This window comes from Dryas octopetala, chromosome 6 (assembly GCF_963921425.1).
Source record: "Dryas octopetala chromosome 6, drDryOcto1.1, whole genome shotgun sequence".
Taxonomy (NCBI): Eukaryota; Viridiplantae; Streptophyta; class Magnoliopsida; order Rosales; family Rosaceae; genus Dryas; species Dryas octopetala.
In genome coordinates this window covers 15,220,800-15,292,888 of record NC_141371.1, presented here as the reverse complement: position 1 = coordinate 15,292,888, position 72,089 = coordinate 15,220,800, and the positions used below count along the sequence as shown (strand labels likewise).

Sequence of the window (72,089 nt, the reverse complement as noted above, 5' to 3'; positions counted from 1 at the left end):
AGGGACATATAATCGTCATCTTTCAAATCTAATAACAACATACTGAAATTCCAGATAGTTATGAAGTTTTTGAACCTTCAATTAAAACAGAGGAATTATGTGATAAAGCGTTAACTCTACTCATTATTTTATCAAGATTTCGATTTAAAAGGGGGTCTATGCTATATTTCTGCCTATAAATGCCATTCCGTATCGTTTGCATAATATCTATTTTTTTTTTGGCCACTCATAATATCTAATTTTTAAGTCACTGCATTTTCATTAAAAAAAATAAAAAATCACTGTAGTTCATACAAGGACCATGTAGTAGCTTAATGGGACTCTCACATGTTTATCAACCTTGATGAACAAGCAAGAATAAATTGAAACTAAGTGTTCTTCAATTCCCTCATTCTTTAAAATGGTCTGCATTTTAACAGTGAGTAAGAAAGACTGAACAATCTACAACAAAACTAATATCCCAGTTCATAAATCCTTAAATGACAGTGAATTTCTGAGTGCCTTATTCGATGCAACATGAAAGAAGATATGTGCTATATAAATAGATCAAGGCACCAACTAAGAAATTTCAGAAAAGAAAGATAGTTCAAAGGTCATGTAGCATTCAGATAACGTTCTAAAATATCAGAACTGTTTTAACAAATCCCCTAACATCAGGGGTTTAAGTTGTCTACAGAGTCACACAATGTACAACAAGTACAACTTACCTCTACATGGCACTAAACTAAGAGATACATGGCATAATTCTTACAGAGAAGAGATTCCTTGATAAGCCCACAATTACCAACTGCATCTTTAGATATCTAGAGAACATAAGTAGCATTTGCCAGCATTATTTAGCCTCATCTGCCAGCTCGGAATTAGTCAATTGTTGCTTCTTCCACTCCTACCAGCAATACCAATGGGAAAACCTCCCCAGCAAGAAGACTCTGAATTGAAAGAAAACCCAGTAGATTCCCCATAGAACATGGGATAAATGAACTCTATGAAATCCAGATTGATCCATTATCATGATAGCACTACGATTTTTGCCAAAGAAGAGCTTGAAAATGTTGCTGTCGCCTGAGTGACATCACGATCAATATCCGTCACCAGAAGCTGACATGGGAGATATAGACTACTACCAGCAATCTAATTACACAAGTAGAAGTCCAGAGAAGAGGACACCAGAAATCAACACTACAGATGACCCTTAATACTCATAAAGGGCAGTGAAGCAGATCCAATTGGCAAAAAATGCATAATAATCTGAGATTCTGGACCTGGAGATGGATTTCAGATCTCATTTGAAGCCCACTAGAAATGACCACCAACTAAGGTTACTAAGATCCACTAACACAACAAGGAAATCTAAGATCCTGAATCAAACCTTTAACAAGTACGACCAGACACCAATTTCAGAAGACCCAGAAATTAAATTGAACTAAAAGCAAGTTTAAAAAAACTGATAACAATTACCCAAATTCAATCATCCCCAGTTGGAAATAGAGTAAGAACTTTCCTCCCACCACTTGCATTAGCTGATTCCAAGTCTTCTACATATCCTGGCACTGGATTGTGCACTGGTGCTCCCATCCTATGAACTGGCTGTGACTGCCTGGCCAGGAATGGATGCTCGAATTGCCCATTTGGGGGAGACCCGAAATGCCCCACCTGCCTGTGATACTGAGGCTGCAGCTGCGGATGGGCTGCCACCGCCGCAGCTGCTGCCATCTGCTGCTGGTGATGGTGATGCTGCTGCAGAGCCACTGGCACAAACGGCAAGAAATGGTCCGAATTGGGCCGTCCCGGGTGCAAGAAATGTGGTGGAACTGGCGAGCTGGCAAACAAATGGTCGGTGGCGGGATCAGCGGAAGCCGCCAAGCCTCCGCCACCGCCACCGCCGCCACCACTCCCACCAGATAATCCCTGCATACGCTTGAGATAAAGACGGTACTTCTGCAAATGGCTGGCGACATTCTCCCTGGTCAAGCCGTCCACACTCATCAGCTGCATTATGGTCTTGGGGACGGCATTCTTGATCCCCAAGTGCGCCACAGCGTCCACAAAGCGCTTGTGGAGTTGTGGGGTCCACACCAGGCGGGGTCGCTTTAGGGTGCGGGCAGGCTCCTCTCCGGCGGCCCCGGAGCCCAGCTCGGCGGAATCCGCGAAATCCGCCGAGCTGGGCTGGGTGGGGGTGGCGGGGGGCAGAGAATTGGAAGTAGGAGGGGGTGGTGGTGGAGGTGGGGCCCCCTGCTGGTGTTGTGGGCTGGTAGTGGTGGTGGTGGTGGTGTTGGGGTTTCTGATGTCAAAGGCTATTGCAAGATCAGGAGTTATTAGGGTTTGGGATAAGGGCATGAGCTCCTCAGGAGATGGGAGCTCTTCTTCCCACCTTGAGAACCAATTGGAGTCTTCTTCCCTCATTATTTCTCAAATCTAAGACTGACCCAATTCACTATTTTGGGAGCTAATTTTGGAAGGTCTGAGATTCCTTAGGCCAGGTGTGTGATTTGGGAATAATAAATACCAACCCAACAACAAAAAAGAAAGCAAACCAAGATGGGATTTGATTGCTTGCCTATTTCGTACTTGCTAGTCTGCTCTGCTAGAGAAAACAAGAGAGAAAATTAAGAGAGAGAGAAAGGGTGGGTGTACACTGTACCTTGGTGGAGAGCATATTGGCGATGGTGGTTGTTGTTGTGAAGGAATTATACTGTTGAATGTTGGGAGGTGATGGATAGATGGATAGATGGATAGATAGGTGAGGAGTGAGGAGAGAGGTTCGAGGTGGATCTTGTTTTCTTCTTTTCAGCTTTTGTTATGTTATGTTATGGGTGGTACTGTTTGTTGTTTGTTGTTGTTGAATGCTGATGATGCTTTTCTTTCTTTTTTTATTTATGATGATTTTTATGGGAGATTTTATTTTTATTTTTATTTTCCGGGATTTGGGGGTCTCATGCTTGAGAGTGAGTGTTACAACAAGATCTATAGATTTTTTATTATTTTTTATTCTTTGTTTTCATCCCCCTGTTTGTTGTAGCGCGTCTGCAGCACGCTCTCCACTCCTGTCTGTCATTGCAACATGAATGTTCTCACTTCTCAGTTCTCACATCTCACTTCCCAGGTGCTCTGCCTCTGTACACTGCAGGCAACATTTGAGATTTGACTCCATCTGCATTCTGCATAAACCAGTACCTGACTTGATGGGGCGTGGTTTTCACGCGTTCTAGGAAGAGAGTAGGGATTGACTTCATTTCAACAACGATGACTTGTATAAGAGATGATAAGGGTTGGGTTTAGGAAAGAGAAACAAGTGGAGAAATGCAAAGTTTGGTCCCTTTTGTGGTGTGGGATTTGTTTAGGTTGTTGATGGGGGAAAGAATCAAATTGAGTTGGTGCCTGTTTGGCTGTGAAGATAACTTTTTCCTTTTCCTTGACATGTTTTTCTTTTTGCTTAGGACAACCTACTTTCTCCTTTTTGGGTATCCAAATGTTCTGAGGTGTATTTTTTGGTGCTACTGAAAGATGGGTTCCACTCCAAATTTGGGATTCTAGACTTTGGATACAAAACCACAAAATACCTAAATGAGAATTGTGTGCATGATTTTCTTTTGAGTCCAAAAGCTTTAATAAGGCACAATCAGTTTCGCATTATATTCATAGGGAGACAATATATAGCTAGGCTTGGAAGGATTGGGATGTTGTATTCCCTTTTTTAGCCAAGTGGTTGACACATTTAATTTGTTTCACAAAGGGCATGCTTTACATTCTTTGTCAATGAAAGAAGAACAATGTGATGATCTTGTGATTATTAACTCATTTTAATAATGTTAATGACCATCTGATTTAGTGGATGATACATAATTTCCTTTGTCGTAAATTTAAATCTCATGATGCTAGTTGATTAACAAAAAAATAGCTTATTTTAATAATTATCTTTTTTATTGTAAATTATAGATAACGAACTATTTATATTTTTAATAAAAAAAAAAAACTATTTATATTTGTCTTTAGATTAACTCAAATGATAAGAATTAGGATAGATTCAACCACTCAGATTCGATTACCTTAAAGTAAGAAAACAAAATTACTTATTTTCAATCATTTTATGACCACTGAATTCTTTTTTCTTTTTCTATTAATAGAGCATATATATTGATAAATTCAATCAATATCAGTAAGAGTGGGGTCATGGCACCAACCATGTGTTTTTAGCTTGACCTTTTGCATTCATTATATTGAACTTGGTCCTTTTAGATTAGATGGGTTTTGAGACTTTTCACCGATACTATAGTAGTACCAATTGCTACATTTGTTATATAAAATTCAGCAAAGCAAGGTGCAAAGTGCAAACTATCCATTGGTGTGAGACAACTCAAAAGCTACACATTCATTTACAAATTTCCTGAGATAAAAAAGGTCGACATCATTTTGTGCATACTTCACATGGGTTATCAGGGACGAAGATTCCAAAATAGGGTAGGGTAAGACAATTGTTGTATATCAATGAAATTTAATACCTTCATATATGTTGGTAGACTGTAATTAATATTAGGCTTAATTATCGATTTAGCACTCAAAATTATAACTCATTCTCATATTGTCACTTGAAAGATTTTTTATCCCAGATTACCACCTATAACTTACATCCGTGTCTCATTTTACTTTGTTCCGTCAACAATTCTATTAAAAATGCTAACTTGGCTGTTATTGCTGACGTGGTGCGTTGGATGTGCGCCACGTGTCACATCTTTGCTTTTATTTTCAGATTTTTTTATTTTCCTATTTTTATAAACTTTTGAAAATTAATTAAAAATAGCTCCGAACTCAGAAAAATATACAGAAAATTCCTACGGACTCGTTTTGACTAGTACTAATTTACTATGGGGTCAAAATACCAATTTTCTCTCTAAAAATTTTCAGAAAATTTGGGAAGTCCAAATTTATTTCTAGAAAATTAAAATAAATTTCCCTCTATTAAATAAATTTTAGAATTTTCAAAAATATTTTGAAAATTACCAAAATTCTGTTTTAGAGAATTATTTCGAGACTTTACAGAAATTTTAGATTTTTTCTAGAATTTATTTTATAGAGGGAAATTTGTTTTCCTCTAAGACCGAGAGGTCTTTTTGGGTAGCAAGTGTTCACGAGAAATGTATTGTTAGTTTTTAGAAGACTAACGGTGCAGACCTCATATTTTTTGGAGTTTGGGAGATTATCCTATGAATTTCCAAAGAATATAGAGTATTTTAATTTTCTAGAAATAAATTTGGACTTCCCAAATTTTCTGGAAATTTTAGAGGAAAATTGGTATTTTGACCCCATAGTAAATTAGTACTAGTCAAGACGAGTCCGTAGGAATTTTCCATGTATTTTCTGAGTTCGTAGCTATTTTTAATTAATTTTCAAAGTTTATAAAAATAGAAAAATAAAAAAATATAAGAAAAAATGTGACACGTGACACACATCCAGTACGCTACGTCAACAATAACGGCCAAATCAGCATTTTTAACGGAATTGTTGACGGAACAAGGTAAAATGAGACACGAATGTAAATTATAGGTGGTAATTTATGACAAAAAAACTTTCAGGTGGTAATATGAGAATGAGTTACAGTTTTGAGTGGTAAATAGATAATTAAGCCTTAATATTATTGTTAATTCTAACTACATATCATGATTACATAAGTTCATTTACATGAGACTCACATATACATTTATATGAGAAGAGATTTTTTCATGGGGTATGTCTTCTGCGTCATCATCTCATAATGAGATGAAACACACCTCATTCAAGAATCAATGCTATATGAGATAAGTGTATGTGGTTATTAAAAATAAGGGTTAAATATAAAATTGGTCCTCGAACTTTGCCTACTTTCTCAATGTAGTTTATAAATTTTCAAACGTGACATTTTTACCCACGAACTTTACTTGTTGTACCAAATTAGTACAAATCGTTAACTTCATCCAAGAAGTTAACGGAAGTGGTCATGTACATAACATGTGACCTCTTTTTCAGAGGTCACATGTTTAGGATTTAGGAAGTTAACGGAAGTGGTCATGTGCCTTTTAAATTAAAAAATAATAATAATAATACTTCTATTGATATCCTTAATTTCCAATTTATCTCCCAAATTACAAATTTAAATTAAACAAGCAAAAAAGAAAATAAAAAACAACACAATAGCAGCAACCCCAACCCAACAACCCCACCTGAGCCCTCCACCCACCGCCAGCAACAACCCCATCATCGTCGGTCCCTCGCCCCAACCACCCCTTCCCCCTCCCCTACCCAATCCCAGCCCATATCAGCCTCCTCTCCTCTTTCCCTCTTTGTCTTTTTTTGTTTTTTTTTCTCTATTTGATTTGGGCTTGGTTTGTTTGCATAATTTTATATTTGGGGTTGGTTTTTTTCAAGATTTGGGGTGGAGAAGAAGATATTTGGTGTTGGTTTTTTGCAGATTTGGGGTGAAAAAAAGGTTTGGAAAGGTTGTACATTTAGGGGTTGGTATTTTGCAGAAGAAGAAGAAGACAAAGGGCTTGGGGGCTTTGTCCCATGTATGGGAAGAGAGAAATGAGAGAGAGAGAGAGAGAGAGAGAGAGAGAGAGAGAGAGAGAGAGAGAGAGAGAGGAGGAGGAGGTGCGCCGGCGGCAGCTGGGACGGACCTAATGTATGGGTTGGGGTGAGCTCCATTTTTTTGCAAAAAAAAAAAAAAAAAAAACCTTATTAGTCTATTACCCAATTATCCATTGGCCATTCCTATGTTATTAATTAACCCATTGGCCATTTAAAAAGAAAGGCAGATATCAGCTAAGTCTAAGGTACCAAATCTGTTCCTCTCTCTTGCTCTCTCAAATTCAACTTGCTCTTTCTTGCACTCTTGCTTTCTCGCTTGCGTTGTTAAATCTCAAGCATTTAATAAATGTAGATTTTTTTTTTTCCACCTATTTAGTGTGGCATTTTTGAATATCTCCTTCAAGTTTTTGCTTGACTTCCCTAATCACCAAGCCCCAAAGCCTAAGGAAAAGGTAAATTCTCTTAAATTCTTTTAAATTTTGAGTTAAATTTTAGGGTTTTAATTTGAAGTTTTGAGTTAGGGTTTTAAGTAAGGGTTGTAGATTTTTAATTTATGTTTGATGATGATAATTAAGAGTTCATTTGATTTAATTTAGGGGCTACTAGCTAGATATTGTATCACGTTCATAAACCGAAGCAGAATATAGAGCAATGGCTATGGCAACTTGCGAACTCCAGTGGTTACAATATTTGCGAACTCCAATGGCTATTGTGACAATCAAGATGCCTTATATGTAGCGGCTAATCCCGTATATCACGAGCACACCAAGCATATTGAGCTTGATTTTCATGTTGTTCAAGAGAAGATTCAAAATGGTTCTTTACGTACGTACTGCCTATATTCCTTCAAAAGACCAAATTGCAGATGTGTTTACAAAGTCTTTAGGTAAAAACCAATTTCAACGGCTCAAAAGCAAGCGGGGTATTCTCGATCTCCATACTTCGGCTTGAGGGGGACTATTGAAGATATGGAAAGAATCATAGTAATAAGTACTAATTATTACCTTATGCAGATAGTTAACACCTATGATTTAGGATTAATTTGTACATCTTTAATTTAGGATCTGTATCAATTAAGATCTTTAACTTAGGATGTGTGAATTACTTACCTTAGATGATAGTTTTCATCTGTATAAATTGTATTCTTGTGCATTGTAAAACTAATTAACAATATATAAAATACCATTTATTTTACACATACACACTAAGATAGATGTATCCATTTTGAAAATTCAAAAGCAATTGAATTTCAGAATTTTTCTTTTGTGGGATGTAGGTGAGCAAGTTAAGCAAGCATTCAAACCTTCTCACATCCTGCAATGTTTTCACCATTGGGTTGATCCTGCGCCTTTGATGCACCATTGGGCCGGGTTTGGTTGAAGCACATTATTTGGAAGCAGGCTTCGCAGGTTAGGCCTTTGTTGAATAGTGCAGTGCTTATTGCCGTTGTCTGTAGACCGTAGCCTTGTTGAAATAGATCTCCATAGCCACAAGCTCCCTATGCCAACATATATGCATATATAAGTACAGGGACCTTCTAATGAGTGATCCTCCTTGTGGAGCCCACACGAGTCGTTTTGTGTCGATCCGAACCATTCATTTTTTACATCTCCATTAATAGATCATCCTTGCAAAAAATCAACTAAATCGGAAACTATTTGTCTATCTAACTTTGATCAAACAAATGAACGGTTTCATACTTCAAATCTTAATATTATATATAAAATAAACACTTTATAAATCAAAACAATGAAAACTAAATAAATGTAAGGTTACTCAAATACAAAGTCTGCTCTCATGCAGAATGCAGATGCAGAATGTGAGAAAAACATTTGAATGCTCACTTACATCCTCCATGAATCCTGCATTTCTCGTCTTAAATACAATGAATTTATATGAGTTAGGCCATAAGGGGATCTGTTGGTCAGTTGTCACAAGAATTTTTTCTATTTATCTATATAGAAAATTAGGATTAAATACCAAATTCTAATAATTTTTTGGTATAGCATAAAGACCATATAATATTTCAATTGAACTACTAAATTTAAATGTAGTTTTTAAGATTAGATCACAAACATGTTGGCCCCTTTGATTTGAGCCTTTTTCATCTGACATTTTTGTCCTTTGGCCCATATATGATGGGTGTTGGTTAAAATTTATAAGGATTTGACAAAATTGCCCTTGAGGTTTTTATATTATCTTGAAAATTTGCTAATGTAGTCTCAACTTCACATTTAGTTGTGACTGTAGGACACTCACAACTTCAAATTTAGTTGTGACTGAACGACAATCACATCTAAGTTGTGAGACAGTCACAGTTAAGTTGTGACTTAATTGAATTTTTTTTAGAGAAATTATACTACAATATAGTATAAATAGAGGTTAAAATAATATTTTTGCTCAAAATAATATATAGTGGTGTGAGTTATCTTTTTCAATTTACCAAGATAGTCACAGTTAAGTTGTGACTGGATTGATTTTATTTTATTTTAATACAATATAATATAAATTAATGTAATATTTATGATGTAAAATTATTTTTTTATTTTTTATTATAGTGGCATGTGATGTAATATTTGTAAATTCTAATACCTTTTACTTTATTATTTTGTTTGACTTTTCAACTAGTACTTAATCTAAAATATTATTTAATTTTGGTACCTAAACTAAAAAGTATATAATAAGTATATAATAAGTATTAATTTTATATGTTGCCTCTTTTTTATAGGTTGCACTCACGAGGTTTGGTGAATTTTTGAAACTCTAAAATATTATTTGTTTTATAAAACTATTTAATAATAAATTAATACATTAAATTATTTTTTAACAAAACAACTATTTATAGTTTGATGTCGTGTCAATTATATGTGCCAATAAGTCCACTAAATTGTGCAATATTTGTTAACACTTTAAATGTGATTTTTTAAACAAAAAGTGATCGTCAATCTCTTTTACATGATATATTGATCATAATAAACTCACTTTTCTAACGTATGATAACCTAATATAAATTTGTGTCGCATTGAGCTAGCGTAAAAACTATTAATATAAGTGCTTTCCAAAAACACTATCAATGTAAAGAAAAACTTAGTTATGAAATGATTCATTATTGATATATATATATATATATCTATTTAAGCTATTGGAAGAAATTAAAATAAACTATAGTTCAAACTAGGAGTTAAAACTCCTCTCAGGGGTTATGTTTCTTCATCTTTGCCTGGGTTGTATTGGAGGAGCTGGAGTGCCAAGATTCAAAAGGTACATTCTCAACCTTTATAAGCGGGATCTGATCATTAAACTTAGTTTTCTTCAATTAAAGATTAAATGCCTATAGAAGCGGTTGAATGGGTCATGAGTGGATAATAGGTCATTATTAATTAATTCAAATAACAAGCTCAAAAGAAAAAAAGGGTTAAACATAATATTTAGATAAATACATTCTCTTCATTAATAAAAAGAAAGTTAATAACGTGTTGGATTAGCATGAATTGCATAATTACTAGCTATTAATTTACGTATCTGTTACAACATTTTTACGCTAAAAAACACAAAATCAAATCTACACATACATTGACCAAAAACAAAAAAAAACCTACACATACATACACGATAAGATAGATATATCCATTTTGGAAATTCAAAAGCAATTGAATTTCAGAAATTTTCTGTTGGGGGATGTAGGTAAGTACGTTAAGCATGCATCCAGACCTTCTCACATCCTGTAATGTTTTCACATCCCACATTAGAAAAAGCCTCATAAATTTCAAATCATAATGCTAGTAGGTACTTCTAAAACATGATCAAACATAAAAAAGAAATACAATAATTGAAAGTACGTGAACAATAATATATATAAATTGTCATAAAATTATTAAAATTGATATTACGTAAACCTCTGCTAGCAGTGCTGTTGATTGACATAAATTAGTCGAAATTTCTTTTTCCCTCATACGTCCGCCCAAATTGCCAATTAGCCGGCGCAACATTCTTAGAGAGCAGCGTTTTACCATCACTCGTCTTAACTCGGAAGCTCAAGCTCTGGCCTTGCAGTTTTTGCCATGTCTGCCAGTTCTGTCCCCAATTCCTAGTCATGTGAAACCAACCACCACTCTTCTCGCCCTTAATTTTGACCTCAACAACTTGGCCAACACCACCAACATTGTACACCAATACAAGCATCCAGTAAGGGTTCCCCTTGAGCTCAAATTTGATGCCACCTTGCTTGTAGCAGAAGACTCTGCGAAAAACAACGGGCACGATTCCTGCTTTGTATTGTGCAATTTTTAAGAACATGGGCATGGCGAGGTCGAAGTGTTTTTGAGGTGGGTTGCACCAGCTGCCATCAACGTAGTTCGGAGGGCAGAAGTTGGTGGCAGTCACTCGGATTGAGCCTGCGCCTTTGATGCACCATTGGGTTTGGTTGAAGCACATTATTTGGAAGCAGGCTCCGCAGGCCAGGCCTTTGTTGAATAGTGCAGTGCTTAGTGCCGTTGTTTGTAGACCATAACCTTGTTGAAATAGATCTCCATATCCACAAGCTCCCTCTGCCAACATGCATATATAACTACTACTTCAAATCTTAATATATTATAAATTAAATGAATACTTCATAAATCAAAACAATGAAAACTAAATGTGAGAAAAGACTCATATCCTCCATGAATCCTGCATTTCCCGTTTTGAATACGAGAATTCTATTTCTTGCTCTAATACAACTCTGAAATTTAGACTACTAATTAATTTTGCTCAAGTTTCATTTTTGTTTTTGTTTTTGTTTTAAATAACGTTTGCCATTAGCCGAAGTTACAAACTGAAAGATAAATGAAATATAATGTCATGATGGTGTAGATAAATATATTATGGAGCAGTGCTACATCAAGAGATTCAAGAAAACAAGATAAGAAAATAGAGATTCAATACAAAGGATGCGTGAAATGAAGGGATGATCCATTACTTACGCATGGTTTCTCTGCCATGGATGTCACCATAGAAGGTTGCAGTAGCACGCTCCCAGCCATGACCATAGTGACTGGTTGAAGCTGAACTTATGGCTCCTATGGCTACCAAAACACAAAACACAAACCACAATCCCTGGAGGCTACCCATGTCGATCGATCGGCCTGTTCAATACTCCAATGATTTATCTAAGGTGGCCTATGACTAGCAAATGGTGGGAGTTGAAAAAGGTAAGAGTCCTATGACTAGCAACACAATCAAAGAAAGCCAACAATTTCTCACATTCAGTCATAATTGCATTCCATCGTATCATCTAATGGAATGTTTATCGATCAATTCAAAAATATTCAAAATATGACATATCCCACTAAATGTGTCTGATTAATTGATTGATACAAATTAACTCCTTGATTGGTTAGCTATAAGCCTATAATTAAGTTTATATTCCAATATTTTTTTATCAGATGCTTATCTTTCTCCATTTCTCGTACATTTCGGTTACATTTAAAAATAAATATCAAATGAACGAAATGTTTTTCAAATTAATACCCCATAATATTATATTAATTTTTTAGAAAAGAGATCAGGGTATATAACAAGATTAATATTTAAATTCAAAACAAGATAATATATGTACGTATTATTAAAGTTATATGAGTTTTTGAAACGTACCTCAACCATCTATCGATTTTATTATTGTCTGCACCATTTGGGGCAATTAAATCGATCAGGCTATATAACAAGATTAATATTTAAATTCAAAACAAGATGATATATGTACGTATTAATAATAAAAAAGTTATATGAGTTTTTGAAACCTCAACCATCTATCTATTTTATTATTGTCTGCACACATCAATTAAAAAAACTTATTGTCTGCACATTCATAACTAACGAATAGGTATCGAACCAACCAATCCACAAGCAAATTACCTTCTTGTAAGAAAAGGAATTTTTTCATGTGACAATCATATGCATATATTATTTCCTCTCATAACAAATAGTGCGTTCCATCACATAAAGATAGGCCCCACATGCATAATGAAAGATGGAGATCACATATGATCTCACATAGAATTTTTTTAAATTGTGATGCATACTTGATCGATACAAGTGATTGACTTAACAAGACAATAAAAGAGATCGAGTTTCATCATAATTCTCCAATGGGTACGTGAGATCAACCATGTACCATGCACGTGAATTACAATTGTAGACTCACCTTCAATTGCTAGTTGAATATATCCATTTTCAAGAGCTAGACCACATTTCTATTAACAAATTAAGCCAAAAGCAGAAAAATTAAAATAAGCACGACTCCGAGAGCCATCAAATTTATTTTAAAACATGCATGATTAATGCATTTGAAAGAGGATGTCGACTGTTGAGATTTTGTCACAACTTTAGTCAATTCAATTTTGTCACAATTTTATGCTTAATTTGATGCATAGGATTTGAGTGAATAAGTTAATTAAATAGTTAAATTCATATGTATTTAAAGAATAGTGCCTAATTTTAAACACCCTACTCACCAAAAAAATTTGTCTAAACCCCCACCCATCTATAAACTCTTTCAAAACCCCCTAAAACTTATAATCCTAAATTACCCTTCTGACGCATGCTGACGTCATTGTAACTGTATTTTGGTGAAACTGTTTTTTTTTTTTTTTTTTTTTTTTTTTGAAATTGAAGTTTTTGCTAAAACTCAATATTTCACTAAAACTAAAATCAAACACTGAAATTGAATTTCATTACACAAAAACTGAATTTCAAAAATTCAGTTACACTGAAACTGAATTTCAAGAATTCAATTACACTGAAACTGAATTTCAGAAATTCAGTTATACTAAATTGAAGAATTCAGTTATGAATTCATTTACTGAAACTGAATTAAGTGATAAAACAATTACACCTCGACTAAAATGCAATTACACCTTAATTAAAAAACAATTACACCTTTACTAAAACAATTACACTTCACTAAAACAGTTACACCTTTACTGAATTCCGTTTCACTAAAAAAAACACAGCAACCTTATCAAAAAAAAACCAACAATACAACAAGTCATTGAGATGAGAGGAGTAGCCAACAATACAACGTCGTCCGATCACCTCACGCGCGACGAGTACACGACAGTCGCCACTGCCTCGATATGTTTCTACCTGCAAATTTGATTTATCATATTTCAGAACCATAATTTCATTCAAAGTTCATTTCAAACTCATGTTTCACGAACTGAAACTGTTTCAAGAACTGAAACTGTTTCAAGAACTGAAACTGTTTCAAGAACTGAAACTGTTTCAAGAACTGAAACTGTTTCACGAACTGAAACTGTTTAATCAATAAATTAAGTAAATTTGTATATACTTATAAATCAATTAAAAAACCCACATTTCTATCCGATTAACATAATTAATTAAGCTAGAACTGAATTTGGGGTGAAACTGAATTTTCAGAGAGTAAACCTAAATTTTATAGAACTGAAACTGAATTTACACAGTTACACTAATTAAGCTAGAAACTGAAACTGAATTTGTTGAATTCAGTTGCACTTTTTAATCGCCGAGGTACCTGTTTAAGACCAGACAGTTCAACAAATCAAACAGGGTTCATAAAATTGATCGTTCAACGGCCGAGTCGGGCGGTGACCACCACACACGGTGGCTGCCCAGCCCCAATCAACACACAGAAAATTACAGAACTCACCCAAAAATATTCTCGGACCTCGAATTGAGCTTTTAGGATTCGGGGGAGGCTGAACAGCAAAAAAAAAACACCCAACCCGCCGCCACAAGTGGCGGATCTAGCGGTTGCAGCGGCAAACCAACCTGAAAACCAAGATTTGAGTTAAAACAACCCAACCAATAGCAAGAGCAGGTCGAGGGGACAAAGATTGATACCTGGATCGACAGAAAACACCACCGGAATCGGCCCAAAAATCGTCGGAGAAGCCGCAGCTTTGTAGCTTCGCAAAAGCCGTGCCCAGTGGTGGTCGGAGTGAGGAAATGGCATGGAGAGACTGAAGAGGAAGAGGCGAGAAGAACCCAACCGGTCCGACACCTCGTCGCCGTCGGAATTGACGGATCGCCGGCGAGAGAGCTCAGATCTGCTTAGACCCGATCTGGCGTCGACGTTTAGTTTCACGGCACGTGGAGGGCATAGGGAGGAAGAGGAAGGAGAGGCGAGTGTGATGGGACCGGTCTCGCCGGCAACCGTCGCCAGACGGCGGCGCACGCGCCTGCGACAGCAGCGGGGAGAGAGAGAGACGCAGAGGGGAGTGAGGCAACAGATAGGAGAGAGAGAGAGAGAGAGAGAGAGAGAGAGAGAGAGAGAGAGAGAGAGAGAGAGAGAGAGAGAGAGAGAGAGTATTAGTTGGCTGAAAATGAAAATAAAACAAAAGGGGTAAAACTGGAAAATTAAAATATGGGGAGTCAAAGTTGACTGGGTATTAGTTGACTAGAGGGTTTAGGAAAATATTAAGTGTAAGATTGGGGGTTATAAGAGAGATAGATTTTGGGTGGAGGTTATGAGAGATTTTATCTCTAACTAGGGGGTTTATAATTATTAACATTTTAAAGAATAAGTTCTAATTTGAAGAAGAATGGCTTAGTCATAAGGAATAGGATGTGATGAAAAGACCGTTGGGAATCATCATGACACTCTTTGTTGAATATATTTGGGAGAATTACAATTGTGAGGCTAACTTTTCTGTTTAAATTAAGGCAATGGTATAGAATTGGTGGAGATATTTGAACCAATTTTAACAATTTTATAATTCTAAATCATCATTAACTTTTAAACTAATAATTATGACTACACATACACGTACTAAGAATAATATAACCAATTTAAATAGTTCGTTTGAGATGGTTTCATATGTATTACTATCAAAGTTTAAACAATCACATAATACACACATACAGGAAATGCTATTAGAAAGTATAAAATATAAAAACCAATGTTTCTATTGTTGAAAGATACAAACGATAATTAATGTCGACTCATCATCACTGAATCTCCTTTTTCTTTTGTTGGTAATGAAGATCTAAATCTCTTGCAATGTTCTCCTGCATAAAATATACAACAATAAAAGCAAATGCAAATTGAGAATGAAAACAATATATCCAAATAAACATTTAAGGTGAGCATATTACTCGAATACAAAAGCTATAAATAATAATGTTACCATTTTATAAAGCTAGGGCTTTGATGAAACTTTTTAAAATATGAAATTAATGGCAACATTTAAAAAACTGTTACAACATAATATTTCTATGAACAATAATGTATTACTTGTACAAAAAAAATTTCTCGACCTATGTGGTATGATATGCATTTTTAATCATTGTTTAAAAAAAAACAACAATATTGTTATAGAGCTCAATGTAAAAATGTCATATAAGTTGGAAAAAAAAAAAGGGACTAAATAGCCAGACTTTTTTGTTTTTTTAAGCCAGACTTCTAAGTCTCAAAAACCCCTTCAATTCAAACTTTGAAAGCAACAAATTAAATGGTCATGAGTCTAAGGGTACAGGCTTGTAGCAATTCCTGTATCCAAATTGGTGATTCAGATATATATGAAGCTCATATTGACTACTGGGTTCTTCGTTTAGAAGGATGAGAGAATAAGATTTTCCTAAATTAATATTTTGGGCATACAATTCATGACGATTATATCATTGAAAAATGATTGCATGATCAATTTAGACGAAAAAATTGACAACATGAAATTTCGGAAATAAAGTAAAATTTAGGGAGCAATTTGGGACAAAATGAAATTAAGAGACAAGAGTGGAGGTCAATATCACAAGTCCACAAAAAAAAAAAAAAAAAGTGCTTTATAACTTTTTATATTTCTATTGTCATAAGCTGACCTCCAATCATATACTCACATGTACCTCCAATCACATACTCACATGTATGCTTAATTATCTAAGTAAAGTTTACATTTTTTAAAAATAAACAATATACACGATGTCATACCATAGGATGGTCGTACCATACATGTGGTCAAACAACCCGGCTTACTTAAAAATTTCTCCACATTACCCTCCTGGACTTTAGGTTTTTTTTTTTCATTTTTTTTTATTCGGGGAGATTAGCATTGTGAATAATTCTATGACCCTTCCAACTAGGTTACGCAACAACTATTTTTTTTTCACTTCACCATCTAAATTATAAATTGAGCTTATTTGCCATCTTAATTTATAATTTTTTTGCAATATCAGACCTTAGTGATTTCCATCACACCTTCTGTTAAAAATAAGCACGTGTGTTGCTTGTGACCTCTTTTTAAGGGGGTTTTTTGTGGTCTTTTTAGGCTTCAACGAAATACCAAATGGCCTTTTTGGTCTTATTTTTAGGTTTCTTGGCCACTTAAAAAGGCCATATATAGATCGATTGGGTAAATAATTCCATTTGGTATTTAATTAAAGACTAGAAAACCCCTTAAAAAGGTCACATGCATATTTTAATGAATAGTGTGACAGAAAATCCCCAAGGTCTGACATGCAAAAAATTTTAAATCAATGTGGCAAAAGTTGACTCAATTTTTACTTTAGGTAATAAAGTGAAATTTCAGGTAATTAAAATGTAAAATAGAAAAAAGAAAAACAAAAAAAAAATACCAATGAAATGTTGTTGTTAAGAATTATCAAAAACCAAATTGTGAGTTTAGGCCTCTTATAAGCACGAAAATTATTTTGAATATTAAACCCAAACCGACCCTTTAAGGGTATATATGAATAGCAAGGTGAACGAAAAACCAAAAGAACGAATAAAATTGATGGCAAAATGAATACTCAAACAAGGATCGCTATTTTCAAGAATGTGCAAGCACCACTACACCACACACATGCAAGTTTATGTACAATGGACTATTTATATTTTATAGGCTTAATTATCGATTTACCACCCAAAACTGTAACTCATTCCCACTTTACCACCTGAAAGTTTTTTTGTCCCAGATTACCACCTGTAACTTACATCCGTGTCCCATTTTACCTTGTTCTGTCAACAATTCCGTTAATGCTAACGATCTGGCCGTTAATGCTGACGTGGCGCGCTAGATGTGCGCCACGTGTCACATCCTTTTTATTTTTCGCATTTTTTTATTTTTTTTAATTTTTATAAACTTTGAAAATTAATTAAAAATAGCTCTGAACTCAGAAAAATAAACGAAAAATTCCTACGGACTCATCTTGACTAGCACTAATTTACTATAAGGTTAAATTAGCAATTTGCCCTCTAAAAATTTCCAAAAAAATTAGAAAGTCCAAATTCATTTCTAAAAAAATTAAAATAAATTTTCCTCTATTAAATAAATTTTATAAAAAATTCTAGAATTTTCGTAAACTCTTGGACAAATTCTCAAAAATATTTTGAAAAATTACCAAAAACCTGTTTTAGAGAATTATTTCGAGACTTTACAGAAATTCTAGGATTTTTCTAGAATTTATTTTATAGGGAATTTTATTTTTCTCTAAGACCGAGAGGTCTTTTGGGTAGCAAGTGTTCACGAGAAAGGTATTGTTAGTTTTTAGAAGACTAACGGTGCAGACCTCATATTTTTTGGAGTTCGGGAGATTATTCTATGAATTTCCAAAGAGTCTAGAGTATTTTAATTTTCTAGAAATAAATTTGGACTTTCCAAATTTTTTGGAAATTTTTAGAGGGAAAAATGGCATTTTGACCCCATAGTAAATTAGTACTAGTCAAGACAAGTCAGTAGGAATTTTTCGTGTATTTTTCTAAGTTCGGAGCTATTTTTTATTAATTTTCAAAGTTTATAAAAATAGAAAAATACAAAAATACAAAAAAAGATGTGACACGTGGCGCACATCCAGCGCGCCACGTCAGCATTAACGGAATTGTTGACGGAACAAGGTAAAACGGGACACGGATGTAAGTTACAGGTGGTAATCTGGGACAAAAAAACTTTCAGGTGGTAAAGTGGGAATGAGTTACAGTTTTGGGTGGTAAATCGATAATTAAGCCTATTTTATATGGCAACTTAACATACAATGGGGGGCCTGGTGAGGTGGCACCACCTTAGGGCCAATTGAAGTCAAAGCTCAGCGACATTGCTATTTGTTTTTATTATAAAAATAAAAACAAATGCAATCATAATACCCTGAAGCATATAAGTGTTTTATGAGGCAAAGAATAATTGTTTAATCTATATATATAAAGCTAACATATCACTTAAGTGAAATTTTCAAAAATCTAAAAAATGCCTTTAGTTAGTGAAATGATCAAGTGAATGAAATTTTTCATGAGTCAACTTTAAAATCATAATTTTATAATTTCTGAAATGACCTTTGCTAAATAATACCATTAAGAGGAAAAGTTTATTAAAAAAGGTTAAAATGGTAAAGTCATTTAAATAAAACTAAAATCTAAAAAAAATCTATAAACCTCACTACTTATTGGCCATCAACTAATTAGAATGTTCTCTCTCTCTCTCTCTCTCTCTCTCTCTCTCTCTCTCTCTCTCTCTCTCTCTCTCTCTCCATCTTTTTTTCTTCTTTTCTATAAACAAAATTTTGATTTTAAATGGCATAAATTTCTTAGTTCTTTTTTAATAGAAAAAGACTATTGGCATGAGTGTGAGTGCGTGGCTGAAAGCCTAATTTTTTTTAATGAAGCTATATCACGATGTCATATCAGTTTAAACTATATCACAGTGAACCTAATGATTCAACTTTCGGCAAACAAATATACAAAAAGAATTCAAAAAAAAAAAACTCAAAGGCGAAGTGAAAATACCAAACACATATAAAACCCAAATTCTGACGATTCAATTGCTAAACAAACCAATAAACAGAGAAAGCAAAGCAAACATAAAGAAAATAACCCAAATCGATCAATTTACCTACCTGACTTTTTCTAAGGGCAGCGGGCAGGGAAGAAATCAATATCCAAAGGAGGGCTCTTACTCTGTCGTAATCAAACAAGAAACATTAGAATAAAGAATCAAGCACCAAAAGGACGAAGACAAAAATATATATATACCAAAAAAATATAAAAATTCAAGAACGGAAAAAAATTATAAATTACTCTTGTGATGTCCTTTATTATTATTATTCTGATGTAAATAAATTTTTATAAATAAACGTTTTTTAAAATATCTCTTACACAAATCATAATAATATCAACTCTTTTGCTAACAAGAGATTGCACCTTTTAGTTTCATTAATTAGCATAAATAAATAATATACATTTCTTTTTAGAGAAAGGTGCTATTCACTCCAGCATGTATACTAATATCATATATTATTCGTTTCTTTTCATTTTTAAAAGGAAAATGGAATTATAAAACTGACAAAAAATGAAGTGGTATATAATGAGCAAGTAAGAGGGTTCAAGTAGAAACACCCTATTATAAAAATGGATAAAAAAAGGATTATTAAGCATTAATCCTACAATGAATGAGCTTCTCCACCTAATAGTTTAAATTTCTAGGATTGAGATATTCAATATAATATAAGATAGAATGATTAAAAATATTATCAATTGATCGACGTGAAATTGGACACGCATTACTAAAGACTTCTATGGGTGGAAGGATTTAGATTTCAAATTCATTCATTTCAAATCTATAAATTTGATAAGCACATTTTCTTTTTGGTCACACACTGACTTATATTAAAATTGTTTATTTATGGTTTTATACTCCAACTAATTGACTACAATGATAATATAAAAAGGGAAAGAAAAACAAAAGCAAGGCAATTGAAAAAGATTAATTAGCTCTTCATTAATTAGTGAGAATAGTTGGTTGAAAGTAGAACATACCTTTTTCTTGTAAATGTTCAACCCCAGAAACGTACAGATGGCTTTAATTTTGGACAGCCAGTAACATTCACTTGCATCAAAGGTGGCCACTTCAAAGAATAAGCTTGAGTGCAGAAACATTCAAGGTTGGGCAAATCTTTAAATTTGATGGATCTCACTCGGGGAAATGCCAATTCCTCAATAGTAGTTTCTCCTTCTGCTTCTCCAACAATTTTTTCCATAACCATACAATTGATAACTTTTATTTCCTCCAGACTCATAAGAAGTTTAGCTACGTTTGGTGAGAACAAATATCTCAAATTTCCACAGTCAGATACATCCAGCAATCTTAAGTTTCCAAAGCCTGTGATATGTTGTAAACCCTTTTCCCATATGTGCATTAACTTTGGTAAAAGTTTCAACACCAATTCCCTCAGCTTACTAAATGCTTGAACAGGATGGGTTTTGTGAAGCAGAAATATCACTTCCAGTGACTCACAATATCTTACTTGAAGACTTTCTAGATTGTCATTAATATTTGCATCCACAATATTTGTCTCCATAACCTAAAAAAAGGCCAAAAATGTATCTTATATTGTCATTACATTTATCTTAAACATATCTTATATTCAAAATGTTCAAAGATTCTTTTTTCAAAAAATAAAAAATCAAGCTATATTAAAAACGGTACACAATTTTAATCCTTGATGTTTGACTCTTAGGTCCTCTATGACAACAAGCACTAGCCACTAGTATTAAAAACGCAAGGTTTTTTTTTGTTTTTTTTAGACTGAATATTATGATGCAGGATTGAACAATAATACTGCATTGTAAGCATAACAAAAAAGAGTTAAATGAATGAGGGAGAGAAGAGAGAGATCGACAAAACTAGCAATTTATAATTGGGTGATTGTAACATTTTCAAATTATAGCTAAATAAGAATTAAAATTGACAGAACCTGAAACATGATAGGAGTGAAACAATTACTATTTTTTTTTCCTTTTAATTATGTAAATAACCCAAAAGTAAAATGCTATATAAATTAATCCACATGTTTAAATTAGAGGAAATTACAGATTTAGTCCAATTATTTTATACCTAGTTCAATTTTGATCCACAATCTTTTTTAAGTTCTGTTTTGGTCCATTAATTGTTCCACTTGTTCAATAGAGGTCCAGATTTGTTTTCTCAAATTTGGTCTGTCTTTTATCGTACCAAATCTCACACAAATTCAGCAAACATATACTTGTTTTAAAGCTATGCATTTCTTCTTTATAACCATATCAAGATCATTCAAATTGGAGTTCTAAAACTCAAGATAATTGACCCCAAAGTAGGGTACCCGAAGCTGCAAATTTTTCAAACTTCACCCAATCTCAATTCCCTTAGATTCTAATACTCCAAATTTGTTTTTATGACTAAAAAATGATGAAATATAACTTATACTTCAATTATAATTGAAGAAAACACAACCCAAAGGATTTAAAGTCACAAATTTGGACCTTTATTGAACAAATGAAACAATTAGTGGACCAAAACAGAACTTATAAAAAATTGTGGACCAAAATTGAACTAGGTATAAAATAAGTTGACCAAATCTGTAATGTCCTCTTTAAATTAAAAAGGAAAATTAAGTTTATTAAACTTACGAGCACTTACCTCTTTATCAATTACAAGGTGTGGCAATATCTGAACATAGTTGTTGGCATCATTCGCTCTTGAACTGGATCTTGATCTTGATCTTTGTTGGGATTTGTTGTGAGTGGATGGATCATCGTCAGATTCGTTGACTGGATTGTTAATTGACGAGCAGAGCGGTGCACATGAGATTCCAGGGCACCAAACAGATTTTGATGAAGAAGATCTGTTGAGATGACTTTCCTCTCGAGCTAATGATGATGATTCTCTGACAACTTTAGCATTCAAGTTCTCTGCTTCTGACTTTTTGATTTGGGGAATTCCAGAACCCAATGTCTTCAATTTGGGACAGCATTCCAGGTACATAGATTTCATGGATGACCATAAAAAAGTGTAGGCATCAGGGCAAAGACTCACAAGGTTTCCCAAGTGACGTAGATAAAAGACACTCACTTTCGGGAACAAAATCATGCCGCCCGTCTCCTTTTCTTCATCTCCCTCTGTGACTGCGATTATAGTTTCCATTTTTCCACACCAGGATATGTGTACTTGTTGGAGATTCACAAGGACCGTGGAAATTAAATACGAGAATACATATTTCATTCTACCACAACGTCGTACTTCTAAGAATCTTAAATTTTGAAAGCCCTGGACTCCATGTGGAACGTTCCTCCACAAGTGATCAAGCTTGATATCCTCTACCCACAATGTTCTCACAACTAGCTTTTCTAGATTTTGGAACCATGAAATGCAAATTGATGGAAATAGTATATTAGATCTTGCCACTTGCACAGATTTTGATGTAGAAGAGGACGCTACAGCTTGAGCTTCATGTGGATCATTCCCACTCTCTGTTATCTTGTCAAAATTATCCTCAGATATCTTTGTCACCTGTTAAGTCCATATAATTATTATTAATTTAAACAAAACCCAAAAAAAGTAGTTCCCGTGAAAACAAGCTAAATAAATAAATATTTTATTAAAACATAGCATAGTCTCGCATAATATATAGCTAAACTAAATATATTTTTATACCATTCAAGTATTCCACCATCCATTCATATATATATTTTTATACCTCTGATTTGGAGTTGTGTTGGTTGGCTATGTAGAAACCAATGAGCCTTGGTACATCGAAAATCTTCAATTCGGTCAATTTAGGGAAAGCTTTCCTGTAAGATTCATTCTCATCTTCCATTTTCTCCTTTAAGACTATTTCTTCAATTTTCGCACAAGCATCAACAATTAAGCTTTGGAGTTGTTCCAAGTTTCTTGCTAGGGATAGTGAAAAGACATATTTTAATTGGTTACACCTTCTGATTTCAAGGGATCTTAGGTTGACAAAAGTACTCTTTGGAGGTACGCCATGGCATATTGCTTTTAAATTGTCCATCGTTCTGAGAATAGCTGACTTCAAGAGAGGAAAGGCAGTACGTTGACTAGTCCAACCTGTTCCGTCTAGAAGATACTCTATGTTGTGAGCAGAGTAAATTTCTAAAGCTTTCAAGTGTTGAAAACCCTCTTGATCTAACTCATTAAGAACATACTTCAAATAATAGATATTACTTAGATCCAATACTTCAGTTTTATTCAACAAGAATCTAATTGTTTCACTTTCCATATATTCCCTTGTATCACCACAAAGCATCAAACAGTTCTCGAATAGATAACTATGCATTGGTCTACTGCAATATTTCATATATGATGGATTAAAAGATATGGATATATGAAATCTTCTTGTCTGGTTTTTGAAGTGCAATTGATCTTTAAGCAACAACTTGGCATCAGGCATCTTTATGGCTAAGACCTTTAAATGATGAGATAGAGTCATCACCTCATGAAGGCTTGCCATGCTCTCATCTTTGCCTTCTACTGCAGATTCCCAATTGACAAAGCTTTCTGCCATGTACAACTCTTCCAGTCTAATTAAGCTAGATAAGAGACCATGAGGAATTTTTTCAAGTTCACCACAATCTGTTGTATCTAACAACCTCAATTGTTTAAGAAATCCAATTTCTCTCGGCAACTCGTGAATGGAAGAGCGAGCAAAGCTGAGGATCTCTAAGTTCTCCAATCCTCCAACACTAGATATGTCTCCCAACTGTCGACAATCATCTAGACACAAGGTATGAAGATTCTTCAGTACTCCAAGAGATTCTTTAAAGCATGGACTAGACGACATACCTAAAAATGATAAAACCTTGACTTCTTTCATCCCTTGAAAAAGGCTGGATTCTGAAATATCAGAGTCTTGTAGCTGTAGCACCTCAAGTTTTGGCCACTCCAAACCATATGGAATCTCATCAATTTTAACACCACTCAATGAAATTGCAGTGTAATGTTGCTGTGCAGCTTTCTCTAGCCAACCTTTATTTTCAACATCACATCTTACCATAAACTTTCTATGAGTATCTTTTGAGGCAATTGATATGGCAACATCACGAACTATGTCATGCATTTTGATACACTCTATCTTGTCACTGTCCAGCAACAAAAACCTTCTTCGTAGTGTGTCAATGAAAGAATGCACTCTGTTTCTTGCTTCTTCCAATGTATCAATGCTGCCAAAAATTCCTTGACCCCACCCATACCTAACCAAACATTCAAGTCGAATATCATAATCTTCTGGAAATAAACAACAAAGCAAAAAACATGACTTGACTTCATCGCTCTCCAAATTATCATAACTTAATTTTAGGCTGGAGTAAACTTTGGGATGCATTCCAGAGATGTTTTCGGGGAGAGACTTGTTTACTTGTTCAAGGGCAGTAACCCATTCATGCTTCCTTTTACATTGTAGTGCTTTTGCAACGGTTACAATGGCAATGGGTAAACATCCGCATTCATTTGCAACCAATTTTGCAATAGTATGCAAATCAGGATCGTCCAAGGACCCCCCTACTGTCTCCTTGAAGAACTCCCATGCTTCTTCTTTAGTTAACAACGGGGTTGCAAAAATTTCTTGACAGCACATCTTATTGCACACTTCTTTGCTTCGAGACGTCAACAAAATTTTGCACCCTTTATGTGAAGCTCCAACAGGAAGTCCTATAGCCTGAAAATCAAGCTCTGACCATATATCATCTAAAACAATCAGGATCCTCTTACTTTTCATGATTCTTTCATGTAGGTCTTGTGCTCTTCCATACTCAGTTTCCTTGACAAATGTCAACCCCAATGTTTCTGCAATTTCACTTTGAATCAGCCTAATGTTTGGAGTTTGGGACACAACTGTCATCACAACATCATCAAACAACTTCTGTCCTGCCAATCCTTTGATGATTTCTTTCACCATTGTGGTTTTACCCACACCCCCCATCCCACAAATCCCAATCATTCTTTTTTCTTCATTCTTCAAAGCCTCCATCAAACCATTCATGACTGTTTTTCTGGATTCAAAGCCCTTAATACCTTCAGTGTATAGTGTTGACCATATCTTCTGTGGAGGTGCAGGAGTGGAAACATTATTGAATTCTTGTTGTTGGAGCTCACGAGCACGCTCAGTAATCTTCTTGGCTTTCCTACTCAGAGAATACCGACACTTCAGATTTGGACACCACCCATACAGAGATCGCCTTTTCATGTTGACTTTATCTTCAAAGTCTTGTGCTTCATGAAATAAGGTGTTCACATTCTCTAGCCAGCTTTCAACTTCAAGTTTTATAACTTCCCCATTCCTCTTGGCAGCATCAACTGATTTTTGCAGGTCATCTCTCTTGTCATAAATCTTTTTAAGCTCATCCTTCAGAGTTTCTATGTTGGAATCAAAATAAAGTAGATACCCGAATTGCCCCCCAATCTGCGCCAACGAGTCCTCTCCAATTTTAGATGCAATTGAAATTGGTATCTGTTCCATTTTGCAATCTAAAGACAAAAAGTCAAAAGTAAATAAGCAAAAAAACCCAAACAACAAATCCAAATCTAATAACAAAAATGACGTCGATCGTTGTTATAGGTACCAGGACGGATTCTACTTCATTAGCATATTTTATATTATAATCATTATCTCTATAATTTTGAGCAATTTAGTTGATTATTTTAATCTAATTATGTTTTATTTTGCTTAGTAAGATGAAATGTCATGTAAATGGGATAAGCTATTTTTAATTTAATTATGTTCCAGAACCATGCAGTAATAGACAGAAAGAATGTCTAGTGCAGAGAGAAAGAAATTGTTCGAGAACCAAGTAAAAACTTATTTTTCTCCCTCAAAATATTATTAATATTTAATAAGTAAAATACAAATAAAATTTAAACAAAGAATACCGAACTCATATACAGTGGCTAGACACTCATCGCTTAGCTTTTCATCTTTTTATTATTCTCTTAAAAGTGCACCAATTTTAGAGGGGAGTGTTGACATGATTAAGCTAATTAGGTGTGATTCGCTTAATTATAGGAGTTACTACTTACCATATTAATCCTCGAAATTAAAGAAGAATAATACATCAATTAAACTCGGCACACAGCACGACCGAACCGATCTGCGTCGGTCGAATCGGTAATTCGGCACAAACCAGCCCTTATTGATCACGTACGTGAAAACCAACGAAACATAAAAAATAAAAAATAAAGAATGGAAAAGTAGGAACATGATAAGAAAGAAACGTGATGAAATTAAATGTTGAAAAATTGAAAGAGAAATGTTGTGAAAATCACCCAAGTACCCAACACATGCCATATAGATAGGGGAGGAAAAGGGATGAAATATATGGGGATGAAAAAATAAATGGTAAGAGTGTAAATATGTGACAGAGAAGATTTCACATCTTAATACTGAGTGTAATTTTTTTCAAACAAAATAAGTTTGAAAGTGAGCCTCAAGCAGATCCGTCTCTGCTGGAACCATGAGAGAGAAGACAGAAACCTTACAAAGAGAACAACCCAGGAAAAGAAACAAAACAGATAACCAAAAGAAAGATCAAACAAGACATATAGCAAAACAGAGAACAAACTAAAACTACTGACTATATATAGCAGACAGAGCAAAAATAAAACCACATCCTAATCCAAAGGAAGCCCATCTGCAATTAGAACATCAGACAAAGAAGATGGATTAAAGAGCTTGCTTGCCAATAAATAAGAGAAGAAAGAGATCCAAACCAATTGCAATGGCCTGGGGAAATAATACAAAATGGGGGTCAGTGGCTAGGAGAGTTGAGGTAATTACCTATGGGAAGCCAAAACGTTGCTGAAACATGATAAGAAGAGAAAGAGACATGAGAGGTTGATAAAATATGGGACCTATTGTCAGAACTAGGGTCCTTTTTTTGTTGTCATAACTTGGGTCCACTGTGGCCTGTGGGTTCAATAGTAGATTAGGCAAAAATCTAAATAGTAAATATTAACAAAATTCCTTAAGCATATTTTTTAAGTTATGAATATCTAAATAGTAAATATTAATGGAAAGAAGTTGGGATTGACTATTTGAGTTGGAGGTGGCACGAAGTTGGAAGCAACACTGGAGTCCGGTGATTTTACATGATTTCTTGATTAACAGGATAAACGACTTCCCAATTGCACTCCCATGGTGGCCGATCGACACCAGTTCTTAGACTACTAGTACCACAACATGCATGTCCATTGCCGATAGCTTGGTTATTTTGGGGGCAACTAAGTAATTTGATTTATTCTTCAATTTTTGGGTCATTAGGGTGGAGGAACTTGTATACTAGAATTAAACAATTTTTCTTTTTTCGATGTGGCAATTAAACTAAATTTTTAACCACATTGTAAAAATAGCAAATTAGGATTAAATACCAAATTTTAATAATTTTTTGGTATAGCATGAAGACCATATAAGATTTCAATTGAATTACTAAATTTAAATATAGTTTTTTAGATTAGGTCACAAAAATATTGGCCCTTTTGATTTGAGCCTTTTCTGTTTGACATTTTTGTCCTTTGGCCCACATATGATGAGTGTTCGTTAAAATTTATAAGGTTTTGACAAAATTGCCCTTGAAGTTTTTATATTATCTTGAAAATTTGCTAATATAGTCTCAATTTTACGTTTAATTGTGACTGTACGACACTCACAACTTCAAATTTATTTGTGACTGAACGACAATCACATCTAAGTTGTGAGACAGTCACAATTAAGTTGTGACTTAATTGAATTTTTTTTAGAAAAATTATACTACAATATAGTATAAATAGAGGTCAAAACAATATTTTTACTCAAAATAATACATAGTATAGTGGTGTGAGTTGTCTTTTTCAATTTACCAAAACAGTCACAGTTAAGTTGTGATTGGATTGATATATATTTTTTAATACAATATAATATAAATTAATAAAATATTTGTGATGTAATATATATATTTTATTTTTTTATTGTAGTGGCATGTAATGTAATATTTGTAAATTCTAATACCCTTTACTTTATTATTTTGTATGACTTTTCAACTAGTACTTAATCTAAAATACTATTTAATTTTGATACCTAAACTAAAAAATTATTGAAATTTAGTAGTTAAAATCAATCAACATTTTTTACTATTTTACTATTGGGCTCAAATATTGTTAGGAGGCCCTTTTTTTAGCCACCGCTGTGTAGGCTCTGAAGTGATCGAATGGGCATTTTCGAAGAAAGAATTGACAGATTTTCCCATTAAATTATATCACAATGAGCCTATTGATTTAACTAACTACAAACAATATATTCACATCAAGGCAATGATGGACTTTATTCCTAAGTTGCATAGCTGACCCAAACAATACCCTTATTAGTTCCATTTTTGACAAACCAACATACAAAGAGTAATAAATATCCGGTTTTTTTTTTTGGTAGAAAAAAAAAACAATTTATGACAATTCAATTGTTAGACAAACAAACCAATTAACAAAGAACAAATCATACATACAAAAAATAACCCAAATCAATCTACCTGACTTCCGCTTCTAAGTTGCACAGCGAGCAAGGAAGAAATCAATACCCAAAGGGACTGCTCTTACTCTGTAATGAAAAAAAAAATGAAAAAAAAAAAAGATAAAGAAATCAAACACAAAAAATACAAGAATGGAAAAAAATTTAAATTACTTTTCTGATGTCCTTTTGTACGTGAAAGAATTACCACCTCTTATATGTGGACATTTATAACGAGTTTTTCTTTATTTTGTTTTTGTTTTTGAAATCCATAAATTTGATAAGCACATATTTTGTTTTTGTCACATGATAACATCTATGAAATAAATATTACAATTGTGTATTTATGGTTTTATGCTCCAAATAATCGGATATAATAATAAAATAAAGTAAAGAGGAACAAAAGCAAGGGAATTGAAAATAATTAAGCTCTTCCATTAATTAGTGAGAAATAGTTGGTTGAAAGTAGAACATACCTTTCCCTTGTGACTGTTCAAACCCACGAGCAAATGTCTTTAATTTTGGACACCCAGTAACATTCACTTGCTCCAAGGATGGCCAGTTCAAAGTATAAGCTTCAGTGCTGAAAAATTCAAGGGTAGACAAATCTTCAAATGTGATAGATTTTGCTTATACTTTAATGATCAATCTATTCTAAACCAGTAGCATCATCGTCATTCATGTTTGGCGGAGGATGATGAGATCGAGGACGATGGCGGAACAAACCCAGGTATCGCCTTGGTCAATGCAGCGTACAATGTCTCCTTCTCCGCTCTCTCAGCTCGTAGGTCCTCCTGCAACTTCTTCACTTGAGCGGACAATCTTGCGACGACTGCAGATGCCTGAGAAGAAGACGAGGACCGAACATTATTGAATGCAAGATTTTTTTGGGACTAAACATTATTTTTTTTTATTCACCAATATTACACTACTCAAAAACTGTTAAAAACTATTAGGAAAACTCAAAAGTAAACATTTTTTTTTTTTTAACTCACAAGGACCAAAATAAGGTGACGGACCCGCTTCCGCATTTTGGCAAAACAGTGCCGAGCGGCATTGTTCATCGAGCGCTCGGCTACTATAGTGCAGTAACAGTTTCAAGTACTAGTACGTGTTACTGCAGTGCATAAATGTTTTTTTTTTTTTACATGTTTGTTGATAATTTTTTTTTGTTGTTGGGTCTTATTTGAGTAGGTTTAGTGATTTAGTATATTTTAAGGGATTCATGAGATTAAAATTTACAATTTTTAGTTTTTTAAAGGAATATATAAGTGTAACTGCACCACAAAAATATGCAAAAATGTTAAAGGAATGAGATATATATATATATATATATATATATTAAGGAATGCAAGTGAAATTGAGCCATGGTTACAAATCTTATCATTCATAAGAGAGACTTCAAACCAAACTTGTGCATTCATAAGAAATTAATTAGATGTATTGGCTGCTTCCAGCCTTGCTTTGTGATGTACTATGTGGTTTCAAAACTCCATTTGATTCATGTGTTTTATATTATTTGTAATATGAGGACAATTTTAACAAACTTAAATAGTTAATTTTTGTTTGAAAATCAAATTGAAGGTTACATACAAGATTTTGTCATTTTTTTAGTACAACTTGCGAATTGAAACAAGTTTTCAAATTAAATGTTGAAAAATTGAAAGAGAAATGTTGTGAAAATCACCCAAGTACCCAACACATGCCTTATAGATAGGGGAGGAAAAGGGATGAAATATATGTGGATGAAAAAATAAATGGTAAGAGTGTAAATATGTGAGAGAGAAGATTTCACATCTTAATACTGAGTGTAATTTTTTTCAAACAAAATAAGTTTGAAAGTGAGCCTCAAGCAGATCCGTCTCTGCTGGAACCATGAGAGAGAAGACAGAAACCTTACAAAGAGAACAACCCAGGAAAAGAAACAAAATAGATAACCAAAAGAAAGACCAAACCAGACATATAGAAAAACAGAGAACAAACTAAAACTACTGACTATATATAACAGACAGAGCAAAAATAAAACCACATCCTAATCCAAAGGAAGCCCATCTGCAATTAGAACATCAAACAAAGAAGATGGATTAAAGAGCTTGCTTACCAATAAATACGAGAAGAAAGAGATCCAAACCAATTGCTATGGGGGAAATGATACAAAATGGGGGTCGTTGGCTAGGAGAGTTGAGGTAATTACCTATGGAAAGCCAAAAGGTTGCTGAAACTTGATAAGAAGAGAAAGAGACATGAGAGGTTGATAAAATATGGGGCCTATTGTCAGAACTAGGGTCCCTTTTTTTGTTGTCATAACTTGGGTCCCCTGTGGCCTGTGGGTTCAATAGTAGATTAGGCAAAAAACTAAATAGTAAAGATTAACAAAATTCCTTAAGCATATTTTTTAAGTTATGATTATCTAAATAGTAAATATTAATGGAAAGAAGTTGGGAGTGACTATTTGAGTTGGAAGTGACACGAAGTTGGAAGCAACACCGGAGTCCGGTGATTTTACATGATTTCTTGATTAACAGGATAAACGACTTCCCAATTGCGCTCCCATGGGTGGCCGACGCCAGTTCTTAGACTACCAGTACCACAACATGCATGTCCATTGTCGATAGCTTGGTTATTTTGGGGGCAACTAAGTAATTTGATTTATTCTTCAATTTTTGGGTCATTAGGGTGGAGCAACTTGTATACTAGAATTAAACAATTTTTCTTTTTTTGATGTGGCAATTAAACTAAATTTTTAACCACATTGTAAAAAGGGCCTTTTTACAATTGGGCTCAAATATTGTTAGGAGGCCCTTTTTTAGTTGCCGCTATAGGCTCTCAAGATCGAATGAGCATTTTAGAAGAAAGAATTGACAGATTTTCCCATTAAATTATATCACAATGAGCCTATTGATTTAACTAACTACAAACAATATATTCACATCAAGGCAATGATGGACTTTATTCCTAAGTTGCATAGCTGACCCAAACAATACCCTTATTAGTTCCATTTTTTGACAAACCAACATACAAAGAGTAATAAATATCCGTTTTTTTTTTTTGGGTAGAAAAATAAAACAACTAATGACAATTCAATTGTTAGACAAACAAACCAATTAACAGAGAGAACAAATCATACATACAAAAAATAACCCAAATCAATCTACCTGACTTCCGCTTCTAAGTTGCACAGCGAGCAAGGAAGAAATCAATACCCAAAGGGACTGCTCTTACTCTGTAATGAAAAAAAAAATGAAAAAAAAAAAAGATAAAGAAATCAAACACAAAAAATACAAGAATGGAAAAAAATTTAAATTACTTTTCTGATGTCCTTTTGTACATGAAAGAATTACCACCTCTTATATGTAGACATTTATAACGAGTTTTTCTTTATTTTGTTTTTGTTTTTGAAATCCATAAATTTGATAAGCACATATTTTGTTTTTGTCACATGATAACATCTACGAAATAAATATTACAATTGTGTATTTATGCTCCAAATAATCGGATATAATAATAAAATAAAGTAAAGAGGAACAAAAGCAAGGGAATTGAAAATAATTAAGCTCTTCCATTAATTAGTGAGAAATAGTTGGTTGAAAGTAGAACATACCTTTCCCTTGTGACTGTTCAAAGTTCAAACCCACGAGCAAATGTCTTTAATTTTGGACACCCAGTAACATTCACTTGCTCCAAGGATGGCCAGTTCAAAGTATAAGCTTCAGTGCAGAAAAATTCAAGGTTAGGCAAATCTTTAAATGTGATAGAGCTTGCTTTGGGAAATGTCAATTCCTTAACAATAGTTTCTCCTTCCGCTTCCGCAACAATTTGTTCCATCTTCTTACAGTTGCTAACTTTTATTTCCTCCAGACTAATAAGAATTTTGGCTATGGATTGTGAAAATAAATATCTCAAACTGCCACAGCCGTATCCAAAGCCCGTGATATGTTGTAAACCATTTTCCCATATGTGCATTAACATTTGTAAATCTCTCAACACCAATTCCCTCAGCTTATTGAATGCTTGAGCATAATGGGTGTCTTGAAGCAGAAATATCACTTCCAATGACTTACAATCTCTTACATCAAGACGTTCCAGATTGTCATTAGTATTTGAATTCTCAAGATTTGTCATTAGGATGGAGGAATGAAGTTTCAGGGACAAATTGAAAATCGAAGTTACTTTTAGGGGGCGTTGGCGTGAATAAGCCTTTAAAAATAAACATCAAATGAACGAAATGTTTTCCAAATTAATACCCCATAATATTATATTAATTTTTTAGAAAAGAGATCAAGGTATATAACAAGATTAATATTTAAATTCAAAACAAGATGATATATGTACGTATTATTAAAGTTATATGAGTTTTTGAAACCTCAACCATCTATCGATTTTATTATTGTCTGCACCAAAATATTGGGACAATTAAATCGATCAGGCTATATAACAAGATTAATATTTAAATTCAAAACAAGATGATATATGTACGTATTAATAATAAAAAAGTTATATGAGTTTTTGAAACCTCATCCATCTATCTATTTTATTATTGTCTGCACACATCAATTTAAAAAACTTATTGTGTGCACATTCATAACTAACGAATAGGTATCGAACCAACCAATCCACAAGCAAATTACCTTCTAGTAAGAAGAAGAATTTTTTAATGTGACAATCATATACATATATTATTTCCTCTCATAACAAATAGTGCGTTCCATCACATAAAAATAGGCCCCACATGCATAATGAAAGATGGAGATCACATATGATCTCACATAGAATTTTTTTAAATTGTGATACATACTTGATCGATACAAGTGATTGACTTAACAAGACAGTAAAAGAGATCGAGTTTCATCATAATTCTCCAATGGGTACGTGAGATCAACCATGTACCATGCACGTGAATTACAATTGTAGATTCACCTTCAATTGCTAGTTGAATATATCCATTTTCAAGACCTAGACCACATTTCTTTTAACAAATTAAGCCAAAAGCAGCAAAATTAAAATAAGCACGACTCCGAGAGCCATCAAATTTATTTTAAAACATGCATGATTAATGCATTTGAAAGAGGATGTCGTAAGACTGTTGAGATTTTGTCACAACTTTAGTCAATTCAATTTTGTCACAATTTTATATGCTTATTTTGATGCATAGAATTTGATTGAATAAGTTAATTAAATAGCTAAATCATATATATTTAAAAATAAATAAATGATTATAAAGTTTAATTTTGAGCTTTCACTACTTTAATTTTAGGGTTTTTTTTTCATATTTAGTACCTGAACTTTAACCATTGTCTTAATGTGGTACTTAAATTTTTATTTGTCTCAATTGAGTACCTAAACTTTTATTTTGTGTCTAATAGGTACCAAAATGAATTTCTGTTAAAATTATCAACAAAAGTTAGGGCCAATATAGTCACTTCAAAAAATTTATATTTTAATTTTAATTTTTAATTTTTTTTGTTTGTTGTGTGTTTTTTTTAATAATTTTAAACATATAAAGAAAATAATTAAAATATACTTTGACTATATTGCCCTTAATTTTTATTGACAATTTTAACAAAAATTCATTTTGGTACCTATTAGACACAAAATAAAAGTTTAGATACTCAATTGGGACAAATAAAAGTTTAGGTACCACATTAAAACAATAGTCAAAATTTAGGTACTAAATATGAAATAAACCCTTAATTTTAAGATGCAATTCCTTTTTTTTAATGTTTGAAGGAGGCCCAGTTTATACCAAACCGGTCCATTTTTTCTTTCTTCGTTTCTTTCTCCGTTTCTTTCTCCGTCTATCTCCCACTCCCTGTCATTTCTTTCATTTCAAACTCAGCATTATTCTCTCTCTCTCTCTCTCTCTCTCTCTCTCTCTCTCCTCGATGTATCGTGGTTCGGCCATGGATTGCGGCGAGACCGACCTCCCCGTGCTCGCCTCTTCCTCCTCTTCATTCCTATGGCCTTCGATCGTCCATCCAATCACCGACGGTGACAGAACGACGCGAAACCTGAGAGTCAACTTCGGTGGAGATCTACTTCTTCCGGCCACCACGAGGCACCGAACCTATCGGGTTTTGTTCCTCTCGTCGTTCCGAACAAGACGGTACCCTCCGATTGCCCATCCACCCACCCATGGCGGCGAATCGACGGCGGAGGAGGTTTGTTGTATTTGATGCAGCGGCTCTGGAAAGTTGGCTTCAAGTCTTCTCGGCGGAGGATTCGACTCGGCCACATTGAAAACGCCTCTTCAAGTGCCTGGTACTGGTTGCTTGTAGTCATTGAACCTCTTGGGCTCTTATTGCAATTTTAAATATTTGTATGTGTGCATTGCAACACAATTTTGAATTCTCACTGACCCATCAAATTACTTGGTCTCAATTAAGGTGCCATCTCCTCCTTTACTTTTTTTTCTTATCAGTAAAATGGAAATCTTATTTGGTCCATTCTGCCTTCGGTAAGTTGTTTAATTCAAATATTTGGACTAATAATTTGGTGGGTTAGTTTAATTTTCCTCAGTTTTTGTGTACATCAAGTGATTGATCTTCTGAACATTATGTTGTGTGTCTGCAATTATGCTGACAAATGCTAAGTACACCCCATTCTGTATATGAAACATGAGTTATGCTAATTGTGTAAACTCAAACTTGAAACTTCTACTTTTGCTTGGCGCCAATGTTGTTTGCTTGCCTATTGTAGCATATAGCATTGCTTTATGTCTTAACCAGGTCTGTCTTTTTTGCCTTTATCATGTTACCTGTAAAATTGATTTCTTTTTTAAAAACCTTGCAAGTTCTTTCTACACTAATTTGTTTTGCCTTTCTGGAGGTGTATTTTGTATGTCTTTTCTACTTTTTGGAAGCCCTGTGCTTGAATTGTCTGTTTGATAGTTATTTTAAAATGTAGAACATAGAAACATCTCAATGTCCTGTTGCTGAATACTTTCTCTTATTGTGCTTATGCCATAAATATCATTTTAAAAAAAAAAAAATACTTGTCTTGCATGTTTTTCATTTATTGTTCTTTTAATTGATTCATTTTTTGCATGCAGGTATGGCCTATTGAAGTTACCCCAATATTTTGGATGTGTAGCTGCCACTATTGTTTGATTAATGTGTGTTCTAGACTCTGTGAAAATCAAATTGTTACAATTAATTAATGTGTGTTCTAGATATGTCATATTTTGTGATTTTTTTTTGCTCGAACTCATTTGTATGGGTTATGATTGCAACTTCCCAGTGGAACTATTGAATAACTTGTTCATTGTATTTTGGCGAATAAGTTATAACTAAAGATTAAACAAAGCCTAACCATATGTTAGTTATGAATTACTTATCTGTTTCTTATCTTTTGCATTGCAAGATATTATTAGTTGCACTTCATAGCTACAAGTCAATAAGTGTGCAGATGATCCTACGATTCGGATAAAAATGATTCAATATTATTGTTTTATAGTAATTTTGGTCTACTATCAATGTATTTACCTAGGGTGCTTATGTTTTGCAGTTACTCTTGGTGATCTGACAATTTTCGCATCACTAGGTCTTGATGACATTCTACAGGCTAATTTTAGCTGTGTTTTGTCCTCACTAGATATATGTAAGTGGAGACTATGATTGTTATTGCTTATTAATAACAATATGTAAGTGAAGGTATGATTGTTACTGTTTATCAGTAACAATATGTAAGTGAGGCTATGATTGTGTCAGTAACAATATATAAGTGGGGCTATGGTTGATACTGCTTGTCATGGTTGTGTCAGTAACAATATATAAGTGAGTTGTTATTGCTTGTTAGTAACAATATGTAAGTGGGGCTATGGCTGTCAGTAACAATATATAAGTGAGGTTATGGTTGTTATGGCTTGTCAGTAACAATATGTAAGTGAGGCTATGGGTGTTACTGTTTGTCAGGAACAATATGTAAGTGAAGTTATGATTTTTACTAACAAGCTGGAGCAATATGTAAATGAAGTTATGATTGTTACTAACAAGCAGTAGCAATATGTAAGTGGAGTTTTTACTGCTTGTTAATAACAATATTTATGTGGGCTATGATTGTTACTGACAAGCAGCAACAATATGTAAGTGGGGCTATAATTGCTACTACTTGTTAGTAACAATATATAAGTGAGAGCTATGGTCGTTATTGTTTTTTAGTAACAATACATAAGTGGGGACTATGGTTGTTACTCATTGTCAGTAACAATATATAAGTGGGGGTTATGGTTATTACTGACAAGCAGTAATAATATATAAGTGAGGCTATGATTGTATATTTGTATATGTAAGGGGTTATGATTTGTATAAGTTGCTTGTTTGAGTTTTTTTGCATAGTGAAAAATTAAAAATAGTTACTGTTTGATAGTGACAATTATTATTTATCGCTTCTATTGGTGTTTTTTTAAAAGGTGGGAAAAATGGCAAAAAGAAGTTACTGTAGTGCACTACAGTGCTCTGCTATAGTAACGACGTTACTGTTGATTTGTTAAAGTGGGCCGCTACAGTATTTCACTGTAGTGGTTGGGCCTTAAAAACAATTTATTTTTTGAAATGGACTTTAAAAAAAAAAAACCCTTTAAAAAATAAGCTTTTAATTTGAAGAAGAATGACTTAATCATAAGGAATAGGATGTGATGAAAAGACTATTGGGAATCGCCATTCAACTTTGTCACAACTTTAGTCAATTCGTTAGCTTCCTTGAAACTTTTGGGAATAGGATGTGATGAAAAAACTAATGCCTGTCCTTCACTGAGTACTCATCTCATGACACACTTTGTTGAATATATTTGGGAGAATTACAATTGTGAGACTAACTTTTCTCTTTAAATTAAGGCAATGGTATAGAATTGGTGGAGATATTTGAACCAATTTAACAATTTTATAATTCTAAATCATCATTTTTAAACTAATAATTATGACTGCATATACACGTACTAAGAATAATATAACCAATTTAAATAGTTCCTTTGAGATGGTTTCATATGTATTACTATCAAAGTTTAAACAATCACATAATACACACATAAAGGAAATGCTATTAGAAAGTATAAAAACAATGTTTCTATTGTTGAAAGATACAAACGATAATTAATGTCGACTCATCATCACTGAATCTCCTTTTTCTTTTGTTGGTAATGAAGATCTAAATCTCTTGCAATGTTCTCCTGCATAAAATATACAACAATTAAAGCAAATGCAAATTGAAAATGAAAACAATATATCCAAATAAACATTTAAGGTGAGCATATTAATCGAATACAAAAGCTATAAATAATAATGTTACCATTTTATAAAGCTAGGGCTTTGATGAAACTTTTTAAAATATGAAATTAATGGCAACATTTAAAAAACTGTTACAACATAATATTTCTATGAACAATGTTACTTGTACAAAAAAATTTTCTCGACCTATGTGGTATGATATGCATTTTAAATCATTGTTTAAAAAAAACAACAATATTGTTATAGTGCTCAATGTAAAAATATCATATAAGTTGGGGAAAAAATAATAATAATATTAAATAGCCAGACTTTTTTGTTTATTTAAGCCAGACTTCGAAGTCTCAAAAACCCCTTCAATTCAAACTTTGAAAGCAACAAATTAAATGGTCATGAGTCTAAGGGTACAAGCTTGTAGCAATTCCTGTATCCAAATTGGTGATTCAGATATGAAGCTCATATTGACTACTGGGTTCTTCGTTTAGAAGGATAAGAGAATAAGATTTTCCTAAATTAATATTTTGGGCATACAATTCATGACGATTATATCATTGAAAAATGATTGCATGATCAATTTAGACGAAAAAATTGACAACATGAAATTTCGGAAATAAAGTAAAATTTAGGGAGCAATTTGGGACAAAATGAAATTAAGTGACAAGAGTGAAGGTCAATATCACAAGTCCACAAAAAAAAAAAAAGTGCTTTTATAGCTTTTTATATTTCTATTGTCATAAGCTGACCTCCAATCACATACTCATATGTATGCTTAATTATCTCAAGTAAAGTTTACATTGTTTAAAAATAAACAATATACATGGCATCGTACCATAGGATGGTCGTACCATACATGTGGTCAAACAACCCAACTTACTTAAAAATTTCTCCACATTACCCTCCTGGACTTTAGTTTTTTTTTTTTTTTTTTTTTATTCGGGGAGATTAGCATTGCGGATAATTCTACGACCCTTCCAACAGGATTACGCAACAACTATTTTTTTTTTTCACTTCACCATCTAAATTATAAATTGAGCTTATTTGCCATCTTAATTTATAATTTTTTTGCAATATCATACCTTGGTGATTTTCGTCACACCTACTAAAAATAATCACGTGTGTTGTTTGTGACCTCTTTTTAAGTGGGTATTTTGTGGTCTTTTTAGACTTCAACGAAATACCAAATGGCCTTTTTGGTCTTATTTTTAGGTTTCTTGGCCACTTAAAAAGGCCATAGATCAATTGGGTCCATAATCCCATTTGGTATTTAATTAAAGACTAGAAAACCCCTTAAAAAAGGGTCACATGTATATTTTAACAAATGGTGTGACAGAAAATCCCCGAGGTCTAACATGCAAAAAAATTTAAATCAATGTGGCAAAAATTGACTCAATTTTTAATTTAGGTAATAAAGTGAAATTTCAGGTAATTAAAGTGTAAAAGAGAAAAAACAAAAAAGAAAATACCAATGAAATGTTGTTGTTAAGAATTATCAAAACCCAAATTGTGAGTTTACGCCTCTTATAATCACAAAAATTATTTTGAATATTAAACCCAAACTGACCCTTTAAGGGTTTATATAAATAGCAAGGTGAAAAACCAAAAGAACAAATAAAATTGATGGCAAAATGAATACTCAAACAAGGATCGCTATTTTCAAGAATGTGCAAGAACCACTGCACCACACACATGCAAGTTAATTTATGTACAATGGACTATTTATATTTTATATGGCAACTTAGCATACAAGACCTATAAAATTGGGGGGCCTGGTGAGGTGGCACCACCTTAGGGCCAATTGAAGTCAAAGCTCAGGGACATTGCTATTTGTTTTCATTATAAAAATAAAAACAAATGCAATCATAATACCATGAAGCATATAAGTGTTTTATGAGGCAAAGAATAATTGTTTAATCTATATATATAAAGCTAACATATCTCTTAAGTGAAATTTTTAAAAATCTAAAAAATGCCTTTAGTTAATGAAATGATCAAGTGAATGAAATTTTTCATAAGAGAGTCAAATGGTAACTTTAAAATCATAATTTTATAATTTCTGAAATAATACCATTAAGAGGAAAAGTTTATTAAAAAAGGTTAAAATGGAAAAGTCATTTAAATAAAACTAAAATCTAAAAAAAATCTAAAAACCTCACTACTTATTGGCCATCAACTAATTAGAATCTTCTCTCTCTCTCTCTCTCTCTCTCTCTCTCTCTCTCTCTCTCTCCATCTTTTTTCTTCTTTTCTATAAACAAAATTTTGATTTTAAATGGCATAAATTTCTTATTTCTTTTTTAATAGAAAAAGACTATTGGCATGAGTGTGAGTGCGTGCTGAAAGCCTAATTTTTTTTTTTTAATGAAGCTATATCACGATGTCATATCAGTTTGAACTATATCACAGTGAACCTATTGATTCAACTTTCGACAAACCAATATACAAAAAGAATTCAAAAAAAAAAAAACCCAAAGGCAAAGTGAAAATACCAAACACATATAAACCCAATTTCTGACGATTCAATTGCTAAACAAACCAATAAACAGAGAAAGCAAAGCAAACATAAAGAAAATAACCCAAATCGATCAATTTACCTACCTGACTTCTTTTTCTACGGGCAGCGAGCAGGGAAGAAATCAATATCCAAAGGAGGGCTCTTACTCTGTCGTAATCAAACAAGAAAAATTAGAATCAAGAATCAGACACCAAAAGGACGAAGGCAAAAATATATATATATACCAAAAAAATATAAAAATACAAGAACGGAAAAATATTATAAATTACTCTTGTGATGTCCTTTATTATTATTATTTTTCTGATGTAAATAAATTTTTATAAATAAACGTTTTTTAAAATATCTCTTACACAAATCATAATAATATCAACTCTTTTGCTAACAAGAGATTGCACCCTTTAGTTTCATTAATTAGCATAAATAAATAATATACATTTCTTTTTATAGAAAGATGCTATTCACTCCAACATGTATACTAATATCATATATTATTCGTTTCTTTTCATTTTTAAAAGGAAAATGGAATTATAAAACTGACAAAAAATGAAGTGGTATATAATGAGCAAGTAAGAGGGTTCAAGTAGAAACACCCTATTATAAAAATGGATAAAAAAAGGATTATTGAGCATTAATCCTACAATGAATGAGCTTCTCCACCTAATAGTTTAAATTTCTAGGATTGAGATATTCAATATAATATAAGATAGAATGATTAAAAATATTATCAATTGATCGACGTGAAATTGGACACGCATTACTAAAGACTTCTATGGGTGGAAGGATTTAGATTTCAAATTCATTCATTTCAAATCTATAAATTTGATAAGCACATTTTCTTTTGTCACACACTGACTTATATTAAAATTGTTTATTTATGGTTTTATACTCCAACTAATTGACTACAATGATAATATAAAAAGGGAAAGAAAAACAAAAGCAAGGCAGTTGAAAAAGATTAATTAGCTCTTCATTCATTAGTGAGAATAGTTGGTTGAAAGCTGAACATACCTTTATTATAAAAAGGGAAACATTCAGATGGCTTTAATTTTGGACAGCCAGTAACATTCACTTGCATCAAAGGTGGCCACTTCAAAGTAGAAGCTTGAGTGCAGAAACATTCAAGATTGGGCAAATTTGCAAATGTGATGGATCTTACTCGGGGAAATGTCAATTCCTCAATAGTAGTTTCTCCTTCTGCTTCTCCAACAATTTTTTCCATATCCATACAATCGATAACTTTTATTTCCTCCAGACTCATAAGAAGTTTAGCTACGTTTGGTGAGAACAAATATCTCAAATTTCCACAGTCGGATACTTCCAGCAATCTTAAGTTTCCAAAGCCTGTGATATGTTGTAAACCCTTTTCCCATATGTGCATTAACTTTGGTAAAAGTTTCAACACCAATTCCCTCAGCTTGCTAAATGCTTGAACATGATGGGTTTTGTGAAGCAGAAATATCACTTCCAGTGACTCACAATATCTTACTCGAAGACTTTCTAGATTGTCATTAATATTTGCATCCACAATATTTGTCTCCATAACCTAAAAAAAGGCCAAAAATGTACTTGCTTCATTACATTTATCTTAAACATATCTTATATTCAAAATGTTCAAAGATTCTTTTTTTCAAAAAAAAAAAAGAAAAAATCAAGCTATATTAAAAACGGTACACAATTTTAATCCTTGATGTTTGACTTTTAGGTCCTCTATGACAACAAGCACTAGCCACTAGTATTAAAAACGCAAGATTTCTTTTTTTTTTTTTTGGACTGGATATTATGATGTAGGATTGAACACTAATACTGCATTGTAAGCATAACAAAAAAGAGTTAAATGAATGAGGGAGAGAAGAGAGAGATTGACAAAACTAGCAATTTATAATTGGGTGATTGTAAATAAATAAGAATTAAAATTGACAGAACATGAAACAGGATAGGAGTGAAACAATTACTATTCTTTTTTTTTTTCCTTTTAATTATGTAAATAACCCAAAAGTAAAATGCTATATAAATTAATCCACATGTTTGAATTAAAAAGGGAAATTAAGTTTATTAAACTTACGAGCGCTTACCTCTTTATCAACTACAGGCTGTGGCAATATCTGAACATAGTTGCTGGCATGATTCGCTCTTGAACTGGAACTGGATCTTGATCTTGATCTTTGTTCTGATTTGTTGTGAGTGGATGGATCATCGTCAGATTCGTTGACTGGATTGTTATTCGACGAGCAGAGCGGTGCACATGATATTCCAGGGCACCAAACAGATGTTGATGAAGAAGATCTGTTGAGATGACTTGCCTCTTGAGCTGATGATGATGATTCTCTGACAACGTTAGCATTCAAGTTCTCTGCTTCTGACTTTTTGATTTGGGGAATCCCAGAACCCAATGTCTTCAATTTGGGACAACTTTCGATGTGCATAGATTTCATGGATGACCAAACAAAAGTGTAGGCATCAGGGCAAAGACTCACAAGGTTGTTCAAGTAATTTAGTTTAAGGACACTCAGTTTCGGGAACAAAATCATGCCACCCGTCTCCTTTTCTTCATCTCCCTCTCTGACTGCGATTATAGTTTCCATTTTTTCACACCAGCCTATTTCTACTTCTTGGAGATTCACAAGGACCGTGGAAATTGAATACGAGAATACATATTTCATTCTACCACAATGTCGTAATTCTAAGAATCTTAAATTTTGAAAGCCCTGGACTCCACGTGGAACGTTCGTCCACAACTGATCAGGCTTGTAAACCTGTTTCACAACTAGCTTTTCTAGATTTTGGAACCATGAAATGCAAATTGATGGAAATAGTATATTAGATCTTGCCACTTGCACGGATTTTGATGTAGAAGAGGACGCTGCAGCTTGAGCTTCATGTGGATCATTCCCACTCTCTGTTATCTTGTCAAAATTATCCTCATATATTTTTGTCACCTGTTAAGTCCATATAATTATTATTAATTTAAACAAAACCCAAAAAAAGTAGTTCCCGTGAAAACAAGCTAAATAAATAAATATTTTATTAAAACATAGTATAGTCTCGCATAATATTTAGCTAAACTAAATCAATAATTTGTATAACGTACATACCTCTGATTTGGAGTTGTGTTGGTTGGCTATGTAGAAACCCATGAGCCTTGGTACATCGAAAATCCTCAATTTGGTCAATTTAGGGAAAGCTTTCTTGTAAGATTCATGATTCTCATCTTCCATTCTCTCCTTCAAGACGATTTGTTCAATTTCCTCACAATCAACAACAATTAAGCTTTGGAGTTGTTCCAGGTTTCTTGCTAGGGATAGTGAAAAGACATATTTTAACTCCTTGCAGTCTCTGATTACAAGGGATCTTAGGTTGACAAAAGTGCTCTTTGGAGGTACGCCATGGCATATTGCTTTTAAATTGTGCATCCATTTGAGCGTAGCTGACTTCAAGAGAGGAAAGGCAGTATGTTGACTAGACCAATCTGTTCCGTCTAGAAGATACTCTATGCTGTGAGCAGAGTAAATTTTTAAAGCTTTCAAGTGTTGAAAACCCTCTTGTTCTAACTCATTAAGAACATACTCCAAATTATAGATATTACGTAGATCCAATACTTCAGTTTTATTCAAAAAGAATCTAATTGTTTCACTTTCTATATATTCCCTTGTATCACCACGAAGCATCAAATAGTTCTCGAATAGATATATGAAATCTTCTTGTCTACGGAAACCTAGCACGTGTCTACGGAAACTTTGCATTCGTCGTCTACGTAAATCTTCTGATGGATTAAAAGACATGGATATATGAAATCTTCTTGTCTGGTTTTTCAAGTGCAATTGATCTTTAAGCAACAACTTGGCATCAGGTATCTTTATCGCTAAGACCTTTAAATGATGAGATAGAGATAGAGTCATCACCTCATGAAGGCTTGCCATGCTCTCATCTTTGCCTTCTACTGAAGATTCCCAATTGACAAAGCTTTCTGCCATGTACAACTCTTCCAGTCTAATTAAGCTAGATAATAGACCATGAGGAATTTTTTCAAGTTCACCACAATCTGTTGTATCTAACAACCTCAATTGTTTAAGAAATCCAATTTCTCTCAGCAACTCGTGAATGGAAGAGCGAGCAAAGCTGAGGATCTCTAAGTTCTCCAATCCTCCAACACTAGATATGTCTCCCAACTGTCGACAATCATCTAGACACAAGGTATGAAGATTCTTCAGTACTCCAAGAGATTCTTTAAAGCATGGACCAGATGACATACTTAAAAATGATAAAACCTTGACTTCTTTCATCCCTTGAAAAAGGCTGGATTCTAAACAATTGGAATGTTGTAGTTGCAGAAGCTCAAGTTTTGGCCAGTCCAAACCATATGGAATCTCATCAATTTTAACACCACTCAATGAAATTGCAGTGTAATGTTGCTGTGCAGCTTTCTCTGGCCAACCTTTATTTTCAACATCACACCTTACCATAAACTTGCTGTGAGTATCTTTTGAGGCAATTGATATGGCAACATCACGAACTATGTCATGCATTTTGATACACTCTGTCTTTTTACTGTCCAGCAACAAAAACCTTCTTCGTAGTGTGTCAATGAAAGAATGCACTCTGTTTCTTGCTTCTTCCAATGTATCAATGCTGCCAAAAATTCCTTGACCCCACCCATACCTAACCAAATATTCAAGTCGAATATCATAATCTTCTGGAAATAAACAACAAAGCAAAAAACATGACTTGACTTCATCACTCTCCAAATTATCATAACTTAATTTTAGGCTGGAGTAAACTTTGGGATGCATTCCAGAGATGTTTTCGGGGAGAGACTTCTTTAGTTGTTCAAGGGCAGTAACCCATTCATGCTTCCTTTTACATTGTAGTGCTTTTGCAACGGTTACAATGGCAATGGGTAAACATCCGCATTCATTTGCAACCAATTTTGCAATAGTCTGCAAATCAGGATCGTCCAAGGACCCCCCTGCTGTCTCCTTGAAGAACTCCCATGCTTCTTCTTTAGTTAACAACTGGGTTTCAAAAATTTCTTGACAGCACATCGTATTGCACACTTCTTTGCTTCGAGACGTCAACAAAATTTTGCACCCTTTATGTGAAGCTCCAACAGGAAGTCCTATAGCCTGAAAATCAAGCTCTGACCATATATCATCTAAAACAATCAGGATCCTCTTACTTTTCATGATTCTTTCATGTAGGTCTTGTGCTCTTCCATACTCAGTTTCCTTGACAAATGTCAACCCCAATGTTTCTGCAATTTCACTTTGAATCAGCCTAATGTTTGGAGTTTGGGACACAACTACCATCACAACATCATCAAATAACTTCTGTCCTGCCAATCTTTTGATGATTTCTTTCACCATTGTGGTTTTACCCACACCCCCCATCCCACAAATCCCAATCATTCTTTTTTCTTCATTCTTCAAAGCCTCCATCACACCATTCATGACTGTTTTTCTGGATTCAAAGCCCTTAATACCTTCAGTGTATAGTGTTGACCATATCTTCTGTGGAGGTGAAGGAGTGGAAACATTATTGAATTCTTGTTGTTGTCGGAGCTCACGAGCACGCTCAGTAATCTTCTTGGCTTTCCTACTCAGAGAATACCGAGACTTCAGATTTGGACACCACCCATACAGAGATCGCCTTTTCATGTTGACTTTATCTTCAAAGTCTTGTGCTTCATGAAATAAGGTGTTCACATTCTCTAGCCAGCTTTCAACTTCAAGTTTTATAACTTCCCCATTCCTCTTGGCAGCATCAACTGATTTTTGCAGGTCATCTCTCTTGTTATCAATCTTTTTAAGCTCATCCTTCAGGGTTTCTATGTTGGAATCAAAATAAATTAGATACCCGAATTGCCCCCCAATCTGCGCCAACGAGTCCTCTCCAATTTTAGATGCAATTGAAATTGGTATCTGTTCCATTTCGCAATCTAAAGACAAAAAGTCAAAAGTAAATAAACAAAAAAACCCAAACGACAAATCCAAATCTAATAACAAAATGACGTCGATCGTTGTTATAGGTACCAGAACGGATTCTACTTCATTAGCATATTTTATATTATAATCATTATCTCTATAATTTTGGGCAATTTAGCTGATTATTTTAATCTAATTATGTTTATTTTGCTTAGTAAGATGAAATGTCATGTAAATGGGATAAGCTATCAATGGTAAGAAATTGTTCCAGAACCATGCAGTAATAGACAGAAAGAATGTCTAGTGCAGAGAGAAAGAAATTGTTCGAGAACCATGTAAAAACTTATTTTTCTCCCTCAAAATATTATTAATATTTAATAAGTAAAATACAAATAAAATTTAAACAAAGAATACCGAACTCATATACGGTGGCTAGACACTCATCGCTTAGTTTTTCATCTTTTTATTATTCTCTTAAAAGTGCACCAATTTTAGAGGGGAGTGTTGACATGATTAAGCTAATTAGGTGTGATTCGCTTAATTATAGGAGTTACTACTTACCATATTAATCCTCGAAATTAAAGAAGAATAATACATCAATTAAACTCGGCACACAGCACGACCGAACCGATCTGCGTCGGTCGAATCGGTAATTCGGCACAAACCAGCCCTTATTGATCACGTACGTGAAAACCAACGAAACATAAAAAATAAAAAAGAAAGAATGGAAAAGTAGGAACATGATAAGAAAGAAACGTGATGAAACTTTGACGAAATTAAATGTTGAAAAATTGAAAGAGAAATGTTGTGAAAATCACCCAAGTACCCAACACATGCCATATAGATAGGGGAGGAAAAGGGATGAAATATATGTGGATGAAAAAATAAAAGGTAAGAGTGTAAATATGTGAGAGAGAAGATTTCACATCTTAATACTGAGTGTAATTTTTTTCAAACAAAATAAGTTTGAAAGTGAGCCTCAAGCAGATCCGTCTCTGCTGGAACCATGAGAGAGAAGAAAGAAACCTTACAAAGAGAACAACCCAGGAAAAGAAACAAAACAGATAATCAAAAGAAAGACCAAACAAGACATATAGCAAAACAGAGAACAAACTAAAACTACTGACTATATATAGCAGACAGAGCAAAAATAAAACCACATCCTAATCCAAAGGAAGCCCATCTGCAATTAGAACATCAGACAAAGAAGATGGATTAAAGAGCTTGCTTACCAATAAATACGAGAAGAAAGAGATCCAAACCAATTGCTATGGGGGAAATGATACAAAATGGGCGTCGGTGGCTAGGAGAGTTGAGGTAATTACCTATGGGAAGCCAAAAGGTTGCTGAAACTTGATAAGAAGAGAAAGAGACATGAGAGGTTCATAAATGAGTCAACGTAAAATATGGGGCCTATTGTCAGAACTGGGGTCCTTTTTTTGTTGTCATAACTTGGGTCCCCTGTGGCCTGTGGGTTCAATAGTAGATTAGGCAAAAATCTAAATAGTAAATATTAACAAAATTCCTTAAGCATATTTTTTAAGTTATGAATATCTAAATAGTAAATATTAATGGAAAGAAGTTGGGAGTGACTATTTGAGTTGGAGGTGGCACGAAGTTGGAAGCAACACCGGAGTCCGGTGATTTTACATGATTTCTTAATTAATAGGATAAACGACTTCCTAATTGCGCTCGGTGGCTGATCGACACCAGTTCTTAGACTACTAGTACCACAACATGCATGTCCATTGCCGATAGCTTGGTTATTTTGGGGGCAACTAAGTAATTTGATTTATTCTTCAATTTTTGGGTCATTAGAGTGGAGGAACTTGTATACTAGAATTAAACAATTTTTCTTTTTTCGATGTGGCAATTCAACTAAATTTTTAACCACATTATAAAAAGGGCCTTTTTATAATTGGGTCAAATATTGTTAGGAGGCCCTTTTTATAGCCGCCGCTGTGTAGGCTCTGAAGTGATCGAATGAGCATTTTAGAAAAAAGAATTGACAGATTTTCCCATGAAATTATATCACAATAAGCCTATTGATTTAACTAACTACAAACAATATATTCACATCAAGGCAATGATGGACTTTATTCCTAAGTTGCATAGCTGACCCAAACAATACCCTTATTAGTTCCATTTTTGACAAACCAACATACAAAGAGTAATAAATATCCCTTTTTTTTTTTTTGGTAGAAAAATAAAACAATTTATGACAATTCAATTGTTAGACAAACAAACCAATTAACAAAGAGAACAAATCAAACATACAAAAAATAACCCAAATCAATCTACCTGACTTCCGCTTCTAATTAAGTTGCACAGCGAGCAAGGAAGAAATCAATACCCAAAGGGATTGCTCTTACTCTGTAATGGAAAAAAAAAAAAGAAAAAAAAAAGAAAAAAAAATAGATAAAGAAATCAAACGCAAAAAATACACGAATGGAAAAAAATTTAAATTACTTTTCTGATGTCCTTTTGTACATGAAAGAATTACCACCTCTTATATGTGGACATTTATAACGAGTTTTTCTTTATTTTGTTTTTGAAATCCATAAATTTGATAAGCACATATTTTGTTTTTGTCACATGATAACATCTATGAAATAGATATTACAATTGTGTATTTATGGTTTTATGCTCCAAATAATCGGATATAATATATAATAAAATAAAGTAAAGAGGAACAAAAGCAAGGGAATTGAAAATAATTAAGCTCTTCCATTAATTAGTGAGAAATAGTTGGTTGAAAGTAGAAAATACCTTTTCCCTTGTGACTGTTCAAACCCACGAGCAAATGTCTTTAATTTTGGACACCCAGTAACATTCACTTGCTCCAAGGATGGCCAGTTCAAAGTATAAGCTTCAGTGCAGAAAAATTCAAGGTTAGACAAATCTTCAAATGTGATAGATCTTGCTTATACTTTAATGGTCAATTTATTCTAAACCAGTAACATCATTGTCATTCATGTTTGGCGGAGGATGATGAGAGGACGGTGGCGGGACAAACCCAGGTATCGCCTTGGTCAATGCAGCGTACAATGCCTCCTTCTCCGTTCTCTCAGCTCGTAGGTCCTCCTGCAACTTCTTCACTTCAGTGGACAATCTTGCGACGATTGCAAATGGCTGAGAAGAAGACGAGGACCAAACGTTATTGAATGCAAGATTTTTTTGGGACTAAACATTATTATTTTTTATTCACCAATATTACACTACTCAAAAACTGTTAAAAACTATTAGGAAAACTCAAAAGTAAACATTTTTTTTTTAACTCACAAGAACCAAAATAAGGTGACGGACCCGCTTCCGCATTTTGGCAAAACAGTGCCAAGTGGCATTGTTCATCAAGCGCTCGGCTACTATAGTGCAGTAACAGTTTCAAGTACTAGTACGTGTGACTGTAGTGCAAAAATTTTTTTTTTTTTTTTTTACATGTTTGTTGATAATTTTTTTTAGTTGTTGGGTCTTATTTGAGTAGGTTTAGTGATTTAGTATATTTTAAGGGATTCATGAGATTAAAATTTACAATTTTTAGTTTTTTAAAGGGATATATAAGTGTAACTGCACCACAAAAATATGCAAAAATGTTAAAGGAATGAGATATATATATATATATTAAGGAATGCAAGTGAAATTGAGCATGGTTACAAATCTTATCATTTATAAGAGAGACTTCAAACCAAACTTGTGCATTCATAAGAAATTAATTAGATGTATTGGCTGCTTCCAGCCTTGCTTCGTGATGTAATATGTGGTTTCAAAACTCCATTTGATTCATGTGTTTTATATTATTTGTAATATGAGGACAATTTTAATAAACTTAAATACTTAATTTTTGTTTGAAAATCAAATTGAAGGATACATACAAGATTTTGTCATTTTTTTAGTACAACTTGCGAATTGAAACAAGTTTTCAAATTAAATGTTGAAAAATTGAAAGAGAAATGTTGTGAAAATCACCCAAGTACCCAACACATGCCATATAGATAGGGGAGGAAAAGGGATGAAATATATGTGGATGAAAAAATAAATGGTAAGAGTGCAAATATGTGAGAGAGAAGATTTCACATCTTAATACTGAGTGTAATTTTTTTCAAACAAAATAAGTTTGAAAGTGAGCCTCAAGCAGATCTGTCTCTGCTGGAACCATGAGAGAGAAGACAGAAACCTTACAAAGAGAACAACCCAGGAAAAGAAACAAAACAGATAACCAAAAGAAAGACCAAACAAGACATACAGCAAAACAGAGAACAAACTAAAACTACTGACTATATATAGCAGACAGAGCAAAAATAAAACCACATCCTAATCCAAAGGAAGCCCATCTGCAATTAGAACATCAGACAAAGAAGATGGATTAAAGAGCTTGCTTACCAATAAATACGAGAAGAAAGAGATCCAAACCAATTGCAATGGGGGAAATGATACAAAATGGGGGTCGGTGGCTAGGAGAGTTGAGGTAATTACCTATTGAAAGCCAAAAGGTTGCTGAAACTTGATAAGAAGAGAAAGAGACATGAGAGGTTGATAATGAGCAACGTAAAATATGGGGCCTATTGTCAGAACTAGGGTCCCTTTTTTTGTTGTCATAACTTGGGTCCCCTGTGGCCTGTGGGTTCAATAGTAGATTAGGCAAAAAACTAAATACTAAAGATTAACAAAATTCCTTAAGCATATTTTTTAAGTTATGATTATCTAAATAGTAAATATTAATGGAAAGAAGTTGGGAGTGACTATTTGAGTTGGAGGTGGCACGAAGTTGGAAGCAACACCGGAGTCCGGTGATTTTACATGATTTCTTGATTAACAGTATAAACGACTTCCCAATTGTGCTCCCATGGTGGCCGACACTAGTTCTTAGACTACCGGTACCACAACATGCATGTCCATTGCCGATAGATTGGTTATTTTGGGGGCAACTAAGTAATTTAATTTATTCTTCAATTTTTGGGTCATTAGGGTGGAGGAACTGTTAGATCATTTAAATATGCATAACAAAAGTACTAATCTCGAGAAGCCATTAATGATATGCGGCAATTAGCAAAGATCTTCCTCTCTCTCTACACGTCCTTATGCACTCCTAATATGGGAGGGTTAGGTTTTGTGCTTGTATATTGGGTAAAAGAGGGGGGATTTAAGCCTTATATTTATAGGTGAAAGCCATAAGATTTCTTATTCATAAAAAAAACCCAAAAACTTATTGTTAGTTTCTAGGATTTGTTATATTGGCTAGGTTCCTTGTCAAAACAATTGTATTAATTTATATTTAATCACTCACAAGCTCTAGGCTAGATTAAGGACAAGTTCTGCTGCATTGAAGAAGTCAAGAATGAACAAAGACACAAGGTATACTGCACTTCATTCATTTCGTGAAATTAACAGTTTTTTGTCTATTTGACTAGTCTCTCACTGATCATAAAGAACAATGTTTTTCACGTACAGTGGTTGATATTTAAGTCACAGTCGCTACAGTGGGTCCATTTCGGGTCTTTGCTTTTTAAGCCCATTTCTTTGAAAGCCCATGTTCTGTTTAGTACTAGACATGCATGTGCATTGCACATGGCTTGGTTCCCCTACTGTAGCAATCAGATCTGATTGCATCTAATCCCATTCACGCACACACCTTCACACATCAGCACTATTCATCATCTTCCTCATTTCTGATTTTTAAAGTAAAAATTCCTCTTTACAGCTCCTTATTCCTATCCTTAGTAATACTAGGATACCCCTCTAGGACAAAGAGAATATGCCGCTCATCCGTCTCTTGTGGACAGCCATTGATTGGCTTCCACGTGGCTTGGGCGAACATGAATGTTGCGTGGGTGTGTAGGGTATATTGGGTATGCTGTTCAGATCTTTTGGTGTGTTGATGAGCAATTTTTGAGCGTGATTTTTCTGGGTTCACGGCTGGGTATTTTCAAGGCTAAGTGCTCATCTTTAATATTTTCAGAAAATGGTCTTTTAATTCTTGAAAAATAACAAAGAGATTTTCTGAACTTGTTTTTGTTAAATCTAAAATTCTATATGGGTTTGAGTGCTTAAATGTCTTCATACATTCTTCAAACACATTCATTTTAGATTTAAGTTGAAGGATTCAATATCGATCTTTTCATGCCGATAGCTTGAGAAGGTTGATCTTTGTTTGTGAATCCTACATTTGCATATCATGTTCATGCATTGATGAAACCACTGAGCTTGGTGCGAATTGGTGCCATGGGTTGATGAGCTTGGAGTGGAGCTGCCTTCTTCATGAATGACCGATTGCCTTGCTAATGGAAGTTGCACAAAGGGGTAAGAAAGCTGCCACTTAGTCTAGGACTTAGTGATTGAGCTTGTGTGCTGAGTGCCCTCTTTTGTATTGAACTTCTGATTTAGTGGATTGCCTGGTCAGCTGGATAGACCCCCAGTTTTTACCCTTTGTGGTTTTTCTGGGTGAACATCTTGTGTGCATTTGTCTTCCTTGTTTGTGTTGTTATGCTTACTGACTCATTCATCTTTTAAACACAAATCTGTACTGTAGCTATATGCTTAAAATTGATATATGCCTTATATAACTGTTTAGCTAATCACACACCACTGTAGTTGTGGATAACACTGGGATGCCTATTGTGATGGGTCCTCTGAGTGTATAGGATGTCACTTGATCCTTGGTGTGTTTGATTTGTGTTGTTTACTGAAGTGATTTTTGGTTTTTAGAAGTCAATGTGGAGTTTCATATTTTTGTTACTGGACCGTCTGGGTTGTGTTTGGTTGACTAGTTCGTGAGTGATCACATAAACCAAAAATTGGGGTCCGATCACTGAAAGTGAAATTAATCAAGTTAATTGAGTGAATAGATCACCTAAATTAAACTTTCAATTGGTATCAGAGCGCTACTCTAAAAGCAAATAGAGAGATCCTAGGGTGTTGTTTATTTTCTAGGTGTGTCTAGATGGAAAGAGATCGCGTTGCAGGATCTTGCAACTCTCCTCCATTCTTTGATGGCAGCAACTACGCTGCTTGGAGAGAAAAATTTGAAATTTTTCTTGATGCCTATGACGAGTTGGCATATGAGTATCTCAATGTTGAGTGGATTCCTCCCACACGAACTGTTGATGAGATTGAAACTCCTAAGCCTAGGTCCGAATGGTCTTTTGCCGAAGTCACGGCCTCTAGCTCCAACAAGAAGGCTAGAAATGCTATTGTCACTGCACTGTCTTCCTCACAATTTGCACACATACAACATTGTGTCACGGCTAGGCAAGCTTGGAACAAACTTAGGGTTGTTCATGAAGGGGACAAACAAGTTAGGTCACTTAAGCTTCAAATGGTACATGCCAAATTTGAAGAAATTAGGATGAAAGAGTCCGAGTCATTTTCCGAGTTCTATGAAAGGTTGGAAGCCCTCACAAATGAAGCTATGTCCCTAGGTAAACCTTATGAGGAGTCTACCATTGTCCAAAAGGTTCTTAGATCTCTACCTAAGAGATTTCAATCTAAGAAGCATGCAATACAAGAAGTCCAAAATTTGGATGAACTCAAAATTGGTAAATTGGTAGGAAAGCTTAAAACCTTTGAGATGGAACTTGAAATGGATGAAAGGGACAGCAAGAAGTCAAAGGATATTGCTTTGCAAAGTGTCAAAGAGATGAGTGAAAACTTGAGTGAAAAATCATCCATGTCCGATGATGAGGTTGCCCTTTTTGTCAAAAGATTTAGACGAATTCTTAGAAATAAAGGGAGAGAAGCTAGAACTAGTGGTAACAACTTTAAGGAGTTCAAATTCAAACCTCAAGGAGAGAATTCATTTGAGAGAAAACAAGAGAGAAAGTCTAACTTTAAAGAAGGAAGAACAACCAAGAGAGATGTGAAATGTTACACTTGTGGTGGAATAGGTCACATAGCAATTGAATGTGCAAATAATAGAAAGAATAATTCTTCAAGTAAGAATAAAGCCATGAAAATCACTTGGAGTGATAGTGAGAGTGATGACTCAAATGATTGTGAGTCTTCTTCGGATGTTGAGGGTGATGAGGTTGCTTTTGTTGCATCAATCAAGGAGATTGAACAAGTTGATGGTGGGTCTGACTCAGAATCTGTTCCTGATGATGAGTCTTACACTGCACTTTGTGATAAGTATGACTTACTTTTCACCGAAACTCTTAGCATAAAGGAAGAAAATCAGAAACTAAAGAATGCTAAATTGAAATTGTGTGAGAAGATTGAGTCATTAGAGAGTGAATTAGAAAGTGTGGCTATCTTGAAACAAAATTTTGAGAGTCAAGTCAAAGTGCTCAAGGAGAGCAACATCTATTTTAAATCTTTGAATGAGAAGCTTGAAAAAGAAGTGCATGAAGCTAATGAGAGCATTGTTGAGCTCACCATTGGGGCTGAAAAGGTTGATAGGATGCTTAGGATTGGAAAGCATCATGGTGACAAAACCGGTTTGGGTTTTAGTGAAAATAGTCCTAGTGTATCCAACACAAAGACCATTTTTGTCAAGTCAGAATCTGATCATAGTGTCAAAAAGGGTCTAGGTTTCATTGACATTGGTCAAAATGCATCTCATTCTAAGTCAAGTCAAGCTACATCAAGTGTCACACAAATTGATTGTTCTACTTCACTTAGAAAAACAAAGTTTGTCCCGGTTTGTCATCATTGTCATGTCAAGGGTCACATTAGACCAAATTGCAACAAACTTAGAGGAAAGAAATCAAGTGAACCAAAGAGAAATGTTTCTCTACAAGAGCAAGTGAACAATCTACTCAAAGAGGTAACCAAAATTGCCTTACTTGTCACCCCACTTCCCAAAAATAAGCCAAGTCCACATCAAAGATGGGTTGTGAAGAGCTCCACTAAATGTCTAGTAACCTTGAATGCTTTTTCAGCCACTAAGAGGAACATTTGGTACCTAGATAGTGGATGTTCCAAACATATGACGGGAGATAAGGAGGTCTTTACCTCTCTTGCTCCTTATGATGGTGGTAGTGTGACTTTTGGAGGAGGAGAGAAGTCCTATGTGAGTGGAAAGGGGGTTGTACACATACCCGGTATACCCGAATTGAAAAATGTAAGATTTGTTGATGGGCTAAATTCTAATTTGCTTAGTATTAGCCAACTTTGTGATGAATGGGGTGGTGAAGTGTGTATGTCCAAGAGTGGATGTAGAATTGTTGACTCCCAAGGAAGGGAGATCTTGAATGCCCCTAGGTCTAAGGATGATTGCTATGTGTTTGATGGCAATGTTGGAAAAATTGAGAATACTTGCAATAGAGCTATTGATGACACTAGCTCTCTTTGGCATCAAAGACTTGGTCACATTAATGTTCATGACCTTTACAAGTTGTCTAAGCATGAGGTTGTTAGAGGTCTTCCAAAGATAGGAAAGCCCGAAACTTTTGTTTGTGGTCCATGTCAAATGGGGAAACAAACCAAAGAACCACACAAAAGAGTCAAAGACATAGGCACCTCTAGGACACTTGAACTAATTCACTTGGATTTAGTTGGTCCGGTCCAAACCTTGTCAATAGGTGGAAAGAAATACATTCTAGTCATGGTAGATGATTTTTCTAGGTACACTTGGGTGTCATTTCTTAAGGACAAGTCGGAGACATTTCATCATTTTGTCAAGATTGTGAAACTGCTGAAAAGTGAAGGTATGTCGAGTCTGTCAACCCTGTCCAGAATTAGATCAGACCATGGTACTGAGTTTGAAAACTCTCAATTCGATGAGTTTTGTTGTCAAATGGGTATTAAACATGAATTCTCAGCTCCAATAACACCCCAACAAAATGGAATCGTTGAGAGAAAGAATAGGGTTTTGATTGAGATGGCTAGAGTGATGTTGAATAGCAAAAATCTTGCTAAACATTTCTGGGCTGAGGCGGTAAACACAGCATGTTACATCATAAATAGAGTCTACCTTAGGCCGGGAACCAAAAAGACTCCCTATGAACTGTGGAAGGGTAGGAAACCTAAGGTTACACACTTTAGAGTGTTTGGGAGTGCATGTTACATCCTTAGGGATAGAGAACATTTGGGGAAATTTGATTCTAAGAGTGATGAGGGTCTATTTTTAGGCTATTCATCCAACAGTAGAGCTTTTAGAGTCTTCAATTTGCGAACAAATTCTATGTTGGAATCCATAAATGTGAAAATAGATGATCATGATGCATCTATTGAAATGGCTGCAGATAAGGATGGATTGTTCCCACAATCTGATCCTAAAGAGGATAATTTGGTTAAAGAAGAGTCCAAATCAGGTAGTGATGAACCTGCTGATGACTCAAAAATTGTTGAGTTTGATAAGTCAGAGAGCGAACAAAATGACAAAATCTTGAGTGACAGATCTGAAAAACCAAGATGGGTGAGGTGTAACCATGGTGAAGATGTAATTCTAGGTTCTTTAGACCAGCCAGTTAGGACTAGAAAACAAATGGCCAATGAACTTGCTCATGTATGCTATGTTTCCGTTGTTGAACCTAAAAATGTCAAATAAGCACTCAATCATGAGGAATGGGTGAGTGCAATGCATGAGGAATTGAACCAATTTGAGAGAAACCAAGTGTGGACTCTTGTAGAGAGACCAGCCAACACAAATGTCATTGGAACCAAATGGATATTCAAAAATAAATCTGATGAATTTGGGAATGTCGTTAGAAACAAGGCTAGGCTTGTTGCTCAAGGGTACTCTCAATTAGAGGGTATTGATTTTGATGAGACTTTTGCACCCGTTGCTAGACTTGAGTCCGTTAGGTTGCTTTGTGCCATTGCATGTCATCTTAGGTTCAAATTGTATCAAATGGATGTTAAAACAGCGTTTTTAAATGGTTACTTGAATGAGGAAGTTTTTGTAGAACAACCAAAAGGTTTTGAGGATCCTCACATGAGAGATGGTGTCTATAAATTGAGGAAAGCCTTGTATGGGCTGAAGCAAGCTCCAAGAGCTTGGTATGAGAGACTCTCTCATCACTTGTTGTCCAATGGGTATCAAAGAGGGTCGGTTGATAAGACCCTATTTGTAAAAAGGTTGAAAAATGATGTCTTGATTGCTCAAGTTTATGTGGATGATATTGTCTTTGGTTCAACTTCAGATTTTCATGTTAAGAGATTCATTGATGTAATGTCTAGTGAATTTGAAATGAGTCTAGTTGGTGAAATGAATTTCTTTTTAGGGCTTCAAGTCAAGCAAGTAGATAGTGGGATATTTATCTCCCAATCTAAGTATGCTAGAAACTTGGTCAAAAAGTTTGGGCTTGAGTCTTCCAAAGTGGCTACTACTCCAATGAGTAAAAGCTCCAAACTTCATAGGGATCCAAGTGGTAAGCAAGTGGACCAAACCTTGTATAGAAGCATGATAGGAAGTCTCCTCTACCTCACAGCTAGTAGACCGGACATATCGTTTGCGGTAGGAGTATGTGCTAGGTTCCAAAGTGATCCCAAAGAATCCCATTTGTTTGCAACAAAAAGAATCATCAAATATGTAAGTGGGACTCTTGACTATGGGTTGTGGTATACCCATGATACCAACACTAAATTGGTTGGATTTAGTGACTCCGATTGGGCTGGGTGTAGTGATGATTTGAAGAGCACCTCGGGTGGTGCTTTCTATGTTGGGAATAACTTAGTGTCTTGGCATAGCAAGAAGCAGAATTCTGTCTCTTTGTCGACTGCTGAAGCTGAATACATAGCAGCAGGGAATTGTTGTACACAACTCATTTGGATGAGACAAATGTTAGCCGATTATGGAATTGATGAGAAAACTTTTCTCATCTATTGTGATAACATGAGTGCTATAGATATCTCCAAGAACCCGGTGCAACATACTAGAACCAAGCATATTGACATAAGACATCATTTCATTCGAGATCTTGTGGAGAGTGGAACTCTTACCTTGACTTTTGTTCCTTCCGAACAACAACTTGCAGACATCTTTACAAAAGCTCTAGAGAATCCAAAGCACATTAGTCTTCGGAAGTCAATTGGCATTTGTACACATGCATAATTCCTTGTAGTTAAATGTGCTTCATTGTTCAAGTTTCTTTTATTTGGTTAAGTATTTTTTTTTTTAAAGAAAATAACCACTTTGAAAGGTCTTAACATTATTTGTCACACTCTCTTTAATATTCAAAAAGGTTCTTGCATAACATGAGTCATGTCAATAAGCATAATCCCTCCTTCTTGTCAAATGTTAGCCTTGAGAATTTTTTTTAAACACTTTGTCATGATCAATCAAACTTGTTAAATGCTTTTCAAAGACAATTTGTTTGAGGATGCAATTTAGCCTTTCAATATAATTTCTCCTTTATGACCTATTTTCAGCTAAGTTTTCCTCATTTGAACAAATGTGCACCATACAAAAAAAAAAAAAAAAAGGAAGTGTGACCAAAGAAGTCACGGCCCTAGGGAGACATAAGGTGTTTTTATGGTGTTCTAGGGTAAAGAGTCGCAAAATTGGACCAAATCATTGCACTTAACTTGGGATGTGCCTAAACAAAACAAATGAAAATAATTTTCACCTCCTTTGTTCCCGCAGTGGTGTATCTTCTGTGGCTGCCTTGGATACATTTGCTGAGCCTATGGCTGACTACACGAAAACAGTCATGAAGGTTAGTGAAACTTTTGCTCGCAAAAAGCGAGGGGATCAGGCTCCTTCTCTTGAACAAGCAAACGCTGCACTTCTTGCCAAGGTCAAAGGTCAATCGGCTATTATTGCAGATCTCATGGCCCAACTAGCAGCTCACACAGCTCATTTTGCTGCCTTTGCCATCGTTCCTTATTCTGATGGGCTCCATACTGAGGATGGTGATCCACATGCTGACATTCCTGATCATTCCGATGCCGCTCCAGAGATGGACCCCACCGATCCTCCAGTGCCAGCGAGCTCAGTAGTTTTTCAGCCTGTCGATGACTTTGAACTTGCCATGCAAGCCCGTTACAGAGATGCTGCTGCTGCTGCCGGTTCTCAGTTTTAGGGGGAGTTAGAATTTAGGGGGAGTTAGAATTATATGGCATTTTTCTCTTTCGGCATGTATTTTTCTTGAATATCTCTTCAACTTTCTGTGCTTTTGAACTGAACTTTCCTTTTATGTATGTTCTTTTGTCTTTCCATGACAAAAAGGGGGAGAATGTCTTGGTTGTTTAATCTCCATTGCTTGCTGCGTTTAAACTGCATACTATCATACTTTGTGTTGTGCAAGTTCTTCTTCTTGCAGGTACATTATAACAAGTGTTGGGCTGAGTGTTGAGAGTCTTGTGAGATGAATGGGTTGATGTTTTGTCAAGGAAAGCCAAAGGGGGAGATTGTTAGTTTCTAGGATTTGTTATATTGGCTAGGTTCCTTGTCAAAACAATTGTATTAATTTGTATTTAATCACTCACAAGCTCTAGGCTAGATTAAGGACAAGTTCTGCTGCATTGAAGAAGTCAAGAATGAACAAAGACACAAGGTATACTGCACTTCATTCATTTCGTGAAATTAACAGTTTTTTGTCTATTTGACTAGTCTCTCACTGATCATAAAGAACAATGTTTTTCACGTACAGTGGTTGATATTTGAGTCACAGTCGCTACAGTGGGTCCATTTCGGGTCTTTGCTTTTTAAGCCCATTTCTTTGAAAGCCCATGTTCTGTTTAGTACTAGACATGCATGTGCATTGCACATGGCTTGGTTCTCCTACTGTAGCAATCAGATCTGATTGCATCTAATCCCATTCACGCACACACCTTCACACATCAGCACTATTCATCATCTTCCTCATTTCTGATTTTTAAAGTAAAAATTCCTCTTTACAGCTCCTTATTCCTATCCTTAGTAATACTAGGATACCCCTCTAGGACAAAGAGAATATGCCCCTCATCCGTCTCTTGTGGACAGCCATTGATTGGCTTCCACGTGGCTTGGGCGAACATGAATGTTGCGTGGGTGTGTACGGGTATATTGGGTATGCTGTTCAGATCTTTTGGTGTGTTGATGAGCAATTTTTGAGCGTGATTTTTCTGGGTTCACGGCTGGGTATTTTCAAGGCTAAGTGCTCATCTTTAATATTTTCAGAAAATGGTCTTTTAATTCTTGAAAAATAACAAAGAGATTTTCTGAACTTGTTTTTGTTAAATCTAAAATTCTATATGGGTTTGAGTGCTTAAATGTCTTCATACATTCTTCAAACACATTCATTTTAGATTTAAGTTGAAGGATTCAATATCGATCTTTTCATGCCGATAGCTTGAGAAGGTTGATCTTTGTTTGTGAATCCTACATTTGCATATCATGTTCATGCATTGATGAAACCACTGAGCTTGGTGCGAATTGGTGCCATGGGTTGATGAGCTTGGAGTGGAGCTGCCTTCTTCATGAATGACCGATTGCCTTGCTAATGGAAGTTGCACAAAGGGGTAAGAAAGCTGCCACTTAGTCTAGGACTTAGTGATTGAGCTTGTGTGATGAGTGCCCTCTTTTGTATTGAACTTCTGATTTAGTGGATTGCCTGGTCAGCTGGATAGACCCCCAGTTTTTACCCTTTGTGGTTTTTCTGGGTGAACATCTTGTGTGCATTTGTCTTCCTTGTTTGTGTTGTTATGCTTACTGACTCACTCATCTTTTAAACACAAATCTGTACTGTAGCTATATGCTTAAAATTGATATATGCCTTATATAACTGTTTAGCTAATCACACACCACTGTAGTTGTGGATAACACTGGGATGCCTATTGTGATGGGTCCTCTGAGTGTATAGGATGTCACTTCATCCTTGGTGTGTTTGATTTGTGTTGTTTACTGAAGTGATTTTTGGTTTTTAGAAGTCAATGTGGAGTTTCATATTTTTGTTACTGGACCGTCTGGGTTGTGTTTGGTTGACTAGTTCGTGAGTGATCACATAAACCAAAAATTGGGGTCCGATCACTGAAAGTGAATTAATCAAGTTAATTGAGTGAATAGATCACCTAAATTAAACTTTCACTTATCCTTATCGATCACCTCCACAATTAATCCATAACCTAATAGGATAGATATTCCTTATTAATTAGGACTTTACTTCACCTTAAGAAACCGGATAATCAAATAAAACTTCCCTTCTTGTATCCTTAATCAATTAGGACTCCCAAATAGATGTAAGCTCAAATAAAGTTCTTACATTCTCCCACTTGAGCGCCACATCTATTCAAAAAACCCTTCTTTACAATCAAGGATCAATTTCCTTATGTGCACAACTTTGGAAAGCTATTTGATAACAATATCTATCTCAAACTTAGTGTCAAATATCATCAACTCACATGACTATAGACATGATTTCCAATGTAAATGTTATCATCCACCTAAATCAAAATAAGCAACGATATTCACATAAAGTATCAACAAGTTATGGTCAAAAGTTATATGACAAGTGAGCTTAATTGTGAAATATCACACTTGACATATAAATGGTGCTCTTTATGATCACTATGTGATCTAACCTTAATGCTTAATGAAAAGCCCTTATACCGACAAAGACATCTTTATTTATGTTGCATAATAAATTGAAAATTTAAAATTGAAATTTAATCAATTTATAAACTTGAAAGCAAACACAACACTCCTTAACTTTAAAACATATATAGGAATCACCAACTTAAAAATTAGCAAATTAAAAGCTAAATAGCTCCCACTAAAGTAGGGCATCTTTAAAACTGGATAGTATCCTCATGTTGGTGACATGCTTCTGGAAAACTGAATTAGGGACAGCTTTATTCAATGGGTCGGCTATTTTGTCTAGGGACCCTTTCACAGATAATAAAATTCACTTCACGCATCACTTTAAGAACTTGAAGAATAGTGTTTGATGACTAAACAAACAATATGCAATAACATAAGCATTAACATCAATGCATCACTTATTCGAACAAAAATACATTTATAACATCAATGCATCTGAGAAAACTCTTTCATGGATATTGTATTCCAAAATTTTTTATAGGTACAAGAAAAACAACGTACCAAACAACCAAATAAGAATCTTATATCAATGGAAGCATAATTCATATCAGAAGAGTTCATGACTGAATATAAATATAAACACACCAAAACAATATGCGAGAAAAATATTAATTGTTCTTTTCAGCTTTAAAAATTTTGTATGCAATATTAATCTCACATTTGGGCAAAGAATAAAATGCAATTATAAAACCTTATCACAAAGCCAACATATAAAATACAAAATTCATGAAAATTTCTACACCTGTGGACAAGAAGAAATATTCAAAAATTTGTGTATATATACATTGCAATGTGCATGCCATTTTTGAATTGAACCAAGTACAGTTATCCTCCCTTTATTTGTTATAATCCAAAAATGCAATCTTGATCAAAATAAATCCTTGAACTAAGAAAATTTATAAATGAATGGACCACTTTGGCAATATATTCTTCTTTAGAGTTTTCTTAGAGCGAGATCAAGACCTGAAGAAGCTTTAATTAACATGTAATTGCTAGAAATATAATGCTAGAGTTATATGACATAGCAAATAATGGAAACTTTAGCAAATTTATAATCAATCTATATGATGAATACTTTAGCAACACATATTTATAGATAGCTATGACTTCAAAGTATATAGGAAGGCTAACAATATGCAACCAAAAATCTATAGCAAAGAAAGGCCTATTGCAGGTTCAACTTCATATTCAAGCCACTATATTCATAAGTTTCAGATACATCAATTATGTATTCTATGATCAAATAGCTATGCATATAATCGACCATAAGTGCTTTAATTACACATGTCATGGTCATGCAGTTAAGTCTAACACATTCATATATATATATATATATATATCAAAGCAATCAAACATGGATGAGATAGTAGTGTTTCATCATCATATTTGCTTTATATCTTTAATTAATTATATATATATGCCTGTATATATATATATACATCCGATAGCATTCAGATCATGAAATTGCCGATCATGCAAAATTCTTGATGCTTGATCCATAATCCACAAACGGCAAGTCAAAAGATTAACTAACCATATGTTATCTCAAATCAAAAGTGGATCCATACATATAATTCATATGTATGTCAAGGCAATTAGATACATATATACATCAATTTCGGCAATCACTAATTAAAAGCAATTTAAAATATATACACTTCAAAGCCTCCTTGATTAATTGTAGAGAGCATGTACTTAATATTTAATATGTATATATGTAATATTAATTCGTATACTGATCCTTAATTCTATATATATATATATATAGATATCAGTGCCTTTTCTTTTGATCATGATATTGCTATGCGGAAATTAGAGCTGAACAAATATAGATATACAAACATGTCACTACTACAAAAACCTTAATAAATATCAGTGATTCACTGATATCTATTGGGTTAAAAACCGATAAGTCCAGCCGTGATATCTAAAGTCCCCCCCAAAGATATCACTTTAGAATTGATATCTTTAATGTGATTATACATCTGATTTTTCATGTTGCCTAATATCTAAAAAAATATTGGATATCGTTTTTAGGTTCTTTCAATGTATTAAAACTCCTGAAACTAATATAAATTAATGGTTGAACATCGTTGTTGACTCAGTTTAGATGTGTTAATGCCAACAAAATCTGCAAGTTTATAATTAATGATATCGTATTTGGATGAAAAATTGATATAAAAAAGTAACTAAACATCGGTGGGTATATTAGAACTATGTAGAAAGGATTTTAGATATCATGTCTTTATGGTAATTGGATGTGAAAATTACGCATGATATCAAATTCCATCCACAAACTCATGTATAATTGTTTTTGAGATATCAGATTTAAATGACATTTGGATGTGAAAATGAGAGCATGACATCAATTTCCATCCAAACTGATGTGTAAACTATTTTTCCTGTCAGTTTTTTAATGGGATTTGGATGTTACAAATGGTTTGTACATCTGAAAATTCATGCACAAAAACCGGCATGAAAAATGCATGATTTGTACATCTTAAAATTCATGCACAAAATCCATCCATTCATAAAAATTCCATCCATTCATTTAACTAATCAATATTTGTTCAAGTACATATATGTTCCAAAAGCTAGCCATTCATTCAACTAATCAAGCTAACATCTAGAGGTAACAAAATACCATCAATCAATGGCAGCAATTGAATTAGCCAGATTTAATTTTCCTAACATCTAGCTGCTCTAGCTTGTTCAAAAAACTGCCCACATATCCACAAAATACCATAAGGCCAGATAGTATATATTTTCAATCACCTAATTATCCACATGTGCTAGTTCCAAAAGCCAGCTGCCTAGACATAAAAAAATACCATCATGGCAGCAATTTACTTAGATTTTCCCTAACATCCACCATTGTTCAAAAATCTACCCACATAAACACAAAATACCACAACGCAATATATCTTCAATTAATAACCACATGTGCTAACTTGAGCCTTTCTTTTACCTAAAAGATGGCATGGCAGCATATCTTCAATGAGGTAACTATCCACAAAATGGCAAAACACGGACTGTACCACAAACATATATACCAACGAGGTTACATATACTTAGAGGTTACAAGGTCTCCCCATTCGACCCGCAACTCCTCAAGTTGTGCTTCACTATAACTGCATCGCTTATTCTTCACCCACTAAAAACATACAACATTTATAATAAATGATGAACTCATCCCTGCATAACTCGATCAATTAATTTCATCACTCAAATAAAAAAGGCAGATCTCAAACAAATCCCTGCAATGCAAGAGTAAAATACCAAACTTTCTATTGGTAGTAACAACCTAGCTAATTAACTAGATAAACTATATATCCACAACAATTGAAGAATAAATTACCAAGACATAATCTGTCCAAAGGCAGTAAAAAACCAAAGGCAATAAAAAACCAAGGTAGCTAGATAAACATCCACTTGTCAGCCACTTAAAAAGTCAAGAACAAAAGATGATAATCTAAAGCTCAACTCAACAACATTAACATGCAAGGTTCAGATCTTGATTTCTGTCATTGACTAGATTTTTGAAAACGTTAATTATTGAAATCTTACCTTGGTCTCATATGCAAGGTTTGGATCCGAAATTATCTCCTTCATGAACTTTATTACATAGTACCCGCACTCCACACCTACTGGCTGTTTTGGACACTATACACAATCTAAATCCAATGATAAATAAGACAGTTATTATGCATTAATTAATTGTATTTCATCGAATCTTGACACTAAGAAACATGTTAACCCAAGTAATATAAATGGAACACTTACAGCAAGATGCTTTCATTGAGGTTTAGGTCGACCTTTCATACCCGTAACAACATGGAATTGTCTAATAGCACTAATAAAACAAGGCAAAACAGTTATATCCAAAAAATAAAATTAACAGCGCATATATACAACATAATAAAAAACATGAAAGCAAAGAGCAACTTACGTGTTGACAACTTCCATCAACTCTTGGTCACAGGTACATTTCAGGAGGGGGTCCATGATATAGACTATGTCTTTATCTTCCTTAATTATTGTCAAAATCCAATGGGACCTTTCAAAGTGAATGAGCGAGTAATTAACATTCATCAAATGGGAAGTATAAAATAGACTCACGCACACCCACACTAATCAATTAAATAGCCTTACCCAGTATTGTACGGCACCAAAAATATCCTATCGCATTTTCCTTGCTTGAAACGCTTTGCCATATAGGTTGATCTTCGATCCAATGGTCCAACTCCAGCAGATATGCGTCCCGGATCCACAAACCCAACCATTTCATGCAGGTGTGTTTTCACAAGTTTATGATATAGGTGCCTAATCAATTAATAGAGTTAAAAAGATAGCACAACATTTGACTTGACAAAATACAATTCAACATCACCTTAATCATCTTATTTACCTAACGTAAACCACTAGGCAATTGGCTGGTAATTCTTGCATCTCCAAAAGGTTAGTAATATCCTCCCACAAAATGTACAGTCTGCGGATTTCTACAAATACCTCATCTTCTATGTCCCTCATGATAGCTCTCCCACTAGACACCATTGCTTCCTTTGCAAACCGATACAGCATCTTGCAGTCCATTGGCACTCTCTTTCCGGCTTCATCATCTTTCTTGAATAACTCCTTCACCATCGCAGAAGTGTTTTTTTTTTTTTTTTTTTTTTTTTTTTCTGTTCTTTACTGTACAATTTAACAAACAGATTAGTTAAAAAATAAAAGAACTTAAATGACAATTTCACAAACAGATTAGGTACGACCTTCACCACTCAGTTGACATTTTATTAAAATTTCAAACATAAATACCATTCAAATTATTCAAGGAACGTACAAATGGAAATTATGCCTTCTCAGAATTCTGAATAACTAGTTTCTTCGGCCAAGCCACAAGGCTTCCTAAAGCTTGCCCAACCTTTAGTAGCTCATCCCTTACCGGAACTGGAAGCAAGGCATCCTCTTTTATAACAATGTTAACAGAAACCCGGACGTTGCCCTCACCCAAAGGTACACCGTGCATTGCCCTCTCAAACACAGTCCCATACGCAATCATGTTGGTAATGCAACCTACAGCCAACTTGCACGATTCGCCCTGCCAAATAATTTACACATATACAAGTAATCACACACAGCTAGGCTAAGTTGAGTGGTTCACAATATGAGAGAGGTAGATAAGCCCAATTTTTAAACATTGTTTTGATAGGAAAGGAATGTTTACATATCAAAATATAAATTTAATGCACCTACTAAGTATGTGAGGTAATGAAATTCAATGAGCAAAACCTCCAAACAATTTTTTTTTTCTACAGCCAAAAAATACAACTAAAGAGAGACTCAAGGACATTACTTTTTCAGCATTCTCATCCACCTCCATAACTTCTTCTACCTGTTCAACCACAACTTCCGCAACTTGCTTTTCCGGATGTGGCAGCTTGCTTTGTCAGATGCCAACTCTTGCTTTGGAGTAATTGGTGCATTCTCATTGTTCTGTTTCTCTAATAGAATAATCCTTTCCAACAGCTCTTGACGTTCTTTTCGCAGCATTATCACCACCTCATCCCGTGAAATGGCTTCCCTCGGTTTTTTAAGGAGATTGAAGTAAGTTGAAGGGTTGACATTCCCCCCCACAACTCTAACCCTACCTGCATGCTCAGGAGTCTCTAGAGCCATGGTTAAAACATCGTTTGCACCATCCACTTTCAAGTCTCCGTGCTTCTTCTTTTCCAACAGCTCATCCTGCCAATGACACATGATATCACGTTCCTATCCAATTTAGCTCAAACTGACGCAAATACCCTTCATCGTTGTACTTACTATGACTTTGGCCACCGAAGTAACTTCCTCATCCAAGTTGCCATTTGAATCTTCACGTGCTTTCTTCCACAGCACAGAACGGTCAAGGTCATCCTCTGCTACATTTTTTTTCCGCTGTCCTCTGCTACATTTTTTTTCCGCTGTCCATACAATTAAATAATAGGTTAATTAATTAGTCTAATAGAAAATTCAACACATCATCTGCTCGCGTGCTTGTTTACTAATTCTATGCATATGAACTTCAAATAGGTAAAATGCTTACCAATTCCTCCTCCAATCCAATATATCCCCTTCGTGACAGCCTATGATGGTGCTTAGTCTTGCTGGTTCGCTCTTTTTGAGTCTCATGCAGTGCCTACACTCAAGACAGCACCGCAATTATCGAATATTATAATTCATCTTTGTTTAAATGCACAAGATAATAGTCAAGAAATTCAGTAGGGTATTTAGAAAGTCCATTACTTACCAAAAATTCATCATTCAATCGGCCCGCAACAAACTGCGTCCAATGGGCCGCCTCAATGTAGTCATATTCCACAGGCCGAGTTTCAAGAGCTTTTGGATCATCTATGAATGGCAGAATGAACTTGGTTGTTAGAGCAGTCTTAAATGACCTCCATTTAATTCCGGCCGAAGACAGAATCTTTTTCTTGCTGCAAGGTTCAAGATCGAATGCACCCTACATCCAAGGCATGAGCAACAATGTTTATTAGATAAATACCTCTTAAAAGATTGAATCAAATAAATACCTCCTAAAATATTGACTAATTAATGATCACAATTTATAAATACCTGAACATCTTCCCATATTTTGTTTTTGAGATCTTCTGGCACTTTGGGCCAGTTCTTATAAATAATTAGCACTGTAGTCCTTGCCAAAACACCTACATATGAAGCCAGCGTCTGGCGTGTTTCTCCCACAGGTATGCTATGAGTATTAAACTCAACCTTCATCTTTCTTCCTAACGCTTTCTTCAAAACAATTCCATGCATCTTTGTAACACCTCGAGTGGATCTAGAATCAGCAACAGAAGTAAGAGTCGTCTTTGAACTCGAACAAGCTTTGGTTGAGGCTTCATTTTCCTTCGCTGGTGAGACAACATTGGCCTTTGGATTTGAGGTGGCAGCAGTCTTGGCCTTTGGATCTGAGGTGGCAGCAGTCTTAGCCTTTGGATTTTAGGTGGCAGCAGTCTTGGCCTTTGTCTTTGCTGGTGATGGAGTCTTGGCCTTCCTCAGAAGTATTGCTACTATCTTCGCCTTCAAAGCAGCATTGGTATTAGTCTTGGTCATTGCACCTTTCTTTCGTCTCGGGGTAGCCATCACATGATAGCCTGTTGAGAGCAGAAGCTAGCACAAATGTTAAATTTAATGATAATATGAAATTTAATAGACATAACAATTATATGATAATCTGCAAGTGCACGTTAGAATAGACAGCATCACAATTAGAATCATATCCTCATGTGCAAGATAATTAATGATAATCTGCGAATGCAAGTTAGAATACCTTGCAGCACAATTAGAATCACAAGTGCATTAAATTACAAGCTTAAGAATTTGTGTTACAAGCTTAAAAACAAATACAAGAAATTATTAAAATTACAAACAAGCATTATTCAATTTTTGTTCTTCGAGTGGTCAATCCAAATGCCCTCACAATTATCTCTCTTGTAAGTGTTACTATCCTCACCCATGAGGTCATCAAATTTTTCTACCAATGGCAGCCCATTAGCAAAGGATTGAAGGTCACAAACTGTGTCCCCTACCTCATCCTCAATAACACCATTATTGTACTCACTACAAGAAAAACCTTAATATATATCAGTGATAAACCGATATCTATTTAGGTTTCCAACCAATATATTGAGTGCTAATATCTATTCTCCCATATTACATATCGGTTATACACTGATGTCTATACTATATTAGATATCGTATTTGTTTGATAATCTGATATGATATACCACCATCGTTATCAGATATTAATCATTTCTGATATCTTAAAAACTGCATTCCGATATGTAAGATACTTATGATATCATTAGTAATTTTGAAACTGATATAAAAAATGTATTCAATATCGTCTTGGTACTTAAATCAGATATAAAATGAGTATAGTATATCGGTTTTGTAATTAAAATTGGATATAAATGGTGTATCACATATCGGTTTGGTACTTAAAATCTGATATAAAAGGTGTATAAGATATCGGTTTTGTAATTAAAATCGGATATAAAAAGTGTATAACATATCAGTTCTGTACTTAAAATCGGATATAAAAGGTGTATAACATATCGGTTTGGTACTTGAAATCTGATATAAAAGTATCCTTTAAATATCGGTTTTTTGTTTTTTAAATGATGTTAAAACATCATTCCTTATCGTTGCATTTTTACATAATCTGATATGCAATAGGCTTCTGATATTGATAAAAATTAATTGGTAAATATGCATCCACGCAACAATTACTAAGCTTCTAAAGTAATCCAACTTAAATTCTTCCATTTATATAAATAAATCCAACATCCAAACTCAGTAATGAAGTTAACAAAATAAGATTACAAATCCATATAAAAATATGGATAGCCCTCATCATGTATACCTCAAAATCACTTGCCTATCTCCATAACCTTCACAAAATCCATCTCTAGCTAGCTAGATCCTAATTAAACACATGCCAACATGTACAAAAATAATGAAGGCATGACAGTGCAATTCAGCTAGGCCTAAATTCTGCCTATACAAAAGATTTGAATGTGAACTAGCTAGTATATATCTTCATATCTACAACAAAATGCTCAAAAAGGTACGAAAAATATGCATGTTAGTCTAAATAAAATTCATGAAAACATAATCTCCCCATTCAACCCGGACTTCATCTATTTGTTCCATGTGTGTAACTGCTCCTCTTGTTTTTCAGGTGACTCCACTGAAAACAAGAAAGAAAAGTGCATTAATTAATAAGATTGCAGCAAGGATCCCAAAGTATCGAAAAGTGCATTCAGCAAGGATCCCAAAGGGCATTAAGAAAATATAGGCCAAAAGCATTAATAAGATTGCATCAAGTATTGAATTTAGATGGCTGCACATATATATGATTCAAATGGCTTTCAGATGGCCTACGTTTCTTGCATTCAGCAAGGGCTTTCAAATGGCTGCACATATATATGATTCAAAAAATGGATCATATAAATGAGTAGTCACAGTATCAGCCTATAGTTCAGCAATAATGCAAGTTAAAAATAATGGAAATAGAAGAGAAATGCAGACCATCAACCCAAACACACTCTTTAATGCACACAGCACCAACCCAAACACACATACACAGAAAAAATTAAAAAGATGCAAAGCCAGAAAACAAAGTCTTAAAAACCAGCAACAAACTAGTATCCTAGCTAGGCCATCCCTTCCTCCTGTAATTCCCTTTTACAAGTTTCCTAAGTTAGAACTGTACAAAGGATAGCAAAATATACCAGTCAACTGCCCCAATAGGAGTAAGTATTCTAACCTGCGACTCATATGCAAGGGTTGTGTCCTCAACTATTTCCTTCATGTACCTCATGACATAATATCCACATTCAACACCATCCGGTTGTTTAGGACACTACAGACAAGCAAATGAAATTACATAGAGTTATACTTAATTAAATTAGTCTAATGTGTAAGACATAAGAAATTTAAAGACTTACGTAATACATAGACACTTACATAGAGATGCTTCCAAGTTGGTGATTTCGGACCTTTCCTTCCCGTAACCCCATTAAATTGTCTAATAGCACTAGTTTAGACAAAATATCAATTTAAGTTATATATCACAATTTAATATACAGTCCATATTATGTAAGATGGTACATATTAATATACAATCCATATATATATACTCATGAATGGTTCAGAAATAACTGTATTGATATGAAGGAGCAAGATACCTTTATCTAGCTTATCCCACAAATAACAATATAGGAAACACGAGTAATTTGTGCCACTTACACTTTTTTAAACCCATAAGGGCTTTAATTTCCAGCAAAAGAGAACTTATAAATGCACCAATGTTCCACATATACTCCTCTGTAAAGCTTACCTGAAAAGAAAGAATAGTGATGAGAATAGATAGGACTCTATTTGTAATATTGTCTAACATTTGTCTCTCTACACGCCCAAAATAGGTATTTACATGCACGTGGTCCAATGGTTGTGTAGCACAATATGGATGAAAAATTTGGTTTACTACTTCCAAATGAGGTATAGGTTCACTAGAGGTGCATGCATGATTTGTACTTTTCTCTTCCTTCATATCCGACATACCAATATAGTTGAAGTGGTTAGTTTCATTGGAGAGCTATTAATTAGTCCAAAGGTTCTGT

General features: G+C 34.4%; 6 protein-coding genes across 17 annotated transcripts in view; all 6 read right to left on the bottom strand.

Annotated features, from left to right (window-relative positions):
- LOC147282741 (transcription factor MYBC1-like) overlaps nt 1-2,890 on the bottom strand; it is a 4,536-nt gene extending 1,646 nt beyond the window's left edge. For both annotated transcript variants that reach the window (XM_086248978.1, XM_086248979.1), the window contains exon 1: nt 1,459-2,890. In XM_086248978.1, coding sequence (XP_086105104.1) covers nt 1,465-2,403 — 939 coding nt within the window. In that variant the 5' untranslated portion in view covers nt 2,404-2,890 and the 3' untranslated portion in view covers nt 1,459-1,464. The remainder of the gene's footprint in view (nt 1-1,458) is intronic.
- Nucleotides 2,891-10,485: 7,595 nt separating this feature from the next.
- Nucleotides 10,486-11,638, bottom strand: LOC147282740 (expansin-A23-like). Its single transcript, XM_086246088.1, has 2 exons — nt 11,520-11,638; nt 10,486-11,105 (listed from the first exon to the last, which is right to left on the bottom strand). The coding sequence occupies exons 1-2, from the start codon at nt 11,521-11,523 to the stop codon at nt 10,486-10,488; spliced, it is 624 nt and encodes a 207-aa protein (XP_086102214.1). The 5' UTR covers nt 11,524-11,638.
- A 3,712-nt stretch (nt 11,639-15,350) lies between these two features.
- On the bottom strand, nt 15,351-31,016 carry LOC147282739 (putative disease resistance protein At4g27220). Of its 5 annotated transcripts, none has more exons than XM_086246084.1 (8): nt 30,902-31,016; nt 29,277-29,642; nt 26,346-28,890; nt 23,011-25,796; nt 21,954-22,823; nt 20,315-20,859; nt 19,396-19,456; nt 15,351-15,585 (listed from the first exon to the last, which is right to left on the bottom strand). In XM_086246084.1, exons 4-6 carry the CDS (start codon nt 25,786-25,788, stop codon nt 20,332-20,334), a joined length of 4,176 nt encoding a protein of 1,391 aa, XP_086102210.1. In that variant the 5' UTR covers nt 25,789-25,796; nt 26,346-28,890; nt 29,277-29,642; nt 30,902-31,016; the 3' UTR covers nt 15,351-15,585; nt 19,396-19,456; nt 20,315-20,331. The 5 variants fall into 5 exon arrangements, with proteins under 5 accessions (XP_086102210.1, XP_086102211.1, XP_086102209.1 ...); XM_086246085.1 differs by having other exon boundaries at nt 23,011-27,231; nt 28,823-28,890; XM_086246083.1 differs by having other exon boundaries at nt 28,823-28,890.
- A 6,534-nt stretch (nt 31,017-37,550) lies between these two features.
- LOC147282738 (putative disease resistance protein At4g27220) lies at nt 37,551-50,913 on the bottom strand. 7 transcript variants are annotated; one of them, XM_086246075.1, is made up of 10 exons: nt 50,829-50,913; nt 49,465-49,580; nt 49,218-49,317; nt 48,750-48,821; nt 47,681-47,794; nt 43,623-46,462; nt 42,603-43,466; nt 41,539-42,073; nt 40,614-40,677; nt 37,551-37,963 (listed from the first exon to the last, which is right to left on the bottom strand). In XM_086246075.1, the coding sequence occupies exons 6-9, from the start codon at nt 46,452-46,454 to the stop codon at nt 40,673-40,675; spliced, it is 4,236 nt and encodes a 1,411-aa protein (XP_086102201.1). In that variant the 5' UTR covers nt 46,455-46,462; nt 47,681-47,794; nt 48,750-48,821; nt 49,218-49,317; nt 49,465-49,580; nt 50,829-50,913; the 3' UTR covers nt 37,551-37,963; nt 40,614-40,672. The 7 variants fall into 7 exon arrangements, with proteins under 7 accessions (XP_086102201.1, XP_086102204.1, XP_086102205.1 ...); XM_086246078.1 differs by having other exon boundaries at nt 47,681-47,773; XM_086246079.1 differs by lacking the exon at nt 50,829-50,913 and adding an exon at nt 49,731-50,817.
- A 14,787-nt stretch (nt 50,914-65,700) lies between these two features.
- Nucleotides 65,701-67,285, bottom strand: LOC147282737 (uncharacterized). The gene is made up of 6 exons (XM_086248270.1): nt 67,259-67,285; nt 66,761-67,003; nt 66,314-66,465; nt 66,058-66,228; nt 65,855-65,962; nt 65,701-65,758 (listed from the first exon to the last, which is right to left on the bottom strand). Exons 1-6 carry the CDS (start codon nt 67,283-67,285, stop codon nt 65,701-65,703), a joined length of 759 nt encoding a protein of 252 aa, XP_086104396.1.
- Nucleotides 67,286-67,293: 8 nt separating this feature from the next.
- On the bottom strand, nt 67,294-68,718 carry LOC147282736 (uncharacterized). The gene is made up of 5 exons (XM_086248268.1): nt 68,518-68,718; nt 68,192-68,404; nt 67,988-68,080; nt 67,726-67,788; nt 67,294-67,647 (listed from the first exon to the last, which is right to left on the bottom strand). Exons 1-5 carry the CDS (start codon nt 68,716-68,718, stop codon nt 67,294-67,296), a joined length of 924 nt encoding a protein of 307 aa, XP_086104394.1.
- Nucleotides 68,719-72,089: the final 3,371 nt, after the last annotated feature.

Bases quoted from the DNA above. Each gene is read 5' to 3' on its own strand.
- LOC147282736 (XM_086248268.1), bottom strand. From the start codon at position 68,718: ATGCATGGAATTGTTTTGAAGAAAGCGTTAGGAAGAAAGATGAAGGTT. The intron at 67,789-67,987 runs GTAAGCATTTTA...GTGCTGTGGAAG, and splicing joins TTGGATTGGAGGAGGAATTG to AAAGCACGTGAAGATTCAAA. The intron at 67,648-67,725 runs GTAAGTACAACG...TGTCATTGGCAG, and splicing joins CTTCGGTGGCCAAAGTCATA to GATGAGCTGTTGGAAAAGAA.
- LOC147282738 (XM_086246075.1), bottom strand. From the start codon at position 46,454: ATGGAACAGATACCAATTTCAATTGCATCTAAAATTGGAGAGGACTCG. The intron at 43,467-43,622 runs GTATGTACGTTA...TGGACTTAACAG, and splicing joins AACACAACTCCAAATCAGAG to GTGACAAAAATATATGAGGA. The intron at 42,074-42,602 runs GTAAGCGCTCGT...GCCTTTTTTTAG, and splicing joins AGCCTGTAGTTGATAAAGAG to GTTATGGAGACAAATATTGT.
- LOC147282737 (XM_086248270.1), bottom strand. From the start codon at position 67,285: ATGGAGGTGGATGAGAATGCTGAAAAA. The intron at 66,229-66,313 runs GTAAATAAGATG...TTAATTGATTAG, and splicing joins TGCCTAGTGGTTTACGTTAG to GCACCTATATCATAAACTTG. The intron at 65,759-65,854 runs GTAAGTTGCTCT...TTGTTTTATTAG, and splicing joins TTGATGGAAGTTGTCAACAC to TGCTATTAGACAATTCCATG.
- LOC147282739 (XM_086246084.1), bottom strand. From the start codon at position 25,788: ATGGAACAGATACCAATTTCAATTGCATCTAAAATTGGAGAGGACTCG. The intron at 22,824-23,010 runs GTATAAAAATAT...TGGACTTAACAG, and splicing joins AACACAACTCCAAATCAGAG to GTGACAAAGATATCTGAGGA. The intron at 20,860-21,953 runs GTAAGTGCTCGT...GCCTTTTTTTAG, and splicing joins ACCTTGTAATTGATAAAGAG to GTTATGGAGACAAATATTGT.